This window comes from Medicago sativa, chromosome 6 (genome assembly GCF_051527215.1).
Source record: "Medicago sativa cultivar Bolivia chromosome 6, Bolivia_mono, whole genome shotgun sequence".
Classification (NCBI taxonomy): Eukaryota; Viridiplantae; Streptophyta; class Magnoliopsida; order Fabales; family Fabaceae; genus Medicago; species Medicago sativa.
The window spans coordinates 59,731,976-59,804,064 of NC_140754.1; the positions used below are offsets into that span (position 1 = coordinate 59,731,976).

Below are 72,089 nucleotides of genomic sequence, written 5' to 3' on the forward strand. Positions count from 1 at the left end.
GATGGTATCCGGTAACACATCTGCAGCTGCTACACAATTACCTCTGCCCTATCACTACATGCAGTACTCTCAACATCCTTTCTTCCCGCCATTCTACCAGCAATATCCTCTGCCACCGGGTCAACCACCAGTCCCCGTTAATGCCATTGCTCAACAACAAGTACCACAACAACCTCCTGCTCAACAGCAACAACAGCAACAACAGGGTCCCCGACCCAGACCTTCTTTTCCACCAATACCAATGCGGTATGCTGAACTGCTCCCAACCTACTTGCTAAGGGACACTGTGTCACTAGACCAGGCAAGCCTCCGCCTAATCCTTTGCCTCCCAGGTTTCGACAGGATCTTACATGTGAATTCCATCAGGGTGCTCAAGGCCATGATGTTGAAGGTTGCTTTGCTCTGAAATATATTGTGAAAGACCTGATAGAAAAAGGACGGTTAACTTTTGAGAATAGTGTTCCGCATGTTCTTGACAATCCACTTCCAAACCATGCTGCTGTTAACATGATCGAGGCTTTCGAAAGAGTTCCCGTTCTTCAAGAGGATCCCATGTTGGATGTCCGCAACGTTGTTACTCCCTTGGTACCGCTACATGTCAAACTTTGTCAGGCTGCTTTGTTCAATCACGATCATGCTTCTTGCTCAGAATGTCTTCAGAATCCTATGGGTTGTGGTGTGGTGCAAAATGATATCCAGAGCTTGATGGATGACAAACACTTGATTGCCAGTGATGTATGTGTGATTGTGCCAATGTTTCATGACTCTCCTGTTGAAAGCGTATCTCAAACAAGGAATGTTGAGCCCTTGGTGATCAGGTTACCTGGTCCGGTATCTTACGCCTCTACAAAAGCAATCCCTTACAAGTACAATGCAACCATGATTGAGAATGGAGTGGAGGTGCCTCTGGTATCCCCAGCTACAGTTGATAACGTTGCCAGTGAAATTACAGCTCTAAGAAGCGGGAAAGTTCGTCCACCCTTGTTTCAAAAGAAGGTGGTTACACCTATTGCCACAATAACTCCACCAGTTGCTCTTCCTGTTGACAAGAGCCCCGGCCCAGCAGGCCAATCTATTGAAGAGTCTAATCTGGACGAAATTCTGAGGCTTATCAAAAAGAGTGACTATAAGATTGTTGACCAGCTGCTGCAAACTCCGTCAAAGATATCCATCTTGTCTCTGCTCATGAGCTCAGAGGCTCACAGGAAAGTGTTAATGAAGGTATTGGAACAGGCCTATGTTGATCATGAAGTCTCTGTGGATCGGTTTGATGGAATAGTGGGTAACATTACCGCCTGCAACAACTTGGGGTTTGGTGACGATGAACTCCCCGAAGCAGGGAAACACCACAACTTGGCTCTGCATATCTCAGTACACTGCAAGTCCGATATGATATCCAATGTGTTGGTGGACACTGGATCATCTTTGAATGTAATGCCTGAATCTACACTAAGGCAGTTGAGTCATCATGGAATTTCTCTGAGGGGAAGTAGCTATCTGGTTAAGGCTTTCGACGGATCTCGCAAAGATGTTCTTGGGGAAGTGGACTTGCCTATTACCATTGGTCCTGAGACATTTCAGATTACTTTCCAGGTCATGGACATCCACGCTTCTTACAGTTGTCTCCTCGGAAGACCGTGGATTCACGACGCTGGAGCAGTCACTTCTACTTTGCATCAAAAGCTCAAGTTCCTGAAGAACGGTAAGATTGTCACTGTGCATGGTGAAGAAGCATATCTGGTTAGCCAAGTGTCATCTTTCTCTTGTGTTGAAGCAGGGTCCGCTGAAGGGACGTCATTTCAAGGCTTGACTGTTGAAGGTGCAGAACCCCGGAGGGCTGGTGCTAGCATGGCTTCATTGAAGGATGCCCAGAAGGCTATTCAAGAAGGGCAAGCTGCCGGCTGGGGCAAAGTGATTCAGGTTCTGGAAAACAAGCGTAAAGAGGGCCTTGGATTCTCCCCAACATCTGGTGTCTCAACAGGAACTTTCTACAGTGCTGGGTTCATTAATGCTATTACTGAAGATGCTGCTGGAAGTAGTTATTTGCCTACATTTGTTGTACCAGGAGGCACTGTGAGAAATTGGGAGGCCATTGATGTTCCTTTAGTCATGCACGCTTCCATGTAATGTGTCTTGTTGCTCATGTTTTCTTTGTTTTCAAAATAACAATCCTTTCGCTCTGCCCAAGGTGAAAGTGATATCATTGTAAGGGCATGTTTGTTTCGGCATTGCCGTTATCAATAAAAGTTGTCGTCTTTTTCCGCGACTCTTTGTTTTTTACTTTTTAGTGCCTTATTCTTGGAAATAATGGTAATGCCAGAAAAAACCAAAACATCTGTATTTTCTTGTTAATTTCAAAAATCTGCATGAAAAACTTTTTCTGAAATCATCCCAATCATATTATGCAGATTGAACCATAATAAACCCGTTGAACACAGTGACCCTATGGTTCCTCCAAATTTTGAATTCCCTGTATATGAAGCTGAAGATGAGGAAGATGATGAAGAGATACCATATGAGATCACTCGACTACTTGAGCAAGAAGGAAGAGCCATTCAGCCTCACCAGGAAGAGATTGAACTCATCAACCTGGGTACTGAAGAAGACAAGCGAGAGATCAAGATTGGTGCTGCACTTGAGCCAGAAGTGAAAAAGAAGATCACTCAGCTTCTCCATGATTATCCAGATGTCTTTGCATGGTCCTCTGAAGATATGCCGGGTCTAGATCCCAAAATTGTGGAACATCGAATACCGACAAGACCTGAATGTCCTCCCGTCAAACAGAAATTGAGAAGGTCTCGTCCAGACATGGCTCTTAAGATCAAGGCTGAAGTACAGAAGCAAATTGATGCGGGTTTCCTCATGACAGCTGAATACCCTGAGTGGATTGCCAACATTGTACCAGTACCAAAGAAAGATGGGAAAGTTCGAATGTGTGTTGATTACAGAGATCTGAACAAAGCCAGTCCGAAAGATAACTTCCCATTGCCTCATATTGATGTGCTTGTTGACAGTACTGCTCAATCTAAAGTGTTCTCCTTTATGGATGGTTTCTCTGGTTATAACCAGATACGAATGTCACCTGAAGATAGAGAAAAGACGTCATTCATTACTCCATGGGGAACGTTCTGTTATAAAGTGATGCCGTTTGGCTTGATAAATGTTGGTGCTACCTATCAAAGAGGTATGACAACTCTATTTCATGATATGATTCACAAAGAGATTGAAGTATATGTTGATGATATGATTGTGAAGTGAAGTGATGAAGAGCAGCATGTTGTGTATTTGAAAAAGATGTTTGAAAGATTGAGAAAGTACAAGCTGCGGTTGAATCCTAACAAGTGCACATTCGGTGTACGATCTGGAAAGTTGCTAGGCTTCATTGTCAGTCAAAGAGGCATTGAAGTTGATTCTGACAAAGTCCGAGCCATCAGAGAAATGCCGGCCCCTCAAACTGAGAAGCAAGTCAGAGGTTTCCTCGGACGTCTGAATTACATTTCAAGATTTATATCTCACATGACCACTACTTGTGGACCAATCTTCAAATTGCTCAGAAAGAATCAGCCTGTTGTATGGAATGATGAATGTCAAGAAGCTTTTGATAGCATTAAAGAGTACCTGTTAGAACCACCTATCCTTGTCCCACCAGTGGAAGGAAGGCCTTTGATTATGTATATGTCAGTGTTAGATGATTCAGTGGGTTGTGTTCTCGGTCAACAAGACGAGACTGGTAAGAAAGAGCATGCTATCTACTATCTGAGCAAGAAGTTCACCGATTGTGAGACTCGGTATACAATGTTTGAAAAGACTTGTTGTGCTTTAGCTTGGGCTGCCAAACGCCTGCGTCATTATATGGTGAATCATACAACTTGGTTGATATCCCGAATGGATCCAATCAAGTACATCTTTGAAAAGCCTGCTGTTACTGGAAAGATTGCACGTTGGCAAATGGTGTTGTCTGAATATGATATTGTGTACAAAGCTCAGAAAGAAATCAAAGGAAGTGTCCTTGCTGAGCATCTTGCTTGTCAACCCCTTGATGATTACCAGCCAATTAAGTTTGATTTCCCTGATGAAGAGATTATGTATTTGAAAGCGAAAGACTGTGAAGAACCACTGATCAATGAAGGGCCGGACCCCAATAGCAAATGGGGATTGGTGTTTGATGGTGCTGTTAATGCTTACGGTAAAGGAATTGGAGCCATCATTGTAACTCCACAGGGGCACCACATTCCTTTCACCGCTCGAATAACTTTTGAATGCACAAACAACATAGCCGAATATGAAGCATGCATCTTGGGCATTGAAGAAGCCCTTGACCTGAGAATCAAACACCTTGACATCTATGGAGATTCTGCACTTGTTATTAATCAGATAAAGGGTGAGTGGGAGACTCATCATGAGAAGTTGATCCCATACCGTGACTATGCAAGACGTCTATTGACATATTTTACCAAGGTTGAGCTGCACCATATCCCTCGGGATGAAAACCAGATGGCCGATGCTCTTGCTACTTTGTCCTCCATGTTTCGTGTGAACCATTGGAATGACGTGCCTGTGATCAAAGTACAACGTCTTGATAGACCCGCTCATGTGTTTACTATTGAAAATATGCCAGATCAAGCTGATAAAGACGTGAATAATGGAAAACCTTGGTATCACAACATCAAACAATTCTTGCAGAATCATGAATATCCACCTGATGCTTCCAACAGGGATAAAAAGACTTTGAGACGATGGGCTAGTAAATTCCTTCTGGACGGAGAAATCCTATACAAGAGGAACTATGACATGGTCTTGTTGAGATGTGTTGACAAACAAGAAGCTGAGAAATTGATGCATGATGTACATGATGGTACCTTTGGGACCCATGCTTCGGGTCACACCATGTCAAGAAAACTGTTAAGAGCCGGCTATTACTGGATAACTATGGAGCGTGACTGCCACAAACATGCTAAAAGATGCCACAAGTGTCAAATTTATGCTGACAAGATTCATGTGCCTCCACATGCCCTCAATGTTATATCTTCCCCATGGCCTTTCTCTATGTGGGGCATTGACATGATCGGAAGAATTGAACCGAAGGCTTCCAATGGACATCGTTTCATTCTAGTGGCAATTGATTATTTCACCAAGTGGGTTGAAGCTGCCTCCTATGCCAATGTGACCAAGCAAGTGGTTGTCAAGTTTATCAAGAATAACATCATCTGTCGATATGGTGTTCCCAACAAGATCATCACTGACAATGGTTCCAATCTGAACAATAGCATGATGCAAGCTTTATGTGAAGAATTCAAAATTGAACATCACAACTCTTCTCCTTATAGACCTCAGATGAATGGTGCAGTTAAGGCCGCTAACAAGAACATCAAGAAGATTGTTCAGAAGATGGTCACTACTTACAAAGACTGGCATGAAATGCTACCTTTTGCCTTGCATGGTTACCGTACTACGGTGCGCAGTTCAACCGGGGCAACTCCTTTCTCTCTTGTGTATGGCATGGAAGTAGTTCTCCTCTGGAAGTGGAGGTTCCATCTCTTCGAGTAATCATGGAAGCAAAATTAACTGAGGCTGAATGGTGTCAAAGTCGGTATGATCAATTGAATCTGATTGAAGAGAAACGTATGGATGCTATGACTCATGGACAGTTGTATCAAGTGCGAATGAAGAATGCTTTTGACAAGAAAGTCCGACCTCGTGAATTCAAGGAAGGCGAACTTGTGTTGAAAAGAAGAATAAGTCAGCAACCCGACCCAAGGGGCAAGTGGACACCTAACTATGAAGGTCCTTATGTTGTCAAGAAGGCTTTCTCTGGTGGTGCTTTGATTCTTACACACATGGATGGTGTTGAGCTTCCAAATCCTGTTAATGCCGATATAGTCAAGAAATACTTTGTCTAGAAAGAAAAGAACAACGTGGTAGGTCGAAAACCCGAAAGGGCGGCCTAGGCAAAAATGCGCTTCCCGGTGGATCGAAAACCCGAAAGGGCGATCCAGGCAAAAGTTAGGGACAAAAAAAAATGAATATGAAAAAGCTCGCTGAGATTGTACGCAACTCAGGCAAGAATGAGCGCCTCGATGAGCCGAAAACCCGAAAGGGCAGTTCATGCAAAAATGAGGTTGATAAAAGACAAGTAACTATATCTGGCAAATCACCATCACCCCTTGGGGCATCTGCAACTGTCAATGATCGTCTTCATCAGAGGCTTCTGTACTTGTGAATTCAAAATTTCTATGAAATGTAGCGGTCATCGTGTTCAATGTATCACCAACCAATAAAATTACCATTTTCCAAGCTTTGTAAATCCGTGGAGTTATGCCTTTGGGCTAATTTTCACTCTTCTACATCAATTTGAGCCCTTCTATTGTTTGAAATTCTATTTACTTTCAATGCTTTATACAAAACATCTTCTTTCTAGTTGATAATGTCAATGTCTGAAACAAACATTTTTGAAAACTGAAAAATCTTTTCTGTCTATTTTGAAAGCAAACCTGAGCAATAGGGTACATTTCAATGAAACATGCATGAATAAATGAGTGTCAATGTCTATTTCAATACATGTTACAAGCAGGTTACTCCCCAGGATGATCTGTGGTCAATGGAAAGAAAGAAAAAACAGAATGAAAATGAAAAAAGAAAAATGAAAATAAAAAGCTCGCTAAGTTGAAAACCCGCAAGGGCGGCTTAGGCAAAAATGAGCACCCCGCTGATTGACAACCTGTGAAGGCAATTCAGGCAAAAATGGGGCAATGAAAAGAATACTATTCCCCGGTGAATCAAAAACCCGAAAGGGCGGTTCAGGCAAAAAAAGGGGTTTGAAAATAAAAATGAAAAAAATATAAAAGCATTGACCACAGATGCGAACATCCAATGTTTACCCAGCACTGACACGCCTAGCAACGGCGACCTGTATCCAAGAACTTTCCAAGGCTATTTCCTCTACAAGTTTTACTGCCCTCAGCCATGGTTTCGATACGTTTCTCAACGACGGTCTCTCCAAAGAGGTTTTCCCCTGTGAATATGTTGCAGCACGAGCCACTACGTGCCCAATCTTCCAAATGTTCTGTCTATCTCTGCGAAACTTTCTTGTCAAATTACAAACCCCAGTCATGCATTTCAAGCATTCATACATGCATAATCATGCATTTTATGTGCTCATAACATTCATTAACCTTGTTATACCATCCATACATGCTGCATTTCCGATTCCAACTTTCAACTCAATTTCAAAATCCAACTTCCAATCCAACTTCAATTCCAACTCAATCCAAATTGCAACTGTCAAACTCAATTTCAATTTCAATTTCAATTCCAACTGTCAAATTCGATGCAATCTCAACTCTCAATTTCAAATCACGTCAACTGTCAAATTCTATGCAATCTCAACTCTCAAATCTCAATTTCAATTCAATGTCAATTCGAAGCAATTTCCAATGTCAATTCAATGTCAATTCGAAGCAATTTCCAATTCAGTTCAAATTCGAGGCAATCTCAATTTCAATTTCAAATCAATCTCTAATTTTCAATCCAATCTCAATGTCAATGTCAATGTCAATTTCAATTTTCAATTCAATCCAATCTCAATGTCAATGTCAATTTCAATTTTCAATTCAATTCCAATCCAATCTCAATGTCAAATGCAACTCTCCAATCCAATGTCTATGTCTATGTCTCTGCTCAATCTCAATTCTCAATCTCTCTTTCAATGTCAACTTTCAATTCAATTCAAATCAATGTCAATTCACTCTCAATTTACTCTTGGGCCAACAAAAATGGTCATGTCTATTTTCAAATCAAGTCAATGAAATTTACCCTCAATTGGTATCTTGTTAAACCAGACTTCCAACATATCTTGTTATCGGTCAAGTGACTAGTTCGATCCAAAAAGAACCACTTGTACCTGCTTATATACCTATACTTCCGGACAAACGACAAGTTCAATCCACAGAACAGTTTGTACCCAGCTTATGCTTTGTCATCGGTCAAACGGCAAGTTCGATCTAAAAGAACAGTTTGCACCTACCCACACGATGTGGTGATAATCCAACGGCAAGTTCGATCCAAAGAACAGTTTGTATCTACCCTTTTGTCTATATCTCCGGCCAAACAGCCAGTTTGATCCAAAGAACAGTTTGTGTCTGCCTATCTGTTTGTGTTTTCAATCAAGTGTCAAGTTCGATCCAAAGAACAGCTTGTATCTGCCTATATGTCTATGTTTCCGGTCAAGTGCCAAGTTCGATCCCAAGAACAGCTTGCACCTATCTCTTGTCTTGTATTCCTTGGTCAAGTGGCTAGTTCGATCCAAAGAACAACTTGTACCTTATTTTCTATCCCCTGGTTTGTCTACCCTGTCAATGTCCACCTGAATCCCCAGTGACATGACATGTTCCATAGACTCCAGTCGTTTGTCTTGCATTCATAATCAAAGTATTGGATGACATTCATATTTTTTGAAAATAAATCTGAAAGCGTATTTTTATGTCCAAAAGCAGTGCAAATGTTAATATTTAAAGTATCTTCGTCCCGTCAACTCTAAGACTTCGTCTCTTGACTCTCCGGACAAAGAAACTTAAATAGGGGCAGCTGTTATACCCTAATTTTGGACCTAAAAATACTTATTCAATTCTTCTTTTCTTGCATTACAAGCCATTTGATATGTCTCCGATCAAGTTGCATCTTTCTCTGCATTTTATTTCAATGTTATTTGCAAAATTCCTAGAAAAGGGCATTTTAGTCATTTCCCATGTCAAAATTTCTTTCAGTCTTTTAAAATTTTGTTTGAGTCTTTTCAAGTAGTTTGAATAAGTCCTTATTTCCATTCTATGTCAAAATCCATTTCAAAAATTGCATTTGAAGTCATTTTGAGTCAGTTTTGCCCCTAGGGGCATTTTGGTCTTTTCATGTGTCAAAACTCTGTTCAAATCTTAAAAATTGTCCCTGAGTCTTTCAAGTTGGTTTAAATAAACTTTTGTTTCAATTCTCTGTTAAAAATCCATTTTAAAATTCACATCTGAGTCATTTTTAGTCGTTTTAGCCCCAGGGGCATTTTGGTCATTTCACACGAAATTTCGGCAGAGATAGGTTACTCTAAAGTACCTCATTTAGGCCATTGGTTCATTTTAGTCCGTTTTGTCAATTTTAATCGTTTCGCTTTACGTTTATTTCCAAATTACGTTTTTTACCAATTTTATTATTAATTACTTTTAAAAGTCCTTTTTTGTCATTTTTTGCATTTCAGTCCTTTATTTTTTTAGTCATTTGCAGTTTAGTCCAAAAAGTCAGTTACAAGTCCAGGTCCATGTGTCATTATCCTATTGGTCCAGATGTTACAGTCACCACCTATAAATATCTGCCACATCACAATCATGAACAGCACCAATCATTTTTTACACGTTTCCAAAAAAAGTCAAGAATCAGAGAACTTTCTCTCTCACTCTCCTCTGCCTCACGCGCCTCCACCTTCTTCTTCACCCAACCCTAACAAACTATTTCTCCACCTCCTTCCACCACCATCAACCTCCCAAATTCAATCAATAATTCCAGCAATCCTTAACCAAATCACAACCTGTTTTCGGTTTCATTCTCCATACAATAACAACAAAACTGAATTGGCCTTGGCTCTTGATCTGCAACAACAATTTGGTCCTTCATTTTCTTCGGTTCAATAACAACCGAATCATTCTCTGAGGCACCTCCGATAGCACATCAACAGAATTACGGCGGAGAGTTCAACCGTGAGTTTGTATAACAATTCGAACTGTCTTCAATTTTCTATTTTCGGGTCAAGAAGAAAGGAAACCGCAACAACAACAACAAGCCGAATCCAGAATTGAAGTTGAAACGAGAAAGAAGAAATCGGAACCGCACAAAGGAGCAGAATTCGAAGCTCTCTTTCTCCAATTTAAACTCAAGGTATTGTGTTTCTTCTCCGTAGTCTTGTGTGATTTTTGGCATTCGCGTGGATTGAAAAACTGGTATAAAGAGCTTGCTGAATCTTGTAGATCTAGGAGTATAAACTTGTTTTATGGAATTTTTGAGTACATAGATGAAAAGCAGAGAAGAAGAGCGTTTTAAAGGTGTGAAAATTGTCGAATTCGGTGGAGTTTTAGAACTCCGGCACGGTGGTGCACCACCGGCCACCGTGCCGGAAAATAGCTTCTGGACGGAGAAGAAGTGTTGGGTGGCGCTGCATAATAGAGAGAATGAGGGTCATTCATGTTTTTTCAATTTGCAGCAATGGCTTTCTTTAGTGACTCATGCCTTTTATACATAGCCCATAGTCCATGACCCATGACCCATGGGTTTGATCCTAACCCGCTCCATTACCCAATATCCCTCAGGCCTGGTTGCTTTTTTTGGGCCCATGGCTGTATTTCCTTGTTACTGCGTGTTGTTACTACGCGCACCCCCCTCCCCTGTGTGTTCTTGGTAATTTCTCGCTGTTTACACCCCCCGCATGTTTCAAAATCTTTGATAAAATTCCTAAAAAAATTTCATGTATTCTTGATCATTTTTTGACATTTTTTGGTGTTTTTATGTGTTAAATCTTGATTAAAAAATATGTAGTATTTTCTTGTTAAAAGTTTACCATTTTTTGTTGAAAATTGTGAAATTTTACATGTGTTTGTGTCTAAAAATTCTCTAAAAAACTCCAAAAATTTTCATACACATTCCTTGATAGTTTTGTGGTATTTTTGTGATAATTGTTGCATGTTAAAATTGATAAAAATATATGTGGAGTTTTCTTGTGATTTTATGTTACTTTTTGTTAATTTCTTGTGAAATTCTTGCATGTTCTTGATCCCAAAATCTTGATATGGTATATTGACCCTTGATATGAGAATTTACAATGTGTATGCCTCTGATTTGGTGCTATTCTTTACTGTTTTGGAGTTTGATTTGTTAATTTCTTGTTTTACAAGTCATGTAAATAATTGTTTGTGGGAATAAAGTGTGAAACATGCTTAAAAGATGTCATAATTCTTGGTTTAATATTGTCTTATAAATTTTCATGTCATAGCTGAAATAAAATTCTTTGAAGATTGTCATGGCATGAAAATTATAGGCCTTATGTTTGTGGGAATTTTATGACAAAGTTTAGGCATATTTTACCACTTTTGTGTGCTAAGATTTTGTTACTTTTTTGTCAAGTTTCATTACTTTCCTATGCTATTTTACTTGCATCTATTTCAATCCTTATTATTCCTTATGCCACTAACCATTTTGTTTCATGTTTCATGCATCACCACAAGCATACTTCATTCTTCCATTATAGTTTCATTTCTTGCACTTTAATCCCCATATTAATGCTTAGAATGTAATAACCTAGGGATTCTTGTAATTACTTTTATGCCATTTTTAATTCTTGCAAGACCATAGAATGTATCTAGGGTATGATGTAATAAGGACAATGGACTCTAATAATGTACACCGACACAAGCACCGACACATGCACACACCTCACTTTAGATATATAGCTAGGATATGCATGTTTAGATGTATGTTTAGGATTGCATGTTTAGATGAATGTTTAGGTTTTATACCTAGAAAAATCATTTCCCAAAAAAAACTTGAACAAACTTCACTCAAATCATTTTCAAAATATACCTTGGGGTCAAAATCCCATTGAATTTTCCTTTTTCATTTTCTTAATCAAATTTCAATGAAAAATAATCATACTTAGACCCTTTTTGCAAATAACTAATTCCACCTCACCTTTTCTAAATCTCATGCCCTTGAGGCCTCTTTCTATTCTTCAAATTCCAATTTTCAAACTTAAAATCAACCAACAAAAACAAAAACATTTTTGGAAGAGAACTACGGTGGATTTGATCCCTTAAACGGGTACGTAGGCAAGGAACAAAATTCCTTCAATTCAACTAAAATAAAAATCCAAAAACATTCTTCTCCCTCCAATTCTTCACTTAGAATACCTTTAGGTTTAAATAAATACTTTCAAAATAGCATTTAAAAATAAAGCGCGCGCGTAGAAATTAAAGACGGTTCCTATAGGATACTATAGTCGTTATGGGTGCCTAACACCTTCCCCTAGCGAAAACAACTCCCGGACCTCGATTCTCAAGGGTTTTGCTTACTTTTTCCCTTCCCAAGAAAAAATAAGATATCACCGGTTTAAAGGGTTCAAACGTAATCAATGTTTGACACCCGAAAACCAAGATAAAACAATATATATATATATATATATATATATATATATATATATATATATATATCCAACTTCTTCACTTACGGGTACATGGAGTATCACTATCATCTTACCCGACATTGTCGGAACGTTCCTTCTTAACATACCTTACATTCCCAGAGGATTCACACTTCTACTTGATTAGTTCACCGGCCACCTTTTGGCATGATCTAACATCTTCATTACATACTTCGTTCCTCCTGGGTCCTATTCAGCTCTCAGGCATCCATTCTAATCGTTGAATGCTAAATTGAGTTGATCAGGCTCAACTAACAACAACAAATAGAACATTTACCCGGAACCCAATGGTCCCACTACCTTAGTTGTAACTTAATGACCCAAGGCACGGTCTGAATCGACCTGCTCTGATACCAAATGTAACACCCATACCAGACGTATCTAGAAAGTCTAGCACGTGCGTTAAGTTTAGTACTGGATACATTAAAATATACAACAATAAAAATTTTGAATGAATATTAGTTACAACAACATGCGTTCGTACAATATCAATACATCATAACTTGTTAACTTAAGATACATACATCCTTGAAATCCATATTCTCCATGCTGCGGGTACGAACGATCACATGTTGAAACATCCATTCGGCTACTAGCTTGCCATCCATCCTGTTTATCTGAAACAAATAAGGATTGGGATGAGACGTAATGTCTCAGTGAGTTCCCCTAAACCCTAGGCTATAGGTAACCTCAGGGGAAACCTACGGTGATCAAGTGTCTACAATACAACCTGACGGTTGATTATATGTGTGTGGTCATGTTTCCTAGACTGTAGTGCATGCTAAACCCGTCATAGGTTCATCTTACTTGTTAAAGGCTTCTCTTCCTATACGTGTCATGGCGGTCGATAGGGAAACTAGGACCGCATTGCCAAGTATACGATCTACGTATCAAGGCCTAAGCATATCATGATCATGGCATGATTCTAACCCGAACGATTAGGCGAAACCTAAGATCATCATCGGTATCATGTTCTTTACTTGTTCTATACATGACTTGTATTTCTTATAGCATCTCATGCTCTTGTTCTTAACTTAGACATGCTTGAAATCATTCTTGCAATAACATAAACATAAGCTACATGATCGTACGTAAGTTCATTCATTATTATGTTAGCGTTGAACAAACAATCATTATCTTGGTTCATTTTAAGGGGAGCCCCGGGTGGAGTAACCCCGAGAACAATCCCATCATGACCGATGTACATACATCGGACTCCCTAGGTGTCGTGTGGGTCCCTTACGGCTTGAACTGTTCCCCTTGAGTCGAGAACCTCCCGTATCCCCCTGACGTGGATAACAAGAGACACAAACACCGACATGCGGTTATAATCTTAGTCTTGCGGTTTCGGTGACATGCGGGTCCCTTACGGCTTGAATTGTTCTCATAATGAGAACCCCTTGTATCCCCCTGATGTGGATAGCCAGAGACATGCCACCTACTTATACATGTCATGGTCTTATCATTACTTTAGGTTAAACCTAATCATACTTACATGTTTACCTCGGAACCTTGATCGATCCGATTAATGGTAAAGTCTTACTTGTTCATGCTTGTACATTCTTAACCATGGTGGAGTGATTAACTAATCAAACCACAACTTAACATGCTTGCTATCAATCTTGATCATGTGCGAAGAGTTTATACTTCGCGTCCTATCATTCTAGGAATTCATGCTAACCTGCTAGTTCTCGACGACTATCTCGAGGCTCTAGTTTTCCCCTGCTTAAAGAATAACTTGATACCCCATTCATGACATGATTCTCTCGTAAGCCATGCTTTACTAATATGCTTAATACTTGCTTCTTTATCATAGAAATCTTGCTTACAATGATCATCATTTAGAACCTTGGTTTGAGGGGTTTACTTTTATAAAAGACTGCACAAAAAGATCCGTAACGAAAAACACCGAATCTGCCAGAACGAGCAAGCAGTACCAGAAGGCACCACTTGCTCGCCTTGGCGAGCAACATTACTGGGGAGGCGAGTACCTACTCTCCATGGCGAGTAGGAGGCGAGCAGACCATGTGTTCTGCTACTTCTACTTGCTATGGGGAGCAATAGCTCGCCGTGGCGAGTTGTGATAGTCCTGAACCCCTAAAAATCGTATTTTTGACCCAAAAACCTCAAAGCAAGTGTCTCTAAGCATATTGGTACATATTTGATCATAGGATACTTGTAAAACATTCATTTGACAAGTATAAACACATTTAGTAAGCATGGCAAGAAAAGGGCAACTAAGCTAATACATAAACCCAGAATTTCATGTTATTCATATTAATCATACATGGCATAAACATAGTCCCAAGGGTGGGAAAACTATCTATGGAACTCACCTAAAACAAGTTCTTGAAACATCACTAAGTGCCAAGCTCAATCATGCCAAAACCCTAGCTTTGCTCCACTTGATTCCTTTGTCCAAAACTTTTCTATCTTGATGCTTTTCTTGAAATCTAAGACATCATGATCCTTGATTGATCATGAAGAAACCATTCTTGAACTTACTAACCAACAAACCCTAATTTTTGCTTCTTAGCTCATAGTTGTTTCTTGCTTGTTTCACCAACCCCATGACGCATAATCAACATAAGTTCCCAAACCAACAATCTAAAGCCTCAACTTCTTGATCAAGATCAAACCCTAGATTTTAGATCTCTTCTTGAAAGGAGAAAAGGAAGAATCAATGAAGGAACAAGAAAATATGCTTGGTATAGAAGGAGAATTAGAGAAGGATTGGAGAAAGAAAGAGAGGAAGGGCGTGAGAGAAGAGAGAAGGAGGAGAGAAATTGTTTCCCAACATTAAAGAGAGAGAAAGAGAATAGGAAAATGAGATGTTTTTGGGATAAATCCAAATAAATATCCTTTCCACTTGAAATTACAATTTTTCCCTTGTCTTGAACGTTTTAAAAACGACTCTGATTCTTTTTCCGTAAAAAGCTGACATCTCATAAGATATTTCCATTGACTTACTTTTCCATTAATTTAATTTCTCTGGCACGATCACGGGTAATATACCGATGCTGACAGGCGGGATATTACATCATTCATGAATAAAGTGATTTACTTTAATCCTCGTAAAAATTGAGCATCATATGTCTGAAAAAGTGTCTCTTCTTTAGTTAAATCGATTCACAGGTTCTTGAAACACAGCATATGGTGTCTCTAACTTCATGTGAATCGACTCACAGAATATTGAATCGATTCAGTTATGAATCGTACCATATATGTCTGAATCGTTTCATAAAAATCTCTGACTTAGTCTGAATTGATTCATGTTTGAAATGAATCGTATAAATCTTCATTATGGGTATCTTGAGTCAATTCAAATCATGTTTGACACATATCATTCTTCGTTACATTCTCCACATTTCCAGTTTTGTCTTATATGGTATGAATCGATTTACTCATTAAATTAATCGATTCACTCAGTTGGTTTTACTCGAAAATTTACACTTCACCTCCTTTTCTATATAAACTCTCCTCCTCCTAACTCCAAAATCATTGAATCATATATTCTTCCACTAAATATGTTTCTCCACTAAATAATAAAATAGGGGCTACTAATAAATGTCAACACATAATAATAAAAATATCACTTATCAAACATATTAATTAAATTATAACGTAAAAGACTCTAAACTCAAATAAATAAATAAGTAATAAAAATAGGGCGTTACAGCAGGCGAGTTGGCGTGTTCCTTTGAGTGCGAGGCCTTAAGACGGTGCAATGTTGCACAAGTGTAGCAATGTGAGTGGTCCATAACACAAGGTATTAACATTTCAATTGGATATGCTAATATTTGTTCAAGTGTGCAAGACCATAGACTAAAATTTATGTCTTAAAACAAAGTATTGGTTCTAGAAGAACAAATTAGAGCAAAAGAATTTTTAAAGAGAAACCAAGTTACAAGTCAGAGTCTGAAGACCATCCAAAAGCTGATTCATCAGAGTTTAAAGATCATCAAAAGCTGAAGTGACGACTCTGAAGTCAGTTATTATGGTTAATTAAAGACACAAAGATGCAGAAAGGATTAGAAGTATGGATCAATGTTGATTCTGAATAAATGAAAGGCTTTGGATGTGTTTGTTTCAAAGAAAGAACAGTAAAGGACAATAGTACAAATGTACAACCACTAGCTCCACTACTCCAACATTTCATGTGCATAGTACAAGCTACAAATGTGTCTCTACTGGATTGAAATGGTTAATTCCCTATCAAGGAATGATTTTCAAATTAATCCCTCCTAGTACATTAACTAAATCAAGCAACAAATCAATTATGTTTGATCAAGCTTCTCTAACGACTCTTTGATGTGTTGGCATCTCTACAACGTCTCTTTTCTAAGTCTATATAAACGAATAAATAATTGAAAATATGTAGAGACTCTGCAATATTTTTACGTGTGCCAAAACTTTTTCAAAATCATTGTGCATCAAACAGTTAGAATTTCTTATTAACTTTCATATCTTAAAAATTCTTGAGTAATAGAGTTTGAACTGCTTTGTATTGAGAACACCACTGTTTGTATATCAATTGTTCAACCAAACAATTATTTCTTTGTAATTCTTGTTTGTTAGAAGTCTCTTGCTTTTGTGCTTTAGTATAGGAAGTATTTTGCTTGTGTGCTTGAACATTTGAAGTCTTTTGTATTGTGAACACCACTGTTTGTATATCAAGTGTTCAACCAAACAATTATTTCTTTGTAATTCTTGTTTGTTAGAAGTCTCTTGCTTTTGTGCTTTAGTATAGGAAGTATTTTGCTTGTGTACTTGAGCATTTGAAGTCTCTTGGTTATGTCCTTGAGCATTTGTAAAATGCTAAATATCATTTGTATCATTATCTACTGTGAGAAAGAATATTAGAAACAAATAAGTTGAAGTTGAGTAATTGATATGAGAGTATTTATGAAGTAAATTTAAATTTATTGAAAGATTGAATATATAAAATCAACCATATCCAATATGAAAACCCTATACGTTAAGGAAGAGTCGTAGAAATTACCGGCACCTTTTTGCTTATTATTCAGAATTCTTCCTTTTGGGGTTTCATAATTAGCTTGTAGAGGCATTTTTAGGAATCATGAGGCAAACATGCTACATTGTTTTGCTGAACTTCTTGGATTTTCAAATTCTTACCAAACAAAATAATGTGGTGTAATGACTGCTATTGAGATTGCTCATCACAATCATTGGAACCAGGTTGGTTTGACACATACTCCTCTTTGCTGGTTCTTGCTATGAATTATCTCAACCCCAAGAACTTTACCATCACTCACATATATAGGGAAGGAAACCAAGTGGCTGACATTGTTGCCAATTTTGATTTGAATTTTGTTTCTGCTATGTTTTGGCAAGAGGTTCCTTTGTTTAGTAGAGAATCTGTTGTTAAGAACAAATTAGGTTGGCCTAATTTTAGGTTCTGTAAATAATCTTTTAGGAGTTTTGGCCCAATTCCCTCCTTTGTATGTATTCTCTATAATATATTTTGGGCTTAAATATGTGTCCAGTCCCTGCAAATAGGCGTCAGTTGAATTTTAGTCCCTGTACTGACTAATCCTCCCAAACCTTCCCTGCAAATATTAATCACTTAAAATTTGGTCCAAATTAAGTTAATCCGCCTGCGTGGCAGGTCATTAGCGACGTGGCGCTGATGTGGTGTGTAGTGACTGGGTTTGTGTCAGGCTGACTCAGATTTTGGGACGCGAAGTTCCTATTTTGCCCTTAATGAATCCTAAGATAGGAAAATGACGGTTTTGCCCCTGAGTTTCCACTTCCCTCTCATTTGTTTCTGAAACACGATTTTGGGGGGAAAATTAACAAAACTAGGGTTATCGCAGAAACCCAGCAAAACTAAAGAAGCAGAAACGATTGAAGAAACCCAGAGTAACTTGAAGCTGTTGTGGTGAAAACGATTTGGCGACGAGGGTGGTGAAAACGATTTCGCTGGTGTTGGAGGTGGTTTATTGCAGGTATGTTTGTGTTTGATTTCTGTATTTTCTAAACCCTAAAGGTTGAACCTGTGTTCGATTTGTGTTAAAAACTAAATCATGTTTGATTTGTTAAAAACCCTGTTCGGTTTATGCATTTTCAAAACCCTAAATGTTGAACCCGAATATTTATGTTAAAAACCCTGTTCGGTTTATGCATTTACAAAACCCTAAAAGTTGTTTCTGCAATTTTTTGTACAGGTATGGGTACTATTACTGTTGATTGTCATTATGGAGGTTGTTTTAGTAGGGACTGGTTGATAAGTTATACTGGAGGGGAGGTAAAAAGGTTTGAAGGTTTAGACCCTGATAAGTTTAGTTTTTTTGAATTATGTGGGTATGTAGAAGAAGATTTGAATATTAAAAAGGGTACATATAGGTTATGGTGGATGCCTCATTACGAAGTAAACTTTCGGGTTGTTAAGGTAGATGCTGATGTTAGTGAGATGAAGGAATATGCTTTGAAAGTAAACAAGCCAGTTAACTTTTTTGTAGAACATGATGTTGATGAAGTTAGTAGGTTGGTGGATGTTCCAAACTGTGTTACTGTTACTAATAGGGAAGTTGGACAAAATTCTCAGGTTGATGTAAATGGAGAAGGACTAGAGAAGGAATTGCTAGATAAGAAAGGAAAAGGTGTGTTGGTGTGTTCTGATGATGAGAAGTTAGGGAGCAGTGAAGATGAGTCAGATGATGAATATTTTGATGATAGTGAGCATGAAAGAGCATTGGGGGTTGATGATGGGTTTGGACCATATGATATAACTCCATTGGATATGAATGAAGTTGTGGGACTGGTTGGGGCTAATGGTAAAGAAGGGGGTAAAGGAGGGGCATGTAAGAAAGGTGCAGGAACCAAGGAAAAATCAAAGACTGATAAAGAAGATGATTATGATTCTGAGTGGGAGAGAGAGTATGAAAGTGATGAGCTTTATTCAGATGACTCTGATGAGTCAGACTCTGAAAGGGGACCAAGAGCAGATGTGTTTAAGATGAGCCAACTAACAAAAGACTTTAAATTCAAAGTTGGTATGGACTTTAAGTCAATTTTAGAGTTCAGAATGGCCATCAGGGAGTGGAATGTATTAAATGGATATCAAATTAAGTTTGCGAAAAATGACAACGAAAGGTGTAGGGTAGAGTGTAAGGATAAGCACAAGGGGTGCAAGTATGTGGCCCACTGCAGCAAAGTGGGTTACAACCTTACATATAAAATAAAGACATTGGGTGTGGACCACACATGTGGTAGGTCATTAGATAACTCTAGTGCCAATGCCAGCTGGTTAACCAATATTGTTGTGGAAAAAATGAGGGGTAGTGGTGAACAGAAGGTCAAAGATATCATGAAAGATCTGAGGAGGCAATATTATGTTGGGGTATCCTTTCATACAGCTTGGAGTGCAAAGAAGAGGGCTACTGAAATATTAGATGGTGATGCAAAGAAACAATACACTCTACTGTGGAGGTATGCAGCTGAGTTAAAGAGGGTGTGTACTGGGAATAATCTCAAGCTTAATGTTGATAGAACCTTGTTAACAAATCAACTAAGATTCAGCAAGTTTTACTTTTGTTTTGATGGTTGCAAGCAAGGTTTTTTGGCTGGTTGTAGGCCATTTATTGGAGTGGATGGGTGTCGCTTGAAAACAAAGTTTGGAGGTATATTATTGGTTGCTGTTGGAAGAGATGCAAATGACCAATATTTCCCATTAGCATTTGGAGTTGTTGAGAATGAAACCAAAGAATCATGGAGGTGGTTTTTGACTTTGCTGCTTGAAGATATTGGAAACAAAAGATGGGTGTTTATTTCAGATCAACAAAATTTATTTTGCTTATCTTACTTATCTTAATTTCTGTTTTTTTATCTCTTTATGATTAACTTATCTTAATTTGTTTGTATGATTCAGGGATTGATGAGTGTGTTTGATGAATGGTCTGATAGAATTGAACATAGGTATTGTCTTAGGCATCTATATGCCAATTTCAAGAAAAAATTTGGAGGAGGAACTTTGATAAGGGATTTGATGATGGGTGCAGCAAAGGCTACATATAGACAAGGTAAAAGCATAACTGATAATTTTGTGTTTTACTGCATAATTTGGGTTTTACTAATAAGGGGTTTGACTGACTGTGTATATGTTTGTGTTTTACTGCATAGCTTGGGTTGTTAAGATGGAAGAGCTGAAAAAGGTGGATGTGAAAGCATGGGAACGGCTAATGGGACATGATCCTAAATTATGGTGTAAGCATACATTTTCATATTATCCTAAGCGTGATGTATTAATGAATAACATTTCAGAGGCTTTTAATGCTACTATATTATTAGCTAGAGATAAGCCAGTGCTCACAATGGCAGAGTGGATTAGAACATACCTTATGAATCGGATGTCAAAACTTAGGAATAAGTTAAGTAACTGGCAAGGTGATATCATGCCTATGCCAAGGAAAAGATTGAACACTGAGATTCAGAAATCTGGAAACTGGATAGCAACATGGGGAATAGGTGATGAGTTTGAGGTGGAAATGGTAGGTGGTGGACATAGGTTTACTGTAAACACTGCAAATAGGACATGTAGTTGCAGTTTTTGGGAGTTGGTAGGTATACATTGTAGGCATGCAGTTGCAACCATAGGTAAGAGAGATGGAAACCCAAAAGACTTTGTCCATGAGTGTTATTCTAGAAAGACATATGAAGCATGTTACAGCCATAATGTGAGTGCCATTAAAGGGCAAGATATGTGGCCTGAGGTGGAATGTGAGGAGATGCTTCCACCAATTTATAAAAAAGGGCCTGGGAGACCAAAGAAGCTGAGGAGGAGGGAGCCTGGTGAGGCTAGTCAAACACAAGGCAAGTATAGCAGAGCAAATACAAGCTACATATGCACAACTTGTAACAAGTTTGGCCACAATGCCAGGGGATGCAAGAGTCAGACTATTGACCCTGAAGCACAAAAGAGGAAGGTACCATATTACTTTGTTCATTAGATTCAACTTGAAATAATAATTAGATTCATTAACTGCTTACTATTTTCTAATGCGTACTATGTTTAATGTTTAAATGACAGAGGAAAGCACCTAAAATAACAACAAGGCAAGATCAGAATGAAGGGCAATCAGAAAAAAGTGAAGTTGTAACTCAAGGTCAAACTCTAGTTGAAGTTGGTCAAGCAGAAGTTTCTCAAGGTCAAGCACAACATTGTCAGTCAACTCAAGTTCAAAGTAGTCAGGGATCTGTAAGTACTATGATGGGTGAACAAGTTGAGCCAGTCAAGAAGAAGAGAAAACTTGTTAAGGGTCTTCCTAAATTCAACCAACCAAAACAGGTAAACCCTCCAAAACAACCACCTGTTGCATTTATGAGAACAAACCAACTTGCACCAACACAAACACAAACTGTCATTGAACCATCTGCATCAATACACACCACAGTTCACACTGGTAGGAGCTCACTAACAAATGTAGCACCATATGCAAAAGTCAAGACATTTGTACAAGCTCACCCAAACACAAATAACATTGTTAAGCCTAGTGCAAAGGTCTTGACCAATGTTAAGACTACCAACACATCTCAAACAACTGTTAAACCATCTGCTGATGTGAGTACAACAGTAAACACATCAACACACTCAAAAACATATGTTAAACCATATACCATTGTGAAAACTATTTGTGAACCTGTCCTTAAATCTGTTCCACCCAAACCATCTGTTGCACCAACACAAGCACCAAGACAAGCAAAGTCAGAAGGCAAGAAGCTTGACTTAGGTAAAGTGAGGAGAAGTGGTAGGAATGTTTGGAGAACTAATGCTGACAAGAAGGGACCAGGAAAGAAGATGGATGACCTAATTGAGATAGATGACGATTGTAATGCTGATGCTCAGAAAGGGGACTGATCCCCCTGTCAATGTTGTCCCAGAGGCAAAGCTTGGTTCATGTCTAGGTCTCCTGAGAAAAGTTGACACCATAAAATATGTTTAATGTGTTTTAATTAGTTGGTTTTAACTATGTATGCAACTTGGTTAAGTATTCTATGGTTAAGTATTTTGGTTAAGTATTTTGTGGTTAAGTATTTTGGTAATGTTGACAGATTATGGGTTACACCCTTTAAGTATTCTAGCTAAGTATTTTGGTTGTAATTCTTGTCTATGCACAAGTTATGAACAAGTTCTATGTTGACAGCATCTATTATTAATGTAAAATATTTATGCTTTCCTAATTCCATATAGTGTTTGTATGTTAACAGGTTCAATCACAAACAAATTTAATTCATAAGATCACATTTCATTCAACCAAACCAACACATTACACATTGTCACATTATAAGTTCAAATAAACACATACACATTACATAAACATCACAAACACAAACACATTGTTTTCTAAATCCCAAACACATCACATTACCACAAACACATTACTAATCCTATTCCAACTTCTCCACTTAACTCACTACTTCTTTGCATAGCATACCACAAAGAACACCCAGCTAACTATAACAAACAACTTCAACCAGTCAAATTTCTTCTTTTCTTGCACCAATTTCATCTTCATTTTTTCTTTCTTCTCGTCCCACATTCTCTGCAAAGTTTCTGCACAGTTACACTTCTCAGATCTAGGCTCCACATTTGACATTCCAACTTCTTGGACCACTGCTTTCGACGACTCTATCCTTGGCTGCTCAATTGATGCATTTGATGGAGTAGATGGCACTGTAACAAAAGGTCTCGTAGATGGACCAAGTTCATCATCCTAGATTAACAAGTTACATTTCCTTGATTTCTGTGCATCATGAACAACATTCCAACAACCCATAAATTTTCATTCTATAAAAACTACATAATAAGCATTATGAAAACACTAACCTGCCAATTGCGACACTTCCAGAACCTACGCCCCTGATTCTGTAAAGTGGTTGAAATGTAGATCACCATAGGTTGATGACAGTAGCACACTGGAAGCATTCCACGCGAGGTCTCGATCTCTTCAGGTGGGTCTTTACGATAACATGTTACCCAGCCCATTGAGTAAGAGTCTTGGGTGGAAGTTGCAGTTGACGACATTTTTTGGAGCTAAAAACGAAGCAAAGCGGATTTAGAGGTGACGAATTGATTATTGCGAAAGGATTTGGTGAGAAATTCCAACAATAGTATGTTGCTGAAATTAGGGTTCTTGTGAAAATGGAGGAAGAAAAATAGAGGAAGAAGGAAGAAAAAGAAGTCGTGAACGAAGAAGAGAGGGAAGAAGAATAAGTTGGAAACTCAGGGGCAAAACCGTCATTTTCCTGTCTCAGGATTCATTAAGGGAAAAATGGGAACTTCGCGTCCCAAAATCTGAGTCAGCCTGACACAAACCCAGTCACTACACGCCACATCAGCGCCACATCGCTAATCACCTGCCACGTAGGCGGATTAACTTAATTTGGACCAAATTTTAAGTGATTAATATTTGCAGGGAAGGTTTGGGAGGATTAGTAAGTACATGGACTAAAATTCAACTAACGCCTATTTGCAGGGACTGGACACATATTTAAGCCTATATTTTGCGTAGGTTAGCAATTTGCTACCACCTTTTTGTTTTAAAAAACATATAGTGTTTTAAACTAAATAGAGTTTCAAACCATATACAGGGCCGGCCCATAGCCTGTCGAGGCTGGGCAATGACACCGGGCCCTGATTATTTTGGGGCCCAAAATATTTTTTTTTAAATACAAGTCCAGAAAAAATAAGTTATATACGTTGAATGTTGGGTAAATGACAAAAAAAGTGCCATGGTCTAGTGGTTTCTCCGTGTTTTGTAGCTTCCCTTGACTTGGGTTCAAGCCCCAGCAGGCTCCTTTTTATTATAATTTAGTCTTTTTTTTTTCTTGTTTTATATATATTTTTTCTTATCTGGCCGAATCCAAACCCTTTGTTTATTGTACCCAATTTTTTTTTTAAACCATCAATCTTTTACGTGCTTCCTTTTGGGGCCAATATTTTAAATTATAACGGGGTCTCTAAATTGTTTAAGACGGCCCTGACCATATAGAAGGCAACGTATACGCAGGGCCGTCCCTAAGAATTCGGAGGCTCGGCTCTGGGAATGAAAAGAGGTCAGTGATAAAATCAAAACGTATTTTTTTTTTAAAATAGCAATGTTCTATTTATATTTTTTAAAAGATAAATATAAGGTGCCGTATATATGTGATACACCCGAAGGTGAAAATGACTACCGTATACATGAGGAACCCCCACCTAACACCAAAAGCAAGAGAACCTAATTCTAATAGGCATAAAAGGCTAAAACAAGGGAACAGAAAATGGTTGGGGGTATTAAAAAAAATTGGAAGGCAGTAGTACTAGTGGGTATTATTTTTTTTTTGAGGCCCATGGCTGAGGGAGGCCCAGCTCTGTTCAGCTGTTTGCACCCCCTCAGGGCCAGGCCTGCGTATACGTAGCACCGATATAAACCGGTCTTATATTTTGTACGAGGAGAACATGTGTATTTTGCTTCATGGATCTTTATATTATTATGAGTTTTTGTTTTGTTTTGCTAGTATATGTTCTTCCTATGACAGGACAGTGTCTTCAGTTTAAAGCCATCTCGAACAGGAGATCTCTCCATTTAAGATTATTTTGAGTACTTAATTGGACAAAGGTCACAATGAAGTATTCTAATCTTAAGTTGGATTCATAATTTTTTAATATTTGAATATTGAAATTGTAGTGAATTTGAACTCTAATCTTAGATAATGTTAATAGAACTATATAAATGAATGATTTGTACACATGAAACCTCCCTCTTTAAACATAAAAAATGTATGTATCGATTGTGGATACTCTTGGATGATGGTTGAGACACGGTTAGCTGAGCAGAGTGGTACCAGCAGATGTTGATGCAATCTTGTAAAACAAATATCATTTGGTATACTAATACTATTTGCTTTGTGGCCTTGCCATTTCTCATTGAATTCTTTAAACCGTTGAACAAAAAAACATCATATTTGTATTATTTAATATTCTATAATATACGATGGGTATTTATAACCTTTTTATAATCAATACATATTAATATTCTATAAATTATTTCCTTTATTCTAATTGAGTGAAGTATTTATCGAGTTTGTCAAATGACTAATCTTGTTTTAACTCACATATTTTTAGTGGGATATTTTCTCTCAATCACGTTTCTTTAATCCACAAGATTGGAATTTAGACTTTACATAAGAGCTTAAAATCCAATTTTCCTCGGGCTACTTAATTTTTTTTATTGAGACACAAGTTAATAAATAATTATTAAGTATGTGTTGAAATGAAATGGGTTTTGTGTAATGTCTCTGAAGTTTTGTTGATAACAAAGTATAAAAGAATAATTGGATATGCTAATATATGTTCAAGTGTGTTGGACTATACACTAAAATTCGTTTATTAAATCAAGAACATATACAAGAGTATTTGGAACTTGAGAAAAGATGAAGTTTTAAACTAGATTCCGAAGCATTCAAGCATCTAAAGAAGTCATACTCTGAAGGTCAGGAGCATCCGAAGACTGAAGACTCTAAAAGCCATCAAGCTCTAAAGGACACATCAGATTTGCCGTCTTCTAAAGAAAACACCACCAGACTCAGAAAGTATAGTTTGTCCTTTTCTGACCATGTGCAAAAACAAACAAAGAACTTTATGGACAATTGGAATGAAACAAACAACTCCTTTAGAAGAAAAGGAAGTTTGAATGATCTTTTAACGACATTAACCAAATCAAGAAACATTCCCACGTTTATGATCAAGTTTCCTAAGGATTCAAATGTTGCGATGACACCTCTTCAACGTCTCTCAGATTCTTCACTATATAAGGTGTTGAAGACTTGAAGAATTTAAGAACTCTATGAACATTTTGAAAGTACCCTTATATGTCAAAGTCAGACTGCATAAAACACTTAGAATTTCTTAAAAACTTTACACCTTAGAAATTCTAAATTCTTAAGAGTTCAACTCTGTTTTGTATTGATTACTCCTCTGATTGTATATCAATTGTAAAACCAAACAATCTTTTATTTGATTAAATTAGATTGTAGAAGTCTTCTTCTTTTGTGCTGAGCATTGGAGGTCTCTTTTTTGTGTGATTCAGCGTTTGAAGTCTCATGCTTGTCTATTTGAGCATTTGTAATCTTTAATGATTATAGTGAAAATCCCTTAAAAGTGAAAGGGGACTAGACTACACTCAGTTTATGAGAGGAACTAGTATAAATTGCTCTGTGCATCTCTCTTTCTCTTTGTTTTTTGTGATTTAAATCGCTACATTCATAACTGTGCTCCAGACTTTGATCAGTTATAAACATTTAGAAAAAGTTTGAAAAAGGTAAAACAATTCAACCTACCTCTTGTGTTTTTTTTTTTCTCACTTTCGGTATATATTTAGACGAAATGATCTTATTTTTCAATTGAGAGAATTTTTGGAAGAACGTACTCCCTACCCTCCAATCTTTATGAAGAAAAAAAAAATTTAGTTGTTTGGTTTCTTTGTAAGAAATGTTGACTCATATCCAAATATATAAAATGTGAAATATAATTTGTCACCTTATTAGAAACATAGAGAGAGAGATTATTAGAAACAAAGTAAGCTAGTGAGGTTGAGTTCTAATTTTTTTTTTTTAAAAACTCTGCAAATGGCCTAAGGTAGTTTATTTTTTTTAAGGAAAATGGCCTAAGGTAGTTGACTGCTAATTAAGAAACAATTGACTTTTAAGTTTTATTGAATAATTAATATATCTCGTTATAAATATAGATTAGATTCATCATTTACATAATGAATCTAAAAAACCAATTGTTTCTTATAATAAGGACCGGAGGAAATATAAAAATATTTATGGAATAAATTTAAATTTATTGGAGCATCGAATAAAATCAAACATATCCAATTTGAAAAGCCAGTACGTGTTCAATAGAATTGACTGGTACCTTTGCTTGTTATTCATAATTCTTTTTTTTTTTTTTTTGAGCAAGTTCATAATTCTTCTTACTTCAATTCTTAGATATCTGGCTATATATTGAGGGATACCCGTTGAGTTCTCAATATTTCAGCATATTATAAACTTTTTTTTCCTTAAAAAAAAAAACAAAAGTGTATGGTTTCTTTGCATGCTTTAATTAAATCAAAAATAAAATCAGATGCATGATTATATATGTTACTTTAGTTTTCGGAAAAAAATGTGAAAGAATTCTCCATTTTCCACCCTCCAAAGTCCTTCCTTCCCCTCTCCTCCAAAATCCCAAACAAAGCCCTAAAGAACAGAGAGCAAAACAAACAGGCCCCTAAGGAACCAGAAAAAAATTGAAGGCAGCAGCCAAATACAACAACAAATAGTAGGCATCAGTAATGTTAGTTTTAATTCAAGTTAGTTGAGATAAACTGAAATGAAAATTGGATAAGATGGAAATTTGCTACTTAGTTTGTTACTTCGATTCTCAGATATCTGGCTATATATTGAGGGATACCCGTTGAATTCTCAATATTTCAGCATATCATAATGTTTTTTTTTTTCCTTCAAAAAAACAAAAGAGTTTGGTTTCTTTGCATGCTTCAATTAAATGAAAAATAAAATCAGATGCATGATTATATATGTTACTTTAATTTTCGAAAAAAATGTGAAAGATTTCTCCATTTTCTACCCTCTAATGTCCTTCCTTCCCCTCTCCTCCAAAATCCCAAACAAAGCCCTAAAGAACAGAGAACAAAACAAACAGGCCACTAAGGAACCAGAAAAAAATTGAAGGCAGCAGCCAAACACAACAATAAATAGTAGGCATTAGTAATGTTAGTTTTAATTCAAGTTAGTTGAGATAAACTCAAAATTGGATAAGATCAGGACCGTCTTAACAAATTTGTTGACCCTGTTTTAGTTTTTAAGGATGGAAAAAAATATTAAATTTTAGGCCCCAAAAGACTAAATAGGCACTAAAATTAAAATTATTGATAAAAAATACTAAAAAATACTCTATTGGGAGTTGAACCCACGTCCAAACACCCAATCAAAGGCAGGCGCGCCCTGAAGCACTATGAGCTGTTTGCAATATCTGCGCATTAACTCAATATAAATATTAGTTAAGTGCCTTACATATAAAAAAAAAAATATGTTTTGGGCCCCAAAAAAATCGAGGCCCGGTGTCATAGCCCAGCCTCGACGGGCTACGGGTCGGCCCTGGATAAGATAGAAATTTTCTACTTAGTTTGTTACAACTGTTAGCTTTTTTGCAAAGGTAGTTAGTTTGTTATTTTGATTGCTTACTAGAGAAGTATCATGAAGGTGATGAAAAGGTAGCTATATGTCCTTGAGATCCAATGCAACTTGGTTAGTGTAGGTCAATTTGTTCAAAAAGGTTACTCAATAACAATGAAGGAAAATTCTTTGAAATTGCTTGATAAAAATGAAAGGTTAGTCTTGAAAACTCCTCTTGCAAAGAATAGAACATTTCAAGCAGATATGAAAGTTGATGAATTGAAAATTCCTCTGGCACCATAGGCTTGGCCAATTAAATTTCAAAAATATCATTCACTTTGTTGATAAAGAATTGATTCCGAAAGTACAAAAATTGAATGTACCAGAGAATATTTGTGATGTTTGCTTGATAGGCAAGCAACCTAGAAATGCATTCAGTTGAAACACAACTCATAGATCAATCGAGGTTTTCAACATAATCTACTAAAATGTGTTTGGTCCTTTTGAAGTTCCTTCATTGGGAGGAAACAAGTACTTTATCATATTTGTGGATGAATTTTGTAGGAAGATTTTGCTATTTATGATTAAAGCAAAAAGTGAAGCTTTTGGCATATACCTAACCTTGTTTTTTTCCTTTTCCTCCTCACTACCTCTTGCCCTCAATTTAATCTTCTAACTCATTCTTTCTAGCCAAACTTAACTCTCCATTCCCAACCTCTCTTTATTCTCCCTCAATATAAGAAATGAATCTACAAGAAATGAAGTTTTGATTTTCACGTATGTCAGACACATTTCTATTTTGAACGACTTTTCCTTGTGAGTTATTTGAGTTTCTTGTTGTTAGTTTCGCGTGTGTGACCTCATCGTTTCCACACTCGAACACAGATAACGCCGAGCCCAGCTATCGTCAAACTCATACCTTTTATGAATTCAATTATCATGCTGGCTAGCTCCGTCTCGTCAGGCTCCGATGTTTCAAGACATGAACCTCTAGATGACTGCTCGGGGTCGAGAAAATCTTCTAGAAGGGGAGGACACCTCTCAAGGATTCCAATGTCCCCGACGTCAAATCAATATGTCCCCGACAACGGTGAAGGGGTTAATCTTGTACCTTCTTCCACCACTGTAAACTACGCTCATAGGCGGCTGCGTTACGATCTAATTATAATGAATCCTTTGTCAGTTCTGATGTTGACAAAGAACACGTTGTCATAGCGAAGAAGCTTCTAGAAACAGGAACTTGTTTAGCAATTTGATAATAGAATTCGACTCCGATTTGTTGTACTTCGAATTTACTTGTTCATAGAGTTTTGCTCCTCAATTTCATGATCTACACATCCATATCAGTATCGATGATTGCATGATCTACACAAACTCCTTGATAGAGTCACCGAAAGATTCCTCAAGAATGAAATTTGAATAATAACCGTTTATGGATTTTTCGGAACTATCATCTTCTCTTCATAATTCAGAGAAGATGATTCGGTTGTAAAAATTCGGTAACCATTATTATCATTTTTGTTTTCATCGAACTTAGTTCGATGAAGATTCAGATTTAATCTTTGATAATATTTTATTCTTGAGAATGACTTATGTCTCCTCCATCAAGGAAGCTTCTCTCGATGATGATTTTTTATCCAAATTTCTGATGTGAACGTAACTGATTCGATTTGGATAACAACTGTAACACCATTTTGTGCATTTCAAGAATCTTGATGAAGATTTTGATCTGGACCTTCTAAAAACAGTGAATTGTAACATTCCGATTTTTAATATTAGTTTATTAATATTATTAGTAAGTGATTAGTAATATTAGTATTATTTAGAAATTTATTTGTTTACTTGTTTTATTATAATGGTGGTGAAATTGATGAGTTAGTTGATTTTTATCATAAAGGAGTAAAGGGTATTTTTAACAATTGAAGAGTGAATGATTTTTTTGTGAAGTTATTGGAAATAAGAGATTATGAAGAATTAAAAGGAATAAAGGTGTATGAGTAAATAAGAGGTTCAAGTGAAGTAATTTTAAAGTGTTTTATTTGTGGAGAATGAATAGAAACTAAACCCATTAATTGTTGTGAGAACCATGCCAAAAACAAGGGTATCTGCTCTTTACCCAACACATTGCTCGTGCCCAACTGAAATATCGAAAATACCCCTGCGTGAGTTAACTCACCCAGGTGTTAAAATCTGCGCAGGTTAACATGCGCTGCGCAACTTAACTCACGCTGGAATTAACACTTGTGTGAGTTAACTCACGCTCGAATTAACACTTGCGTGAGATAACTCACGCACGGGTAATTTGAGAAGTTCAGTTGGGAGCGAGAAATAACTTTTAGGTAAAGAGCAGAATTCAAAAACAAGTGGATATAAATACGTTGTAGTCTTTGTGAATCAGGGCTAGAGTTCATTTGTAACATTCAGAGAAAAATGGGTAATGTTTTTGGATGATTTAGGTGTCTTGGGGTTGATTTAGGAGCCTTAAAGAAGCTTAAATGGTGAAAATTGTGTTTTAAAATAAGCTGAAAAACTGCCTTTTTGCTGCTAGTAAGGGGCATACAACCGTGTGTTTGGAGCACACGACCGCATGTTGTTGCTGCCAGATTTTTATGTTTTAGGAAAACCAGCCTTTTTCACCCCTTTATGTTCCGAATTAGGTATAAGTGTCTGCATAAACGTTGTAGATATGGATGTTAGCTTTCATTAGCCTTTGGTTTGACTCCATAAGATTTATAGAATTTGAGTTATGATGAAAATACTACATGTAGGTCATGTTGTTTTTTCATGAAATTTCAGCATAACATTTTTAGTGGCCTATGAGAACTAGTGAAAAGACGGACACGCTTTCCGCTCTTTTTATTGTGCTAACGTTTGAAAATTAAGAACGGTGTTTTTTTTTATGAAATTTTGATTTTGATTAAATCTAAATATAAATGTTTGTTGCTTTCAACTTATATAACAAGCCAAACTAACCATGATTATCTATTTCAATGACATCAACAATATAAAAAAATAAATTTATCTATTTTTTTATAATGACACCAACAACAATCTTTATTATAGGAAAAATATTTAAGGGTATAATCGGATAGTGAAAAATTAAGTATAAATATATTCATATAGTTTGTTACACTTTTTAAATGATAAAATAAAACAGACATATATATAACGTGTTTGTTACATTTGTTTTAATATTTAAATTTATTCTTATCTTTTTGTTACATGTGTTATTTATATCGAAAATTGAGAGTAAGGAAAAAGTCAGTCCAAAAGCGCTGAAAGTGATAGTTTTCTTTATATAAAGTATAGATAAATATATTTTACACTTGAATGTTGTAACAACTATATACTTATCATAATCAATAAAGTCAATAAAGGGCAAACCGTTGCACTAGAGCTCCCGCATATGCAGGGTCCGGGAAGGGGTCCCATCATTTGGTGTATTGTACGCAGCCTTACTCTGTTTTACACAAGGGACTGTTTCCAGGGCTTGAACCCGTGACCTTTCAGTCACATAACAACAACTTTAACAGTTGCGCCAAGATTACTCCTCAATAAAGTCAATCATGTAGCAAATATAATATATATATTCACATTTTTTTTATGGAATATATTCACATCTTTTTGAAAACCACCTTTTTGAAAACCACCAATATCATAACATTCGGATATTTGTTTTAGGCTACCTTTTTCTATAAATACAACGACTTAGACCTATAATATTATATCGTGGTTTTTTTTCGAGGAATATTTTTTGCAGCTTAAAAGCAAAAGAATGACCAATAGAAAAAGAATAAGAGCATTTGAGGAATTGCCGGAAGGATGCATCGCCACAATACTCTCTCGCACGACTCCGGTTGATGTTGGCAGACTCTCTATCGTTTCTAAGACTTTCCGATCCGCTGCTGATTCCGACACAGTCTGGAATTGTTTTCTCACGCCCAATCCTCAATTCATAGATTCTATCATCTCACAATATCCTTCCCTTTCAAACAGTCCTAACAAAAAAGCTCTTTATATGGCTCTATCTGATCGCCCTATCATCATCAACCATGGTAGAAAGGTATTCTTTATAATCAACTACAATTTGTTAAATATTAGGGCTTATTATCAGTAACTGTCCTGCAGGTTTTTCCTGTTCAGGAAGATGTTCTGGTGTATCTCTTTATTTCTTTTTCTTCTGCAATAACAGGTTTTTGACCTGCGGTGTTTGTGTTGCTATTTGTTTCGTTTTTTCTTTCTGCTGTACCAGTTATTCTATAGTTGTTTCTGTTCTTTGTTAGTTTATTTTCGTCGAATATTAGGACTTATTATCAGTTTCTGTTCTTGTTTTTCGATAGTTTGTTTTTGTTTTGTTAACTTTGTAAACCGTCTTAGTAGCTAGAGATGGGTTTTCTTGGGTTTCCCTTATTTTGAGAGATTCATATCGGATATCTCTCTTTATGCTAATAGAAATTGTATATGTTTAAATGCAGAGCTTTCAATTTCATAGAAAGAGTGGACAAAAGTGTTACCTGCTTGCAGCTAGATCTCTCACCATTGATTGTCGTAATGTGAAGGCCAAGAAAGAGTGGATTCATATGCATGATTCTAGGTTAGTTCTTTAGTTTTCTTTTAGTTTTTTTTCTGTGTATTATAATTTTTTTTTGTTTAAGTAGTCTAATGAGTATAAGTTTACCGTTTAATGTGAATAAGCGAGGAATACGGGGTTTGAACCCTAACCTAGACATACTGAAATGTCACTTCCAACTTAAATCATTAAGTATACTAAATATGTGAAACAATAGATCATACTCAACATTTTTTATGGGCTTGAAAGATTTTATTTCCTGCGTCTTTTGATTGGTCTTGTTCCCCTCCTTAAGGAGATTTTCCGGGTTGCTGCTAAATGCGATGTGCTACTTCTACGCGACCCAATATTTAATGTCTCAAAATCCATAGCTTCTCTTAAAATTAGAAAGCCATTTTCACATGTCTCAACTATAAACATTAATTACTCAATGAATCTAAAAAGTGAACTTTTGCTTATAATTGAGACCAAAGGAGTTCATACTGTATGAGTGAGAATATTTTCCATTTTCAGTTTCTCTAAATTTCACATCATTTTTACTTTGAAATGAATACTTGTTGGACTACTGTGTGATGATAATTCTTTTTGTTGACGATAAACAATAAAACATATAAACTGAGAAGTTTATCATATAATCAGTTAAGCTTTAAATAATGTAGTTCAGCTTGGTTCAGAATTTTCAAACTTTACTGGTTGAGCCTAAATTATTAGTGTATCACTTTCAACTTTATTTTTTCTCCAATACTCTTATTTTTGCAACTTTTTGCACAACTTTTACAGGTTCCCTGAAGTTGCTAGGCTTTGTCTTTGGTCCTCGCATGAAGTTCGTGGGATTATTAACACTCTTTCATTGTCCCCAAATACTGAGTATGCAGCATATCTCGTGTTTAAGATAATGTATGCCCATGGATATGAGAACGAACCTGTGAACTTTTCTGTTGGTGTCGATGGTGGCCAAAGAAGCATTAAATCCGTTTGTTTGGATCCAAACTCGAAACATAGTCTGCACAACATAGAAGCAGAATTGCAACGTCCTAGTGTGAGAAGCGATGGATGGTTGGAGATTGAGATGGGAGAATTCTTTAATTCAAGCCTCAAAGATGAAGAAGTCCATATGTGTGTTATCCAAAGGACTAGTCCGTGGCTGAGGGGAAATTTGTTTATTGAAGGAATAGAAGTTAGGAATAAGTAAGAAAATTAAGCAATATTCATTGAATTCTACTGGTCTTGTGTCTTTGGAAAACATATTGAGAACAATCAATATAGTTTGGGTAGTTATGCTAATGTTTAATAATTTTCAAGAGATATGTCATATTTTGCCCAAACAATGTAATGATTATCATATAATATAATATATTTTCACGAATTTTACATATTGTTGTAGATTTTCAAATTTTTTGGAGATGAGTTGATATTAGTTATAAGTAAGGAACTGAGACAAACTTACCAACACTAACAATTCAACACAAAAAAAGAAATATATAGTGTGATTTATCTTTCGAATAAAAATGTTGAATCTTTGTTATTAATGAATTCTCATGGCATTTAGTTGCAACGAAGTATATAAATTTAATTTTAGATAATTGAATGGTGTTTTTACGTAAGACCCTTTGATGGCTATTTCATTGTGAAATTCAGCCTTTCCTTTGTTTTGATGAAAAATGGTACTTATAATTTTTAGTTATGTACGCTTGTGATAATTATATTTTTTTTTTCTTAAATATGTGAATCGTCCATGTAAGTTTGCGTGTTTTTGGTCCCTGTATCTTTTTTTTCTAAAACAATGCATATAAGTTATAAACGTTTTGTTTTTTGTGCCTATCATCATCATCTGTTACAAAAATGTCCATGTGGCAAACGGAGGATGACGTGGCAACATGTCATGTGGCAGTCGATGCTAATGTGTTGTTCTATATGTTGAGTCACAAAGTTAGAGGGACCAAAATAAAATAAAAAAACAAACATCGCAGAGGGACCAAACCCAAAAATTCATAAAAAAAAACTTCGTATTCTTCCTTCATTTCCTCTTCTTCATCATCTTGAATACATATTCATCAAACTTCATAGAAAACCCAAAAAAAAACCCAAAAATTCATCAACAAACATTAACATTATCATCAACATTACTAGTTACTACACAAAAAATTCATCAAATACAGTTAAAGGGAGACCATTTGAGAAAGCACCCCACTCGGTACTAATGATCTGAATCAAGCAATGTTTTTTTCTCACATTAATTAATATGAGTCAATTCATCTATATTATTTGAACAAAGAAATAAAGGAAAGTGTGTCACTAGGGTGGGAACAGGCCAGGCCGTCCGACAGGGGCCTATGGCCTAGCCTATTTAAAGCCTAGCTCGGCCCAGCTCGTTTATTAACAAGGCCAGGCTCAAGGTTTTTATAAAGCCTATTTAATTAAATAGGCCAGGCTAAGGCTTACAAAAAAGCCTATTAAGCCCGTCGGGCCGGCCTATTAAGCTTTTTATGTATAATATATCTTCCATTATTGATATCGTTGAAGTTTTTTTCTCATAAACTCAAGCCTTCATAAGATTAGTTATTTAGTAGCACATATATTGTTGTGATTAGACCTTCATAAGATTTCATTATTTAGTTGCAGATATATTCATGTGCTTTAGGCCTTCGTAAATTTTGGCCTATTTAGTAGTAGGCTTACATGTGTTGCTAGGCTTTGGTGTAAAATAGGCTTTTAAATAGGCTTTCAGGCTTCATCAGGCCTTTAAATAGGCCAGGCCAGGCCTCGAAAATGAGCCTATGACGGGTAATAGGCCAGGCCCAGGCCTATAATTTTTGAAGTAGGCCAGGCTTAGGCCTTACAAAGCTCGGCCCGGCCTAGCCTATTTCCACCCCTATGTGCCACTCTTACTAACCATTACATCGATGATATTTTGAAAATAGTCACGAGTTTTCAAAATTTTATCATATCGATTTTCTCATATATGTATATAAAAATTTATTTATGCATATATAAACACATAAAATCTGCAACGGGAGCGGTGCAAATATTGAACGGTGTTTTGCATATAAAATAAAATTTATTCAATAGAAACACTATATTAATGTTTATATTTTGACAATATTAATGAGTTTCTACGATTTTATCATATCAACCTTTTCATATATTAACATAAAAAATTATTTATGCAGATAAATCACATAAAATCTACAATGGATACGGTGAAAACATTGAACGGTGTTTTGTATATAAAATAAAAAGTTATTTAATAGAAACACTACATTGATGTTGATATTTTGAAAATAATCATGAGTTTTAAAAAATTTATTCTATTGACTTTCTTATATGTGTATATAGAAATTTGTTTTCGTGTACATAAGAAAATAAAATCCACAACATACGCGATTCAAATATTTAACATTTTTTTATATATAATATATGAAAAAAAAATTGATAGTACTAACAAAGTAGTTATTTTTTATATGATTACCACAATGTTGCGTGACCCGTGCGTAACCGCACGGGTCTATTACTAGGTAAAAATAAAATAAAGAATGGCAGTTTTTTTTTCAAAGGAGAAAACGTGACAGTTGTTTTATTAAAAAATAAGCTATGAACTTGGCCGTTATTTTTTAAGCCATGAACATGTTGTTTTATTAAAAAATAATTTAATTAAATTAATAGGGTTAAAATTGGAAGAAAATATAAAAAACTACCGGCTATAAGCTCAAAAGCTACTTGAAATAGCTTCTCAAAAAACGCTATAAACTAGTGGAAAAAGCTTTTTACCCAACACATCTTATTATATCAAAACAAACTTATAATCTAGTCCAACAAGCTATAAACTAGCTTATTCGTGTTACGAAACACAACCATGATTGGTTGAATTTGATGTGAAATTTTAATTGTTACAAGCTCTGTAGTGTAAATTAATTAAGATTGTATACCTAAATATAATTAAATAAAAATTAAAAGTTACCTTATTAAAATTCATTTTTTTAATGGAAAAAATTGACTCATTTATTTGACATTTAATGTTACATTTGTATATTACATTTGATTGGTTGATATTTTGAAGGGGTAAATACCCCCTAAACAAGAGAGGGTAATGTAGAAAAAACCAACACAAATCATTTTCTTTTAGGTTGTCTTTCTTTCATTTTTCAAGTCGATTCTGTCGAATTAGACAATTATCTTCATCTTTTTAAATTCAAACTCATGAACACTATGAACATTCAAGTATTTTCTGAAAACCTCCTCCGATCTCAAATGTATGAAAATTTTCACTTTTTAGGTTCATTCAATAAATGATGTATGTGGTCTATAATAAAGACCATATACATCATTTATTGAATGAATCTAAAAAGTGAAAAGTTTCTTACATTTGAGACCGGAGGGAGTATATTCTAAGATTTCTAGATTGATCCTGCAAAAATAAATAAATTTAAAACTAGTGTTTTGCTTACCATAAATACCAATAAACTAGCGTTCCTTCTTCTCTCATGTAAAAATAAAAAATAAATAAAATCAAGAGCCACAAATTATAAATAGCCACGTCAGTTGTGATGCACTTGTGTATATATAAAGGGAAATGTGATTCACAGCAGTCAAAATAATAATACAGTCATGCAGTCAAATTAATTACAGCCATTCGATCAAAGCAATGCTTCAGATTCACTCACACTTAAAATCCACAACACAGCAAATCCAAATGTGTGAATCTTCTCCCTTTCTCCTCCAAGTCTCCAACCCAGCAAGCAGCTATGTTGGGTTGATATCCCTTTCACCACAAACGAATCTGCTTCGGTTAGGTTGATATCCGTACCCTCTGTTGTCTTCTGGAATCGTGGCTGCCGGCGACACTCTCGCAATCCGAAATCGTTGATTTGTCTTCGCCAGTGGAATCATGTTTCGGTAGATTGTTGATTGGTTGCTCCATGATTAAAATTGAACAATAGGATTCTATAATAGAAGAGTTAAACAATTTGGAAATATGAAGAAAGAAAAAAAAAAAACTAATTAAGAGGAAAACTGTATGAGTTCACGGAAGGCGGTGGGAGTAATAGATGGTGTGACAGAATTTGAATAACAGGACCACGTCTTTGTTTAATTACAAAATTGTTCCTTTTCTCCTCCACCTCCCGTTGTGGAAGGCTCCATTCCAATTTATCAATTTCACGTGAGGCATTTTAATTTTTACCATAGCTGCTTGCTGGGTTGGAGACTTGGAGGAGAAAGGGAGAAGATTCACACATTTGGATTTGTTGTGTTGTGGATTTTAAGTGTGAGTGAATCTGAAGCATTGCTTTGATCGAATGGCTGTAATTAATTTGACTGCATGACTGTATTATTATTTTGACTGCTGTGAATCACATCCCAAAACGTGAGTCGCCTCCATCCTTCATCGTTGATTTTGTTTTCTAATCAAAACGCTAATCTGTCAAGTTCTACTTACGTCGTCAATGGCTTTTCATCTTCTTCGCCGCTCAATGCGTCACTACTCTACATTCTCCCCAGTACTGGATGCCCCTCACCGTCTCGTCTACCGCGACAATCCTATAAGGAGTCAGAAGAACTCCTCGGCACTGAAATCCCCTCTCCCTCTCCCCCAAATCAAAGCTGAAACAAACAAAAAAGCTGAACGTTTCATCTCTCGCGCTATCACTGTCTATGGTGAAGCCGGCATGTTCGACCAAGCTCTCAATACTTTCAACTTCATCAGTGAAAATCTTAAGATCACTCCCTCAGTTAAATCCCTCAACGCGTTGCTCTCAACTGCAATCATTATAGATAATCCTGTGGAGGTAACACGAATTTACAAAGATTTCCCGAAAATTTATTCTATTAAACCTAATATTGATACATATAACTTGGTTATGGAATATTTTGTTGATTCTGGCTCTACTACTTCTATTTTCGATATCTTTGAGGATATGCGTGTCAATCGTGTCAAACCTAATGCCACGACTTTTGATAAGGCGTACCTTGGTTTTCTTAGTGAGAATAAATTTGGGGAGATTGAAAAGTTGGTTGATTTGATGGAAAATAGGTATGGGCAAGGTTATCAAAATCGGGACTTTACTTCAAGTCGAAAGGGAGTAGCAAAATCGAGACTCGTAAAATCGCAATCAAAATCGAATGATTTTACTCAAGGACTTTTGTAGAATCGATGTAGGATAGCAAAGTCGGGACTCGTAAAATCGCAATCAAAATCGAGGATTGTACCAAAACAAAAATAATGTTAAATATATGTTATAAATTGCATATAGTCATAAATGACTAAAGTTCAAAGTCCATAAAATACATATACATAAATGTGGGGGAAGTGAAAGAATGGAAATTTTTAGCCTTTTGGGTATTTATAGAACGGGTCATGGATTCAAATCGGGTCAATTTACGAACTGGGTCAAAAATTAACCCTTATCAAAAAATGATCAAAATCCTTCAAAATCCATCAAAATCCTGCGATTTTGAATGAATTTCACGATTTTGTGCGATTTTGTGCGATTTTGATAGGATTTTGTCTGTTTTTGGGACTTTGCTATGGACTTGAGTCGTTGAAGCTACACAAAGTCGCAAAAACCAGGATTTTGGGACTTAAGTCGGGTTTTTGATAACAATGGGTATGGGTTAACTCCATGTCCTATCACTTATAGTGTTAGGATAAAGGGTTTATGTGAGTTGAAGATGTTTGCTGAGGCTAGGAAGGTAATTGGGCTGAAGGCAGAGCAAGGGTTAAATCCGTCTTCCAAAGATTATTATCATTTTATTTCTGGGGTCAATGAGGAAGGGGGCATTGGGCTTGCTAGATTATATTTTCATCACATGAAAAGAGATGTGGGGATTCGCAGTGATTGTTTTTATTTTCTAGTTGATTCTCTGTGCCAGATTGGGGAGTTTGAACATGCTTTGGATACTGCTATGGACATGATTGGTGAAGGTTGGGTCCCTACTCTTACAACAATGAAAAATCTTGTGAATGGGCTTGTTCGTGTTTCGAAGGTTGATGATGCTAAAGAGCTTGTTGAGAAAATCAAGGACAAGTTTTCTGAAAACGGGGTCAAGTGGGTTGAACTTGAAGAGAGGCTGCCTCATGAATCTTGAAGATTGTTGTCTACTCTCGATTTTTTTTTTTGTTATTTTGTACATTTGTAACATTGTGATTGACCAATGTCACCAACCACGATGTCACCCAAGTGCTATGATTTGCGTTTCTAATTGTTGTTAATGTGTGCCATGATGTCATTGTTGCTCTTTTCCTATTTCCACTTTTCAATAGTTCTTTCAATTCTTAATTATAAATTCATTCTAGCAATTGACTCATTTGAATGTTCCACTCTACTCAAATTATGCATATGATTCTTTTAATAACTTCTTAGACAATATCTTAATTGTATGTGTTATAAGCTCATGATCAATCATTACTCTCCACTGAAGTAGTTCTTCCGAACAGAATACTTTGGATATTGCCTGGTCTTGGCAAAGAGCCACAAATTTGCACCTTCAAATAACTAAATTAGTGTCGGTTCATGTTTTGAATTGCCCTTAAAAAACATTCTAAGTTTGACAGTACGAACATGTTCAAGGAAAGTTTGAACCGGTTCATCAATGACTCAGGTCGGTGAGACATTATTTCATGACAAAATGTTTTCAGTCTTGACAGCATGAACCTGTTCATGGAAAGTTCGATGCTTCATGAATGACAGGTAGGTGAGATGAGACTTTTTTCGGACAAAATTTTCGAAAGTCTTGACAGAATCAAGGAAAGATTGATCTGAGCGAGGGACAGCTTAAACCAGATCAAAAACTCCAATTTAGTCTTTAAACTCAAAAAAATCTAGCTTTATTTTGAAATGTCGTTCAATTTTAGTTGCAGTTTAATTATTTCTAAGGGTGTTAACTTGATAGAAATCTACTTATCCTAGGTTTGACATCATTCAAAACCCTGAAAAAGAAGAATGAGGAATGCACTCACATACGGTTTCCCAGAAAGTGGATGAATCCGAGATTCTTTGATTCTGATTTGGAGTCTTGCGAACAACACCTCACTCCCCTGGTCTATTATAGGTGACTTTAAAGACATATTGTATGCGAACGAAAAGAGAGGTAGCGCTGAACAAACGAACTGGTTATATCAAGAGTTAGATATGCTACTGATACAGGGTTGACTGATGTACATATAGATGCTATCCATTTACTTGGTCCAGGTGTTTGAGCACACCACATGAGGTAGAAGATAGACTTGATAGAGTGCTAAGCAATGACTCTTTGGTTTCATTTGCTCTAAAATGCTAAACTAGAAAATTTGGTTGCTCCGACGTCAGACCATGATGATAACATCCTTGTATCTACTTTTTGTTTCTTTGATCAACTAATATATAGATGTAAAACATGTTGAATTAACCATAAGTGATAATTTAGAAGAATTTTATCTTGAGAACATAATTAAAATCTACATTGCCTCGAAGAACTGCTTTGAATTTTGTGATGTGAATTTATTATCATATTCATATGGTCATAACGGCTTTAACTTTAGTAACTGTCTTATTCTCTCCGTTTCAAAATAAATGTCGTCTAAGACTTTTATAAACATATATTAAGAAATACAATGAGTAAAAGGAAGAGAAAAGACATTTAACCATGACCAAATCATCCCCATCAACTATTGGTATTTTTTTAAGAAACTAAATTAGCCACCGAAATTGGCACGACAGATAATTAAACTTGAGACCTTGAGAGGAGCACAAGCACATTCAAAGGTCTCAGGCTAATACAATCAGACAAACCCAAGTGGCTATTGAAGTCTTTTTACTATCATAAATTTTTATTGGGTTTGTCGCTTTGGGGAAATAAGGTTTTCTTCCCCTGGGGTTTTAAGGGTGTTATTTGGGTTGAAAGTTTAGGGTAATTTTGGAAAAAGAAAAAGTCATCCAAAAGAGACAAAATATGCTATTTTCTTTATATATTAGTTGAGGGTAATTTTGAAAAGAAAAAAAATCAGTCCAAAAGAGACAAAACATGTTATTTTCTTTATATATAGTATAGATAAACAACCTTGCAATAGATTATGATTTTTTTTTAAAATCTCCGAAAAGTAATCTTTGAATTATTGTATGTCAAAATCACTTTTATTTTAATTTATAACAAACAGGTACCAAATATATTTTCATTTTAAGATTTTTTTTTTGTAGATCCTTGTTTTTAAGAAAATACTGTAACAGTCAAATGCAATGATTTAAATATTATTTTTGACATTAAAAATGATTTTGACGGTCAATAATTTTTTAGAGATTTTTTTAAAAATAAGAATATAATTTGTGTTTTTTTATCATAATAAAATTACTTTTTTAAAATAACTTAGTTTGTTTAGATGCAACTATGTAAAAGGAATCTCTTGTTACATTATCACTTCAATCTTCTAAAAAGGTAAAAATATGTTGATGCGTCAATTGATTAACATGGGACAAAATTGTACTTTTGGTGGTTATTAATTTTCTTAATTAGGGAAAATAAGATTATTATTTAGAGATTTTCTGAAAAACCACAATCAATTTTGTCGTTGTTAATCATTTGTTTTTTAAGAGGCTAAGAAAATTATTATAAACGCAAAATAAGTCCTTATAGGACAACGTGCACTAAAGGAGACTTAAAAGTCGATGAATTACATCAGACAATCCATACTACTACATGTAGCTAAAACAGACTTAAGAAACCGCCTTTAAACAAACCAAAGGTGTCGACCTCCAAGTAGGATAATCAAAATAAAACAAAATGAAGTTTGATTTTAACAACCATAAAGTTTGGATTTTCACCTTTTCTAATAAAGCTAAAAGAAAAGATGTCATGTTGTTAAAAATCCTCTCATTGCGATCCTTCCAGATATTGACGAGTAGCGAAATCCAAACAATATGAAAAGATGTACGGGAACTTTTAAAGAATCCCCCTTGGCCACTAAACTAAGTAGAATGAGCCTGTAATTCACCCTGCAACACAAAAATGATACCTAGTCATCCAGAAGTTAAATACCAAAGTTGACCACATATATTACATTGAAAAATTAAGTGATCCAGATCTTCCACATTATCACTCCTGACCGAACATAAAACACTCGTATTTGCCAAGCTGTAACATCTATGCAGGTTATCTTTAGATGCATGTCAATTGAGAAACAACCTCCCACAAAAATATTGACTTTAAGCGGGATCACTTTAAGCCACAAAACATAATTATAATCTCCATTATCGAAAACTTCAGCCATTGTCAAATAATTGTAAGCACTTTTGACCGTGTACCGTTAGGATGAATAAAGCTTACAAACCCACCAATCCACCATCTCATCCTCCAAAATAACGTTAAATAAATAATCCACAAACTCCTTCACCAACCCCTCCTCCCACGCAAACAACCTCCTTCTCCAATCCCACACATTACCATCTACCATCAACCTAAACCACACATCTTTGCCACATTGGCTATTGTATTTTGAGCCAAATCAAAAAGTCTGCTAAATCGAACATCAAGAGAGTTTCCATCAAACCACGGATCCCTCTGGAACAACGTAGTCCTCCCGTCTCCCATCACTCATAGGATATTATCTAACAGCCATGCTCCTCAACCATACTTTTCCCTATTCTAATATGATTCAAGTTCTGCCACCAAGTTGATCCCCCGCTTCCTCCAAAACATAACCTCCCATCTTCGTCTCCATACTTCACACTCAACACATTATACCACAAACTCTCCCTCTCGTCCAACACTCTCCAAACCCATTTACCTAATAAAGATAAATTAAACACCTTCAATTTTTTAACCCCAAAACCTCCATTCTCCCTTTGTAAGGATAAAGTATCCCATTTTATCCAAGACATTTTCCTAGAATAAAAACGATAGAGAAAAAGAAAGGAAATAAACTGGTATAGAGAAAATGATAGACTTAAGGAGATTCAACCCACCCCCTAAAGAAATATTCTTGCTCTTCCAACCAGACAATCTACTACGGATACGATCCCCCAAGGGATGGCAAAAATTAAGTTTTCTAGGATCTCTACCAATAGGCAGTCCCAGATACACAAAAGGAAGATGACCATGTCTATAATTCATCGCCACAATAACCTCATGTAACCATGATTCGGCTACATTAACACCAAACAACATGCTTCTGCGAAGATCAATTTTTAAACCAGATATTTCCTCAAACAAAATTTATACCGCCTTTAAAGCTCCAACATTCGCCTAACTTTTAACCCCAACCAAAAGATATCATCCGCAAACTGAAGATAAGATACTAACACAGTAGATTGCGCCCCCACCCTATAAATAGTAAATAATCCATTCTCAACCAATGTGTTCATCATGACATTTAGGCCTTCAGCCGCTGATAGAAACAAAAAGGCAGAAAGAGGGTCACCTTGTCGAAGGCCTCTTTCAAATTGAAATTTATCGACTGGACTCCCATTCATAAGAACAGACGTTGATGCTGTTGTAACACATTCTAAAATCCCCTTTCGCCAAATCGGAGTAAATTCATTTTAACCATAACCTCTCCCAAGTACCTCCAATCCATTGAATCATACACTTTTTCAAAATCCACCGTTAAAGGAATTAATTTTTTTTTTGATCTGCGCGCCTCGTGTAACAGCCCGTTTTAGCTACGATTATTTTATTTATTATTTATACGTGTTTATATGTGCTTATTTGCTTATGTGTGTATTTGTCTTGGGATTAGTGAATTTTTTATCCTAGAATGGTATTTTGGTCATTTTTATGTCTGAGGGCATTTTAGTAATTTTAGAATAAGGATTATTTTCGTATTTTGAGCTGAATAGTTATTTTACTAAATTAGAGGTAACTAGTAGTAATTATTTTTGAAATGGTAATAATTAGACGTTTTACTAAGTTAAGTGAGTAGAAACATTTCTAAGTAGATGGTAAGAGTGATAGGCCCAATATGAAGGAATTTAACCAAGCCCAGTTAAGTGGTGACTATATAAGCTTAACATGAATAGAAACTAGGTTAGAATTTCATTTTATCATAAACAAAGAGAGGCTAGAGAAATAGAGAGAGGGTTAGAGAGAAGAACAAAGAGAAGGTGACCCGAAGGGAGATTCAAAGAGGGTTCAAGCTAGGAACAAGCAGGAGTGAAAATTAGCTTAATTTTGTGAAGACAAGACGTAAAGGGGATAGTCTATACCATAAATAAGCTATAATTTCACATTTTCAATTATGGGTCATAAGTGCTTATTTGTGAATTATGATTTTGATGAATTTAAATGTTATTTTTCGTGCTCATTAGTGAATGATGATTTTGGGTATGTTAATTTGTGATAAACTTGTTGTTGCTTATTCTTCCTTGCTAAAACATGCTGAAATGAATACTTTGTGATTTTAGCTTAAATTGATGAGAATTGATGTTGTTGTTGTGAATTGTTGGTGAAATCATGATTATATGATTTGAATGTTGTTGAGTTATGTTATTGATAATTCATGCCTTGGGTGTTGCTAAATGTGTAATAGTGATTTAAGTTGTGATGTTTGATGATTTTTGTGAACTGAGTAAAAATGGAGAAGTTTGAAATTGGTGAATTCATGTGAGTTAGTGATGTTGTTGTGTTGAAGTAACATTTTTATAATTTTTGTTTTGAACTATACGTTTTGGGTGTGAGATTGTTTGGGAGAAAATGAGATTTTTGAGTAAAAGTCGTTTTAAGTGTTTTTGTGAAATAAGTGTTTTCGGAGAAATTGGATTAAGTTGATTTGGGATGGGAAAACATGTTTTTTCTGTAGAATGTGATAGGTTTAAGTGATTGGAATGCGTATGAGAAAATATAATCGAAAACGGACCAACAATCAAAATTTTATGCGTGAAACGGCGAAAATGGAAAATTGGAAAATCATGTACTGTCAAGGACACACGACCGTGCGCCCTACAGGCACGGACTGTGCGTGTTGCTGGATATTGAGCTTCTCGACCATGCGCCCTATAGGCACGACCGTGCTCCCTCTGCAGGTGTCCGAAAACCCGATTTTTCGCATTTTCGCGGACTTTTAAGTATCCATATGACTTCCAAACACCTAACCCTGCCGGATTGAAGTGTAATTAGACTTTCAAAATTGTTTAAACATGGTCTTGCTTGAAATTGTTTTGGGTTTGAATCATGAGTTAAAAATAGACGAACTTTGAGTTTTTGAGAAAATAAAGGAACTTTGTGAAACCAAAATACTTTGATTGATTACCATATGTAACAGCCCAATTTTCTAAACAAGAGTGCATTTTTTTTTTTTTTTGCTTTTTAAAACAACTCAAAGCCTTGCACTAAAGGATTTACAATCGTCTTTAATTTAAAATCAGAGTAAGTAAAACAGTTCGAAAGCATTTCCCATATTACGATCTAAATCAAATGTCGTAATTTATAAACCAATGCTAGGCAATGAGTTTTCAACTTCAAATCATACACCTCAAAAACATAAAATAGTGTATGAGTATTCATTTCTCACGGAAGTATCATTTACAACGATGTTAAAACAAAAGTGGATAAAAATACACATAAGATACTACAAGAAAACATCTAAGCTGGTCCTTAAATCTGAACTAGAATGACAGGGTACAAGATCCCCCAATGGCATCAAACCTGACTGCTACACCTCCAAAGTCTTCGCTATTTCCGCAAAGCACACTCCCTATTTGGATGTGGGGCAAAGCCTGATCCACGAATTAATGTAAAGGGTCACAATCTAAAAACAACATAATTACAGAAAATACAATATTCACATCATACAAGCATGGTAAATGGCATCAAGATAAACATTCTGCATACAAAGTACAATGATACATGGTATGCCTAACAAATGCAGACTCAATATGAGTGTGACACCTATCACGGGCCGTCACTTGCAACTGATTCCGGAATTAAATGTCGCCACACAGGCCAACACAGAGGTGATACATTCAAATAACTCCGAAATTGAATATCACCACAAAGGTATTTCATTCTAATGACTCTGAAATAGAATATCACCACAAAGCCATCACAAAGGTGTTTCATTCAAGTGACTCTAGAATTGAATATCACCACCACAGAGGTGTTTCAATCAAGTGACTCCATAATAGATCTAGCCACACGGACTGAATAATGCCACACATGCTACGAAAATGTCTTGATAATGAAACAAACCATATAGGTTGAAATAATGCCACACAGGCTAAAATAACTTTTCACATCTCAGAATGCACTTCATATATGTATTCACAAATCATATGAAAGCTAAACACATCAACAGATCATAATCATATTGATAGCATATTGTCATACCCCAATTTTTGACCTAACATCCTACATTCATACAGTCTCTGATCCGGAATATTCTTTGACTTTTCAGAAACAAAATTCAGCATAGAGGTACTTTAAAACACCTCATTTTTGGTTCGATATATTTCGGGACCTTTTAATTTATTTTTAGTCTTTTTTATTTTTGATCTTTAGTTTTTTATTTTAATCAATTTCCATCTTTTATTTTTATTTTTATTTTTATCCTTTTGTTTTATTTTAGGTTATTTTGTTTTACCTTTTTTTATTATTTTATTTTCTTAGAATAGGTCCAAAAATAAAATGTCCAAGGTCCAAAATTTTTCAATTCATGTGTCAACTTTAATATTCCTCTTTTAAAATTCACCATTCAAATCACCATCAAAATTCATTATACCATTTTTCCATTTTCATCAACCTCCTCACCTATAAATATAGCTCTCATTCCTCACAATTTCATACACCAAAAGTTCTCGAGTTCTCAAAGAACTTTTCTCTCTTCTCCCTCCTTTAGCTTGTGTTGACGAGCTATTCTTTTCCTCTAATTATTTCTGTCCCTTCGGAATTTTGTCCCTTCGGTAATTTTGTCCCTTCGGTTGTCCGTTCCTTTTATTTTCTTTTATTTTCTTGCATTTTATTTCTTTTTAGCATTTTTTTAATTTCTATTTAGCATTTTAATTATTGTCATTTATTTTCCAGCAATTAGAATGTATTTTGGTCCAATGTAAATATAAATGAGAAAAAGCGCGTGTGTGTGTGTCTTTTATTTCTTTACCGCTTTATATATATAAAAAAATAAAATTAAAATAGATTGGGGATTTTGTGGTGATCCAACGTCACTACAAAAATCCACGCACTTTTAATTTTATTGCTTCGTTAGTTTAATTTTCATTTAGTATTCAAAAACAACAAAAACATTCAAATAACAAAAATCACAAAAATATTTTCGCAATAAACCTTGATCCAAAATCAAATGATCGTTTTTTTATTTTCTTTCTTAATCAAATTTCAAATCAATTTTAATTCTACCTTGAGTCTATTTTCTTTCAATATAAAAATTACAAACCAATTCTCATTTGCCACTCAGCTTTTTACTTTAAAACCTTTTCAACACTAATAAAAAACACAAAACAAATCAAACGTCAATTTAAACCCCGAACTACGAGGTTTTGATCCCTCACGAGTACGTAGGCAAAGGACACTCGTCCTTCCAAATCAATAAAAAATGTAAATAAAAATGTTCATTTTCTTTTTGTCACTTTAATTCCTTCTTTTAAAAAGCAAGCAAGTTTAAGCACAAAAAAAGTTAAATAAAATCAAGAGGTTCTCGTAGAGTACTACGAATATTTAGGGTGCTAACACCTTCCCTAAGTATAACCAACCCCCCGAACCCTTAATCTTTAAAAATGTGGTATTTGAACCTTTTTCCACTTTCTTTCGGAAAAAATAAAATGTTCAGTCGTGAAATAAAAGTGAGTCAAACGCTAATCAAATAGCCTTGACCTCCAAAAAATGACGCGACACACATAAATCCCCATTAAGCAAACACATTCACAAATACACATAATCCATCCAGGCATTTAAGTAACTATGGTGTTTCGAGAGAGTGTCCTTACCTGAGCAATGCATTCCTTATAATGTATAGCTCTACAACTCATAAGAATCTACAACAGGAACTTCACTAAACCCTTGAGTTAAGTATCCTCGTCTATTGACCGTGAATCAAGCATAGGAAGATAGGAATCATTAAGGGCTTCGTTTTGATATCTCGTTTGCACGATTCAGACAAGAAACGAAGAAGTTACGGCCCCAGAACGGTGGAGGAATGTGGGGCTGCGGGATTGAGAGAGAAGTGAGGAGAGAGAAGTGTTTTGTGATTATGAAGAAAAAGGTGGTAAGTGTAACAGCCCGTTTTTCGCTAGATTTATTTTATTATTTATTTATGTGTGTTCTATGCGCTCTTATGTGATTAATTGTCTCTGTGTGTATTTTTGGTTGGGATTCGTAGAGTTCGGTGTTAGAAGGGTATTTTAGTCATTTTGGGCTTAGGGGCATTTTGGTCATTTTGAGGGCAGTGGCAATTTTGTAATTTTTCAGAAAGTTATTTTTAGTGCTTAGTGAGGATTTTATTTTACTAATTGCTAAAGGGTGTAGTAATTATTTTATTTACCGTTAAGTGACCGTTAGTGTTATATTTTACCGGTAAGTGAGTAGTGACATTTTGAGTGTTAGAATAGAAATGGGTTAGGCCCATTAAGGTTTAAGAAATAAGCCCAATTGAGTAGAGCTAGTATATAAACTCTAGTTGTTGGTAAAACTAGGTTTTACAAACATTTTCATTTCATTTGAGAAGAGAAGAGAAAGAGGCTAGAGGGAAGAGCAAGGGTTAGAGCTTGAAGAGGGGATTCATCATCTAGGAGCTCAATTGAAGCTTGGGTTAGAGATTCTTGGTGCTAGAGGTAAGGGGGTTAGGTTTCAACCATAATTCATTTTTTTTTTCTCTTTACCCATTTTTTTTGAATTGATTAATTGAACCTAATTGTTGTCAAATTCGTGCATAATTGTTGTTGTTATGTTTGAGAACATGATTTATGTGATAATTGCATGTTAGTATGTGAATTAACATGTTCAAATGCATAGTTGTTGGTGTTTTGTGTTCTTGAGCAAGTTTGATGAGAATTGATGATGTGATGTTGAATTACGCAAGAATTTGTGTTCATTAGTTGTTGTTATTGATTTGGAACATGTTGTTGTTGAATTGGTACTTTGGGTATCAAGATTGGTGAATTAATGATGAGATTTGATATTGTTGTTGAAAGTTGAGAATGAATTGAGAAATTGGTGAATTTGGTTATGTTGATGATTTAATTCCAAAACTTGTATGTGTTTAAGTGTATTGAACCTATTTTGACCTATAAACACTTTCTGGAACTTGTTTTGGTGATTTGGGGGATTGAAAATGGGATTTTGGGATGAATTTGGGTTAGAACCCGTAACTGAGTTCTGGGAATCTGATGTAGGACGCTTTCGCGTGCTTAGGACGCTTAAGCATCCCATCAGCGTCCCAGAAGCGTCCCAAAAGCGTGCTGTTCCAGAAGTTCTGGAACTAGGACGCTTAAGCGTGCAGAGGACGCTTTCGCGTCCTAGCCTCAGTTCAGCAAATTTTGATTTTTTGTTTTCGAGCACTTGGGGACCAATCCGATACTTCTAAAATGTTTCTTTGGACTTAATTAACCTCTGTTTATGCCTTTAATCCTACTGGAATAGGATTTGATTTGGTTTGGACTTGAATTTGTGAAAATCGTCTAACTTTTATAAAAACGGTTCAAACGTTGATTTTTCCGAAAACTCGTTTTTCTCCAGAATTTGAGGTGGGATTAAAGTTGTATATTGTTTATATGATTTCTAAAAATGGTTGTGATTGGTTCCATCAAGTTTGAATTTGTTTTGCTTTGAAAATGGAAAATTTTGTGAAAAGTGATAAAATGAGACGAACCTTGGGTTTTTCGTGAATTCGTCGCATTTGGCCGATGAAATGCTTATGTACCCTCTACTGCACACATATGTGAATTGTGAGAATACAAGGCATAGGCAATTGAGCTTGTTTACTTGGTTTTGACTCAAATGTTCAATTAATTTAATGTTGTGATTTTGAGAGACGAACTTGACTAAAGATGACTTTTGAGAATCAATTGACTGTGAATCCTTTATGGAAAGTTATTATATGTTATAGGGAGATGATTGGTGTTGTAATTATGTGACAACTATATGTTGTGTGATTTTTGGATGTGGTTGGTGATTGTATATATGATATGTAATGGTGAATTGTTAATGATTGCATATATACAAGTATTGGTGATGGTGAGGTGATTATTGTTTGTGTGAACATATGCATTTGTAGTTGAGTCATATGTTCATGCATACATGACTGATGGTGGTGGATTATATATCCAATGGAGGTGATTACGATGTTTTTGTTGCATCAAAGGTGACGACCTTGAGGTGTTTTGGTACCACATGTATCTAGATGAGTCTAGAGACATTGCATAAACTGTTGGTGGATTGAATTGCATTAAGATGTGTTTGATGGTTGATTATTGCTAATTGTACTTGCGGATTGAATTGTTAATTGTTGATTGACAAGGTGAGGTTGTAATATGTGTAAGATACACTTGTGGATATGAACTTGATATGATAATATTGAATGATCTTGGATTATTACATGTTGTGAATATTGTGGAACTATGTATGAATTGTCATTCTTTATCCTTGATTATATCTTTCATTTTCAAAGTTCTTATTAATCTTATATGGATTATGATGATGTAATGCTAACCCTCAGTGGTTTACCACCTACCTTTCTGTATGGACGGGTAGATGGAGTGCAGGATGCTTAGTGTTGCTTGTTGATGCCGAGGGGTGGAGTCCTCTTTTTCATGCAAGTGTCTAGATTAGGGCTCTGATCTAGGATAGTCTTTGCATGTTGTTATTTGACTTTATGTTTTGAGATTGTTGAGCTATTTTGTTATTTGGAGTTTGGAGAATACATATGTATTTTATTGGAGATCCAGATATGTCTATGAATTATATGTATATGTTCCGCTGCTATGTGATGTGACATGATCGTTATGCATGTATCAATTGTGGTTTATTTGGAGACGTAGAATCTATTTCTAGAATATGGTTGTATATTCGCGCGTTTTACCGCTTATTAGAAATAGGGTGTTACAAGTTGGTATCAGAGCCGTGGTCAGTCTTGTCTGGACTAGTAGACTAGTGTATGTTGATTTACCCTGTTAGTATGCGAATGGTAATGAGTTACCTTCGGTACTTGTTCTTGTGTTGTTGTGCTGTTGTTCTTATCTGTTGGTTGTTTTTCCCGTTGTATGCGACATGTACGGAAGTACTGTCGATACTTGTTCCGGTGTTCCGTTCTTTTAGGAGGGTCTGAGTTGAGTGGGGAGAAGCCGCATACTCCAGGTATCTTTTGGATAGAGAAGCTCAGTTGTTTGTGGTTGTGGTTTCGGCGAAGTTTGAGGAGCTTTCGAGGTTTTGTCCGTACATCAATGCGGAGGATGCTATGGTTTCCAAGTGTGTGAAGTTCGAGAGCGGTTTGAGGCCCGACATCTATCAGTATATGTGTATTCAGGAGATCCGTGATTTCGATACTTTGGTGCATAAGTGTCGTATGTTTGATGAGGCTGGAAGGGCTAAGGTTAATCACTACAAGGCTCAGAATGAGAAGAAAGGAAAGGGGCATGGATTTGGGAAGCCGTACAACAAAGACAAAGGCAAGAAGAGAGAATCTGGTGGAGGCTCTAAGGTGAATGTTGCTGAGGTGAGGTGCTACAAGTGTGGCACATTGGGTCATTTTGCTAATGATTGCAAGAGTGGTGAGAAGTGCTACAAGTGTGGAGAAGCAGGTCACAAGGCTGCAGAGTGCAAGAATGAGATCACTTGCTACAATTGTGGTGAGAAAGGGCATATCAGTACTAAGTGTACCCAGCCGAAGAAGGCGGCGGGGAAGGTGTTTGCATTGAATGCGGAAGAGGTGGAGAATCCTGATAATCTCATCTGAGGTATGTGTTTTATCAATAATACTCCTTTGATTGCAATTATTGATACTGGTGCTACTCATTCTTTTATCGCGGCGAGTTGTGTTGAGCGCTTGGGTTTGGTTGTGACTCCGTTGTCTCGAGGGATGGTTATCGATACCCCAGCTAGTGGTTCAGTGACTACTTCTTTAGTGTGTGCTAAGTGTCCTGTTAGTTTTGGTAATGTTGACTTTGAGTTGGATCTTGTGTGTCTTCCGTTGAAGCATATGGACGTAATTTTTGGTATGGATTGGATGTTGACTTTTGGTGTTAACATTAATTGTTTGACCAAGAGTGTAACATTTTCTAAACCGGTAGCTGAAGAAGGCGGAAGGTTCTTAACCGCGGAGCAAGTGAAGAAGTCTTTGGATGGCGAAGCTTATGTGTTCATGATGTTTGCTTCCTTGAAGGAGAGTAGCGAGAAAGGAGTTGGTGATTTGCCGGTAGTGCAAGAATTTCCAGAAGTTTTTCCGGACGACATTACCGAGTTACCACCAGAGAGAGGTTGAGTTTGCAATTGATTTGGTGCCTGGAACGAGTCATATTTCAATTGCGCCGTATCGGATGTCTGCATCAGAGTTGGGCGAGTTGAAGAAGCAGTTGGAAGAGTTGTTAGAGAAACAGTTTATCAGGCCGAGTGTTTCTCCGTGGGGAGCTCCTGTGTTGTTGGTTAAGAAGAAAGATGGAAGCATGAGGTTGTGTGTGGATTATCGGCAGTTGAACAAGGTGACAATCAAGAATCGGTATCCGCTTCCGAGGATTGATGATTTGATGGATCAGTTGGTTGGTGCAGAAGTGTTTAGCAAGATTGATTTGAGATCAGGATATCATCAGATTAGAGTGAAGGCGGAAGATATATCCAAAACTGCATTCAGAACGAGGTATGGACACTATGAGTATTCTGTGATGCCATTTGGAGTGTCTAATGCGCCAGGTGTCTTCATGGAATACATGAATAGGATATTTCATCCTTTTCTGGACCGTTTTGTGGTGGTGTTTATAGATGATATTTTGGTATATTCGAAGTCTGAAGAAGAACATGCCGAGCATTTGAGGATTGTGTTGGGAGTCTTGAAGGAGAATAAGTTGTTTGCTAAGTTGTCGAAGTGTGAGTTTTGGTTGCGGGAAGTGAGTTTCCTTGGTCATGTGATTTCTAAAGGTGGTATTGCCGTGGATCCGTCGAAGGTTGAGGCAGTGTTGCGGTGGGAATCACCTAAGTCTGTTTTTGAGGTTAGAAGCTTCCTTGGATTGGCAGGTTATTATCGGAGGTTCATTGAGGGATTCTCTAAGTTGGCGTTGCCATTGACGCAGTTGACTCGGAAAGGACAAGCTTATGTTTGGGATGCTAAGTGTGAGAAGAGTTTCCAAGAGTTGAAGAAGAGGTTGACGTCAGCTCCAGTGTTGATTTTGCCGAATCCGAAGGAATCGTTTGTTGTGTATTGTGATGCTTATAAGATGGGTCTTGGTGGTGTGCTTATGCAGAATCGTCAGGTTGTGGCTTATGCTTTGAGGCAGTTGAAAGTGCATGAGAAGAATTATCCGACTCATGACTTGGAATTAGCGGCCGTGGTGTATGTATTGAAGATTTGGAGGCATTATCTGTATGGTTCTAAGTTTGAAGTGTTCAGTGATCATAAGAGTTTGAAGTACTTGTTTGACCAGAAGGAGTTGAATATGAGGCAGAGGAGATGGTTAGAGTATCTTAAGGATTTTGACTTCCAATTGAGCTATCATCCTGGAAAGGCCAATGTTGTTGCTGATGCTTTGAGTAGAAAGTCGTTGCATATGTCTGCTTTGATGGTAAAGGAGTTGGAGTTGATTGAGCAATTTCGAGACTTGAGTTTGGTTAGTGAGTTAACACCGGATGGTGTGAGGTAGGGAATGTTGAAGCTGACAAGTAATATTCTGGAGGAGATCAAGAATGGTCAGAAGGAAGATTTGGAACTTGTAGATCGAGTGGTGTTGGTTAATCAAGGCAAAGGTGGAGACTTTAGATTGGATGAGAACGGTGTTTTGATGTTTCGTGATCGTGTTTGTGTGCCAAGTGTACTTGAGCTTAAGAAGCAGATTTTGGAAGAAGGTCACAGAAGTAGTTTGAGTATTCATCCAGGAGCGACTAAGATGTATCAAGATTTGAAGAAGTTGTTTTGGTGGCCTGGGATGAAGAAGGATATTGCAGAGTTTGTGTATGCTTGTTTGGTGTGTCAGAAGTCTAAGATTGAACATCAGAAACCGTCGGGTTTGATGCAACCGTTGTTTGTGCCAGAGTGGAAGTGGGATAGTATCTCTATGGACTTTGTTGGAGCTTTGCCGAAGACTGTTAAGGGTTTTGACTCTATTTGGGTGATTGTTGATCGGTTGACGAAGTCGGCACATTTTGTTCCTATTAAGACTGGTATGTCTGTGGCGAAGTTGGCTGAGATCTACATTGAGCAGATTGTTAGATTGCATGGTGTTCCTTCTAGTATTGTGTCAGATCGGGATCCGAGGTTTACTTCTAAGTTTTGGGAGAGTTTGCAAGATGCTTTGGGAACTAAGTTGAGATTGAGTTCTGCTTATCATCCTCAGACTGATGGTCAGACGAAGAGGACTATTCAGAGTTTGGAAGATTTGTTGAGAGCTTGTGTGTTGGAGCAAGGTGTCAGTTGGATTGAATGTTTACCGTTGATTGAGTTCACTTACAACAACAGTTTTCATTCTAGTATCGGGATGGCACCGTTTGAGGCTTTGTATGGTCGGAGGTGTAGAACTCCTTTGTGTTGGTATGAGTCAGGAGAAAGTGCTTTGTTAGGACCGGAAGTTGTGCAAGAGACGACCAAGAAGGTTAAGATGATTCAAGAGAAGATGAGAGCGTCTCAGAGTAGGCAGAAGAGTTATCATGATAAGAGGAGGAAGGACATCGAATTTCAGGTTGGTGATCATGTGTTTTTGAGAGTGAATCCTGTAACTGGTGTTGGACGTGCTTTGAAGTGTCGGAAGTTGACTCCTCGTTTTGTTGGACCTTTTGAGATTGTTGAAAAGGTTGGGGTTGTAGCGTATCGGATTGCGTTACCGCCATCTTTGTCGAATCTTCATGATGTGTTTCATGTATCTCAGTTGAGGAAATATGTGTATGATGCGTCCCATGTGATTCAAGTGGATGATTTGGAAGTAAGGGATAATTTAACCGTTGAGACTTGGCCGGTTAGGATTGAGGATCGTGAAGTGAAACGTTTGCGTGGCAAGGAAGTCGTTTTGGTTAAAGTGATGTGGATTGGACCAACCGGTGAGAGTGCCACTTGGGAATCGGAGAGTAGGATGAGGGTTGCGTATCCAGAGTTGTTTCCTTCAGGTAATTTTCGAGGGCGAAAATTCTTTTTAGTGGGGAAGAGTTGTAACAGCCCGTTTTTCGCTAGATTTATTTTATTATTTATTTATGTGTGTTCTATGCGCTCTTATGTGATTAATTGTCTCTGTGTGTATTTTTGGTTGGGATTCGTAGAGTTCGGTGTTAGAAGGGTATTTTAGTCATTTTGGGCTTAGGGGCATTTTGGTCATTTTGAGGGCAGTGGCAATTTTGTAATTTTTCAGAAAGTTGTTTTTAGTGCTTAGTGAGGATTTTATTTTACTAATTGCTAAAGGGTGTAGTAATTATTTTATTTACCGTTAAGTGACCGTTAGTGTTATATTTTACCGGTAAGTGAGTAGTGACATTTTGAGTGTTAGAATAGAAATGGGTTAGGCCCATTAAGGTTTAAGAAATAAGCCCAATTGAGTAGAGCTAGTATATAAACTCTAGTTGTTGGTAAAACTAGGTTTTACAAACATTTTCATTTCATTTGAGAAGAGAAGAGAAAGAGGCTAGAGGGAAGAGCAAGGGTTAGAGCTTGAAGAGGGGATTCATCATCTAGGAGCTCAATTGAAGCTTGGGTTAGAGATTCTTGGTGCTAGAGGTAAGGGGGTTAGGTTTCAACCATAATTCATTTTTTTTTTCTCTTTACCCATTTTTGTTGAATTGATTAATTGAACCTAATTGTTGTCAAATTCGTGCATAATTGTTGTTGTTATGTTTGAGAACATGATTTATGTGATAATTGCATGTTAGTATGTGAATTAACATGTTCAAATGCATAGTTGTTGGTGTTTTGTGTTCTTGAGCAAGTTTGATGAGAATTGATGATGTGATGTTGAATTACGCAAGAATTTGTGTTCATTAGTTGTTGTTATTGATTTGGAACATGTTGTTGTTGAATTGGTACTTTGGGTATCAAGATTGGTGAATTAATGATGAGATTTGATATTGTTGTTGAAAGTTGAGAATGAATTGAGAAATTGGTGAATTTGGTTATGTTGATGATTTAATTCCAAAACTTGTATGTGTTTAAGTGTATTGAACCTATTTTGACCTATAAACACTTTCTGGAACTTGTTTTGGTGATTTGGGGGATTGAAAATGGGATTTTGGGATGAATTTGGGTTAGAACCCGTAACTGAGTTCTGGGAATCTGATGTAGGACGCTTTCGCGTGCTTAGGACGCTTAAGCATCCCATCAGCGTCCCAGAAGCGTCCCAAAAGCGTGCTGTTCCAGAAGTTCTGGAACTAGGACGCTTAAGCGTGCAGAGGACGCTTTCGCGTCCTAGCCTCAGTTCAGCAAATTTTGATTTTTTGTTTTCGAGCACTTGGGGACCAATCCGATACTTCTAAAATGTTTCTTTGGACTTAATTAACCTCTGTTTATGCCTTTAATCCTACTGGAATAGGATTTGATTTGGTTTGGACTTGAATTTGTGAAAATCGTCTAACTTTTATAAAAACGGTTCAAACGTTGATTTTTCCGAAAACTCGTTTTTCTCCAGAATTTGAGGTGGGATTAAAGTTGTATATTGTTTATATGATTTCTAAAAATGGTTGTGATTGGTTCCATCAAGTTTGAATTTGTTTTGCTTTGAAAATGGAAAATTTTGTGAAAAGTGATAAAATGAGACGAACCTTGGGTTTTTCGTGAATTCGTCGCATTTGGCCGATGAAATGCTTATGTACCCTCTACTGCACACATATGTGAATTGTGAGAATACAAGGCATAGGCAATTGAGCTTGTTTACTTGGTTTTGACTCAAATGTTCAATTAATTTAATGTTGTGATTTTGAGAGACGAACTTGACTAAAGATGACTTTTGAGAATCAATTGACTGTGAATCCTTTATGGAAAGTTATTATATGTTATAGGGAGATGATTGGTGTTGTAATTATGTGACAACTATATGTTGTGTGATTTTTGGATGTGGTTGGTGATTGTATATATGATATGTAATGGTGAATTGTTAATGATTGCATATATACAAGTATTGGTGATGGTGAGGTGATTATTGTTTGTGTGAACATATGCATTTGTAGTTGAGTCATATGTTCATGCATACATGACTGATGGTGGTGGATTATATATCCAATGGAGGTGATTACGATGTTTTTGTTGCATCAAAGGTGACGACCTTGAGGTGTTTTGGTACCACATGTATCTAGATGAGTCTAGAGACATTGCATAAACTGTTGGTGGATTGAATTGCATTAAGATGTGTTTGATGGTTGATTATTGCTAATTGTACTTGCGGATTGAATTGTTAATTGTTGATTGACAAGGTGAGGTTGTAATATGTGTAAGATACACTTGTGGATATGAACTTGATATGATGATATTGAATGATCTTGGATTATTACATGTTGTGAATATTCTGGAACTATGTATGAATTGTCATTCTTTATCCTTGATTATATCTTTCATTTTCAAAGTTCTTATTAATCTTATATGGATTATGATGATGTAATGCTAACCCTCAGTGGTTTACCACCTACCTTTCTGTATGGACGGGTAGATGGAGTGCAGGATGCTTAGTGTTGCTTGTTGATGCCGAGGGGTGGAGTCCTCTTTTTCATGCAAGTGTCTAGATTAGGGCTCTGATCTAGGATAGTCTTTGCATGTTGTTATTTGACTTTATGTTTTGAGATTGTTGAGCTATTTTGTTATTTGGAGTTTGGAGAATACATATGTATTTTATTGGAGATCCAGATATGTCTATGAATTATATGTATATGTTCCGCTGCTATGTGATGTGACATGATCGTTATGCATGTATCAATTGTGGTTTATTTGGAGACGTAGCATCTATTTCTAGAATATGGTTGTATATTCGCGCGTTTTACCGCTTATTAGAAATAGGGTGTTACAGTAAGACCTCCTATATATAGTGTTTTGGTTTTGGAAATAAACCAACCCCGGTTCTCGTGGTTTAAGGCACACGTAACTGATAAATTTCTATATAACTCTGATGAACTTCTAACTGGTTCCAAACATCTTAGAATTTCTTCTTCACTCAAAAACCACTATTCATTCTCTAATATTTTCTTTTCTGAAATTTACTCAACTCACCGGTCTAAGTCGCTAAATTCCCAAAAATATCTCAACGACAAATAAATAGTCTGAATGAATATTAATAACTCCCAAGATCCAATAATATTTCATTTGCAGGCGAATTCATGATTGAATCTACCCCGAATCTCTAAACTCACAAAAATGCTCAACAAGATTTAGAAAACACATACTCATGCATTCCACTTAACTCAAGTCACAAAAACATAATCATTCTTAACAAACATCATGAAAATCATACTCAATCACCCATAATAGAAAAATAATATATGTGAGTCAATCCTAGACCTTACATAACTAACTTTATCAACAAGTTTCCATTCAAAATAATATTTTGAAATCAAAATAACTTTTCAACAAAAATGTCATTACCAAAATTTGAAGAAATATAATGGGATCATCTTCCCATATTAACAATGTATAAAACTCTTGTTTAAATTATCATGGCGCTCTTGATCCATAGAAAATTTAAACAAGTACATCCAACACGTGTTCACATAATCGATAGAAAACATAAATTTTGAAATTCCGACACCATCAAGACATTTCATAAAGTCATTTATTAACAAAGAAAAACAACAAAACAAACATAAAGCCCTAAATTTAGTCGCAACTAAAGTAAGGGTCTTACACCCTAGATGTTAGATGATATGTAGGGATGCTTGATGATGTGTAAGAACATTGAAACCTTATTTTGTTGATAAAATTGAAAATAGACGATTTTTGTGAAAATAGCCAAACTTTGTCAAAACGTTGGGAAATGGATTGATGAGTTGCAAATGTACTTTTATAGATGATAACATGATGAAATAAGATTGAATCAGTGCTTGATGGATGTGTATTGTGTGAGTTATCATGATGCAAACAATTGTCTGTTTGTTATGAGAATTTTGATTAATGAAGCGAAGGTATTTCTTTTTGGGGATGATTATTTGATGAATGTTTAGTGATTAATATAATGATGTTTTGATGATGATTTAAATGATAATGATTTATTAATGATGATGAGTGCTTACATGCAAAGTGACGATGTTATCGATGATGAGCGCATGTATGGTGTGAACGTATGTATTATGGAGTCACATGTTAATGCATTCATAAGTTGTTGAGTTAGGATAGTTATATCCAGTGGCGAGATTGGAATACTTTGGTATTCAGTGACGAGATTAGAATAATTTTGTATTAAGTGACGAGATTTATGACACGGTTGTATCAAGTGACGAGATTGGTACCACATGCATGTAGCGGAGTCTAAGAACATTGCATGCACTTGAACATTGGTGAATGAGTCATACTTGCTTATTTGAATTTTTGAATACGTGCATTGATGTCATTGGGTGAATGTTGTGTTTATGTGAAATATGGACTTGTATATGTTGATTGATATGCTATGATGGTGGTGTGATAATATTCATGTAGATATATTCTCGTAGAAATGTTGAATTTGTACTTGTTTACTTATTTGAATTCCTTGAATGATTTAATTGATTATGTTTATTTGTTGAATATTAGCTAACCCCTAGTGGTCGTTCGGATAACCGCGGCGTCATTTCTTTGAATGACGTAGGTGATTTGCAGGATTGAGGTGATTGTTTATCTATGATGCTTGAGGACTAGCATGGATGCTTCCTCGTTTATTTTTCGTAGAGCCTAGATAGGCTCTGATGTTTGAGTGTCGATCTCATGACCTTGTCGTTTGATACCTTTTGATGTTTTGAATTATTTATATGTTGAGGATATAGTATCATGGTGATGTATCTATGTGAGGTGACACATGACATTTTGAGATTTATTGTTCTAGATCTTGAGGATTATTACTTGATGATGAGGTTTTATGTATGTTGATTATCTTCCGTTGCGAATCTTTTTAAAAACCAAGTTATGCATATTTTGATAAAAATGTAGATGTGGCATATAAGATCTCGAATTAATTGATTTTTGAATTATTGCATGATTATTGCTTTTCGGGGTTTAGAGTGTTACACCTCGTCCACTAATTCATTGGCAACCAGAATACCATCAAGGATTTGACACCTCTTGATAAAAGCTGAGTAAGATTCTGACACAACCTTACTAACCACCTGTAATATCCCGAATTTTAAATAAATTGTCGTATCAGCTCAACATGTCAGAACATAAATAATTTCTAAAGAGTTGATTACTTATTAAGAAACGCAAAGATATTCGGTAAACATCTCGCATATCATCCCTACGGACTTGAGAAATTAAATTCTTAAGAATTAACGGAGGGTAATTGTGACTTTTCACTTGAAGGGCATTTTGGTAATATTTTCATTTGAGATTTTTATGTAGAAAATCCACCATTTCTTCTTGGTTCTTCTACATCGTTCCATTTACAAAAAAAAAAAAAAAAAACATAAACCTCTTCTCCTCCCTCTCTCAAATTCGGTTCACCCACCACCACCATAATCTCTCAATTCTTTACCAAAATCATCATGGAATATGAGATCATAGAAGTGAGCTAAGCAAGAATCATGGTTCAAAAATTCATTCTCCCTCCATTTTCCTTATAACCGCCCCTCTCCCTCTTCTTCTCAAATTCTCCAATTTTCCTCCCAATCTCATTGAAATCATTAAGTAAGTTGTTTTTGGAGCACCCATGATGGTTTAATCACTAAGTAAGTATCAAAACTCTTCCTCTTCTTCCTTTCCCATGGAATTCAATCCACCCACCTTTACCTCTATTGTCTTTTGTTGAATTGTTCATTTAAATGTTTTAGGAATGCAATTATGTTGTGGGTGATTATGGTAGTGACTTATTTGATGTATAAGGAGCGTTGGAATCACATTCAAGGTGAGTTACTACTAAGTTGAATTTTTGGAGAAAGGGTTGAAAACTAGAAACTTTGGATTTAAGGAATTATTATAGAAAGAGGGGTATAACAACTTTGATGAATTGTTGTTGATGAATTTTGAGTGGAAGTTGATTTTGTTATAAGAGGTAATACTTGAAATTCATGATTTTGAGACGAAATTCGTATGATCTTCACTGGCTTGTACATACTGCTGTGTAACCCATAATCGAGTAATTGTTGGATTTTTGGATTCTACATTTCATTCCCTTCAGTTTGAATATAAATTTCACGTGTTTTGGATTAGTGATGAACTCGGAAAGTGCGTTTGAAGTTGAGTAAATTCTGCTGGATTTTTTATTACGGGTTTTGGGACAGAGCTCCACTAAAACGGTAAGAACTTTCTCTCTGTAACTTGGAAGCAAGTGATTTTTAATGCTATGGTTAGCTAACGAAATTACGGACGTTTTGGTACCAGTTACACTGATTTTGGTCCAGTATTGAAGTCTGGAGATGATTTTGAAGTTGGGGGCAGAAGTAGGATTTGTGCTGAACCATGAATATGAGGTGAAGATGCTCAATTGATGCTTATAATTGTTCAAGAGTTCGGAATAAGATGAGGTGAGTTCCTTAGTTAGTTAACCCTCCCTTTGGGTAGCTTGAATTATGCCATATGAAATGCTAACATGTAAATTAAAGTATTTGTGATGTAATTAGTATGATTATGTCATAAGTTAGGTACCCTTACTAGTTTGTTCTAAATGACTCTTTTATGTTAAGGAATATGTTTATGTTAACACAATGTTGGAGGAAAAATGCTAGGCAAAATAATTAATGTTTTTGTTGTATGGGTAACTTTAGAAGACTTGAAGTTTAAAACTTATCCTGGTTACCAAAACTATTATCAAAACTTAAATTTGTTGAGAGTGAATATTTATTATGTAAGAAATGGCCTAAGTTCGGCTAGAAACTTGAAATGCTTATTTTCCGTGAACGTAACCAAAAATGTCATGACATCCTCCAACTCAAGTGTTAACCTAAGCATAGTATTTAGAGATATAAAAGATGTATTTAGAACGGATTAGCCATGAAAATAGTCCATATGTAGACTTCCAATCATTGGAAACAAGAAACTTTAATTATGGGATTTCGGCTTAATTAGTCGAAGCTATTTTTATCAAGATATGAGAATATTTCATAGACTTTTAGGAATGACATATGACAACGATATGCCTAGAACCCGAATGGGTTAGCATTAGAGTTAATTTCAGGATAAAGACAATATTTACTACGTCTTTATTATTAGACTCAGAATGTTGTGATTATAAGAAAATCAGTTAAGATAAGTTATTCCTCTTTAGCTCCCCGTCAGTAGTGGAGTTGAGGATTAACTCAGTTATCAGAAATCAGTTCAAGTTATAATATTAAAACATGTTTAAGTTGTGGCTTTCGCTATCCCGCCAGTTGGATACGAAAGGTTCCCGTCAGTTGGAACGGGCACTATCCGTGAGGATGACCCCACAATAATCAGAGGAGTCTGGTATCCCCGTCAGTTGGGTTCCCGCCAGTTGGAATTATTACCGGTTAGCAGTGAAATAAATTTCGGGGTTACTCCACCTGGGTTTATTCCGTAAAATCAACTCAGATAATATTGTTTGTTCAACGCTAACATTTCTAACATAATATGACATACATTATGATTATAATTATGAATATGATTTGAGCATTAGTATCAGGACTATATCAGTATTTCAGACAGCGATCCTAGTCATCCCCCGATCGCTCAGTTAGGCTTCATGATATTGTATAAACCTGAAATGGGATGTGTTTAGAAACAGATGGCGATCCTTGGTTTCCCGAGATCGCCTACAGCCTAGGATAGGTGGAACTCACTCAGACATTCTGTCTCACCCCAATCCCTTTTATTTTATTTCAGATCTGCAGGTTGTACGTGGCAAGAAGACAATTCAGATGCTCGTGTCATATCAGTTCAGATTATTTATTATGCTTCCAGATATGTATTCAGATAGCAAATGTATGATCATGCAGTGATGTATATATTTATTCAGTCGAAAATTTTATTATTGTAATTTTAATGTATCCAGTGCCAAATAACGCACATGCTAGATATCCTAGGTAATTTCTAGTATGGGTGTTACAATTTGGTATCAGAGCAGGTCGATTCAGATCGTGCCTTGGATCATTAGAATTCAATAAAATGCAGTGGGACCATTGGGTTTTCCGATGTTTATTCTAAATGTCATATCTACCTGAGCCTGATCAACTCAGACTAGTATATGACAGTTAGAACAAATGTCTGAGAGTTGAATAGGTCCTCGGAGGAATGAAGCGTACGAAGGAGGAGGGTCCGGGTGTCAGGTTTTATAGCGGATTTTGATAAGGAAGTATTCGATGCCAGATGGTGGCTGATAAATTGTGAAACTGAAGATTTTTCGAGGACATAAGAGAAATGTTAAGATTAAGACGAATCACTATGATATTGTTGAACGACACTTTTAGGTGGATACCGAAGAAGTAAGATTCATGATTATTAAGGGATGATTGTAACCTTAACATGAGCCGCAGTATAAGAAGCATAAGTAAGGCATAGGATAAAGAAATATTGATGAGGGTGTAACGAAGACCGCGGGATTAAAAGAAGAACTTGATTTGAGGAAATTATCAGACGAACAATGGAATTCATAAGCTCTCAGTGCATGTAGAGCGTGCAAGAAGCAAATGACTCGAACGCCCGAGACGAGCCGAATTTTGAGGCTTGAATTGTTAAGTGAACTAATTAAGGAATAAGTAAATTATTTTGGAGAAGATAAGGATAATACCTCAACGCAAGCATTGTACGGACAACGCAAGTTAGATAAACTATGTCAAATTAGTCGCACCTCCTGAATTTTAAGTGCCAGATTTATGAATAAGGAAGTGACGATGATATGTAGCATAAGAGTCAAGAAGGATGAATAAATAGTATTAGAATGTTCTTTTATGGATCAAGTACGATTCAAGTGTATTCTTATTGACAAGAATTACAGAGAAGTTAAGCTAACGAGAATTGTACACAAAGGAAATTTAATCAGACCCCCTGCATCTATCTCGAATTATTAAGTTGTTTTCGGACTAAGAAACACAAGCTTAGTAGTAATTGGAAAAAGGATCCCATAAATGGTCATAGTGTAACCTTTCGAACGAAACGGAAGATAAAGATTGAATAATAGGTTACAAAAGTTTGGGTAAATAATGGGCGAATGATGTCAAGTTCTTCCAACAGAATGTGTTAATGCATAAATATAGTAGGTAGACGTATAAGGATTAACTAGGATTTTGGATTGAGAATTATTTTGAGGTTATGTTGTATGGAAGATTGCTGCTAGTGCAAAAGAATTAAGAATGAAGTATGTATTTTGTAAAGAATACCTTGCGAGAATAAGTATGTAGTATATGTTTAAGGGAAAATACAGTACCTGGAAATGATTCGTCAATGATATAAATTGGTGCTCGAAGTAGGAAGAAGTGTAAAGTTAGTCTCTCTGTTTTCAACTTGTAAACTTTGAAGGGTGATTTGGTTAAACATGAAGTATAAAGATTGTGAAATTCACAGTATGGTGGGATTAGTATGCCTAACTGAAGTAAGTTGATAAATCAGAGTAGCGCAGCGAGAAATTAATTAGCAAAGAAGTAGCGGAATGCACAAAAGACTAAGATTTTGGAATAAAGATATTCATAGAATGTAGTAAGTGGTGACAAACCAATGCATGCAACAATTCTTAATGGAAATCTTAAGAGACCACTACAAGAAATTTGCCATATAGCAACGGCCACTTTTAGTAACTGCAGAAATAAGGGTTGCTATAGATAAAAAAATCCGAGGAAACATATACATCGCTCCATCTTTTCTCTTTTTCGCGTGTTGCTCTTCTATCCTCTCAAAAACACAAATCGCTCCACCTTCTCTCTTCTCACAAACAAATTGCCACTATGAATCCTCTCGCAACAACAAACAAACCCAGTCCGCAACCATGACTCTCTCTTCTCCACTCTCAGCAGCAGTAGCTTCTCTCTTCTTCAAACCCAGTATCTCTCTCATAGTTTTCACTCACTCTAAGTCAAGGTAAGTCAATTGATTCTCTAATTGAAACATTCCTTCTTCAAATTGTCTGTTTTAGGGTTTTAGAATTGGGAAATTTTGTAGGGTTTTAGAATTTGGGGGATGGGGATTGAGAATTGTTAATGGCTTTTTTTAATGCATTGAAACATCAAACATGCCATGGCTTTTTTTTTTGCTTCATGCTTCAATTGAACTGAAATATGACATAATTCATGGCTTAATGATGCACCAAACTATGGGATGGCTTTCTTGCTACTGCCATTGCCATATGTATACACAACTTAATTAAGTGCTTATATTGTTAAAAAATTAACCCAATTAACCACTTTTCAGTTAAGTTCTTATGTATAAGCTATTTCTATAACAAATCATAGAATCAAATCAATCTGTTTTCATATAATCTAAATCTATAAGCTATTTTTGTAAGCTATACTATAGAGCATATGGATATAGGCCCTGTTTGGATAAACAAGTTAATTTGCAGCTTATAGCACTATCATGATAGGCTTTTTAGTGTTTATCATGATATGCACTTATGTATAAGCTATTTCTATAACAATAGGTAAAATAAAGTTAAATTATTTTGATATAAACTAGTATAATTATTTTCACAAGCTATGTTCAAGAGCTTATGAAAATAAGCTGAAAACAACTTATGAAAATGTCATATGTATCATTTACTTTCCTTATGACTTGACTAAGAAATAAACACCATTTACCTAATTTACTTTCCTTATATATAACTATTTCCTTTTAATGTAAGCTGAATTAAACAAATACTCATATGTATCATTTTATACAACATCATCCAAAACTGGACGGTGGTATTGGTACTCAGTACTCTTCACGGGAATTCCAATTCAACATGCATTGACGATGCAGATTCAAATATCGGAATTACTATTTCTCTTTGTGTTATCGATGTAAGTTACTTTATAAGTTGTTGAAATGTTAATTTTTTATAGTAGTTGTATCTTTCCAATATTGAGAGGTTATAATTAACAACATCTTTATTATGAATGTGACAGATATAGAGCACCGATGTATGCATACGTCTTAAACATATGTTATTTTGAAGAATAGTTTCCTATGTAAGTTAAGAGGGTCCTATTAAAGTCACTATGCATTTCCTTAATTTCAAGAACATTGGATCTTTTCATGGTGTTGTTGAACAAACTGATCTTATGTGCAAGAACAAAAGGTGGTGCATCGATTAGTGCCTTTAATTTTCTTGTTTATTATTATAATTTATTATTATAAAAGGGTAGTTTTGATTATCTGAGAAATGCCTTACAAATTGTCCTAGCTTCTAAAAAATTAAGATAGAAACCAATGCCTTGGTTGCTAGCACAATTTATGAGCACATTTCTTGCTGGAAGCTTGTTCTATAATTGTTTATCTTATTCTTATGAAGGTATAATACTTTGTTCTCACTTGTGAAAGTACTAATATATTCATTTAACTTTTTTAGTAGTTCACTTTATTTCTATCTCATTTTGTAAGAGTCATCCCTGCGTAGGGTCATCTATTATATTGTTAAAAAATCAACTCAATTAACCACTTTTCAGTTAAGTGCTTATATATATGCTATTTCAATTAACATTTTTATGATAATCTCTTTCACTCACAATCAATACTTGACATGTTATTACAGGATGAACCCTACTTCCGTTGAATTTCAACAACCTTCGTTGAGCTTTCTTTATTCTCTACTCTGTTCAGCGACAACTGCACTTGAAAGGGCAGCTTAAAGGAAATACCTATTACTGAACAAGGTAAAAATTGAAAACTAATTTGTCTGTCTTTGTAGTGCTTTAGTTTACAATATCATATACTCCCTCTGATCCAATCAGAGTTTTCCGCGATGCACCATTGACATAATGAATGAGTCAATCAGAGTTAAACCAAAATATTAAGACTTTTTATTGTAGCCCTCTGTGCTTTTTTTGGCTTGTTGATATCATGTTTCGACCTACTGTTACTTGGTTGTATTAGTTTTTTAGTGTGAACTGCCAGAATGAATGTTGAAGATTAAACATGTGTGTTTTGTATGTGTGTTTAATAGTGAGAGTTTGTATGAAGACGAGGAGTTTGATCCGCACCAAAGGTCGTTGCACTGCTTGTATCGAAGGTATTGTTATTCCGCTCATTATGTTGTATCAATTGTAGAAAGAAAGTAAAAAGAATAGTCAGAATCGTAAAAGATATGAAGATATTCATTGCATGGGTACAAAAAGTCTCCCAAAATTGATCAATTGGAAGGTTAGTTAATATTTGAACTTGTAATTGAATAAATTGTATTTATAAAACAAATTACTTATAATTTCATTTGTTTGGTATTAGAAAGAAAAAGCCAAAGGAGTGTCGCCCACACGCAAAGAGATTTACATTGATACACGTACTCGCAAAGATGGTTCAATTGTTAATGAACATGCTGCAAGATTTATAGTAAGACTTTCTTTCGTTCATACCTTTTTTGATTCTATAACTTATACTGAAACGATATGTTAAATCAATGAAATTGGATCCCCGGCTATTGTATAAAATTGAATGTTTTATAAAATTGAATTATGACCGTAAGAATTGAAACTGGTTCAATTGTTCTGTTTTAATTGTTCCGAATTATGTTCTGATTATGACATAAAATTGGACTTGCTTATTCAATTTTAATTATTCTGTAACAATTGTTCTGGTTCAATTCCTCTGATTGAATTTTGTTCTGAAGTTTGTTTTGCAAGTATAGTTCAGTTAGTTCCCTTTGAATGATTTTTAAGATGCCATTCAGGTGGGGAATTTTGTTATTTATATTGGTCTCATTTCGGATTGTCTTGTCATGATGCTGTGTGTTTTTATTGTTGGTAAAATTGAACTAGTAGTTACAAATAACTGATATATTCGAATGAGCGGTCCCCTATTCGAATTACCATCCACAACCATTACTTTGATCCTGCTTATTCTGTTTTAATTGTTCTGGTTCAGTTGTTCTAATTTAATTATGTTCTGAATTTTGTTTTAAATTAGTGAACTCTGTTTTGAATTCTGTTCTGAATTACGTTCAATTGTTCTATTTTAATGAACATTTCTGTTATGATTATGACATAAAAGTGACCCTTTTCAATTGTTTTGATTGTCGTATTAATGAATTCTATTTTAAAATGTATTCTTATAATCTTATATATCTTAAAATTTTACACGAAGAACTAAACAAATATAATAATGAGGCAGAAACTTCTCAATCGGTTGGGACACAAAGTCATATGCCTTGGAAGAATGACATTTATTCCCGAGTAAAAGGAGCTGAAAAGAGGGGACATGTGCGTTGTATAGGCAATATTCCCAAACCTAAGAAATCAAAAGCTTCTTTGTCTGAAAATCAAGAATTGAGGGATGAACTTAAGAAAATGCGAGAAAGTCAAGAGAGGACAAATGTGTTTATGGCAAATATGATGTCAGTGATATTTTACAAGCTGCAAAACAGGTATATTATATAATTGATATTTTACTTTTTGAGTTCAGATTTCGAATATTATGGTAACATGAATTAAGTAGAGTTTGTAACATATTTTATTTTTATTTTTAATAGGCCACAGATGGTGCTAGTATTCCAAACCAGATAAATTCTTCAAGTCGATGCAGTGATGAAGACGGAAGAGAGGAAGATTAGAAATTGTTTTTATCTTGGATATGTTTAGGCTCATCTAGTGTTTTTTTGATATAGTATCTATTTTTGTGTTGGTTATTATATAAAATTGACATTATTTTGTTATTTTGATATGTTTGTAAGACTTACTACTTTGATCATATAATTAATTTTTTTTTATGTTACCTTAAATTTTGTGTAGTGCAATAAAAAAGTATTGCCGAATATATTATTTTTTTGGTCAGGAATTATTGTGAAAATTTTATTATTATTAAAAAATATTTATATTAGGGTGAATTTTATTAAAAAAAAAGAGAGAGAGAACCTATAGCAACGGACAATTTGGTCCTATACCAACGGATATGGAGGTTGACTAAAGCTATTTAATAGGTGTAAAATGCCGTCGCTATAGCTCCGAAATCTATAGCATCAAGCTAATTTTCCGTTGGTATAAGCTATTGGGACGGCATTCTTGCCGTTGGTATAAGCATAGTATCCTAGACGGTAGCAGTTGGGCGTTGGTATAGGTTTTATGACCTATAGCAACGGCTTTTGAGACCTTTACCAACGGTTTCTACCGTTGCTAAATGACAAGTTTCTTGTAGTGGACGGACTAAGAAATTTTCCGAACCACGAAGTTCAAAGATATTAATAATTCAAGTAGTTGAAGAGGGCATGGTAAGAGTTGGCAGACGTGTTCCTACCACGTTAATGTTTAAAGGAATTGGGAATCGCCTCTAGTGGAATATCTTCGTTAAGTAGTTCGGTGACTTCAAAGTATGGACTGGAACTACCAGTTTAGTTCAATGTAAGAAATGCTTGAGACGATAGATATGAATGTAGACGCTCGAACACAACTTTAGTTATGAAGTTCGGGAAACTAAACTCCATATTCTTGAAGGTAAAGAAAAGAATGATGTCACACAAGTTATAAAATCATCCGTGATATATGGTATGAAATTACAAGATAGATAGGGATAGTATGTTCCCTATGGTAACGGTTAGAACAAAATTGTTCAAGAATGGAATGTATATTTTGAAAAGGGAAGTACACGAGAAAATTAATGATTTCAGGTTCTATTTACTTTGACATTATCGAAGTGTAATTTGATTAGTTAAGAATGTTAAAAGCTTAGTACAGATGACGCAAAGTCAGATGACTACATATATATATATATATATATATATATATATATATATATATATATATATATATATGTGTGTGTGTGTGTGTGTGTGTCATGTATCAAGATATCAGTTGTACTACCTCATGTATTGTGTACTCGTCAGTCAGTGCAATATTACTCAGACAAGAATTGTATTTAGCGTACTCGATAGTCAGTACATTTTGTATATAGATATGAACTATGGATTGTACTCATGAGTTAGTACCTTCATCAGATGTCGAGGTAGTACCATGTTTGGATTCATATCATAGAGAATATAACGGATATCAAAAGTAACACCTCTTATTTGCATGTTGAATAATGGGAAAAATTGAATCAGTTCTTACTTTCATTGGAATAAACATAACGTCAGAAAATGTTCCGAGTAGGAACGACCTTGTTCGAAATATGATATGATCATTATTATAAGACCTCGTTATGTGGACATAGTTCATAAATAAAATTTTATTGGAATCAGTCGTAGTATGAAGGACCACACAAAGGTCGGATTCGTTCAAGAAAAGATAAAAGTTCGACGAAGCCAATAAAAGTGTTGCTCTAATAAACGTATGAGATTTTTCCAGAACTCAGTGAAGGTAAACAAGTATTAGTAACCTAAATCAGATTTATGAGGAGTCTGTGGAACCAAGATTTACTCGAAGGATATCAAATGTATCGGTTAGCTTTACTTTCCACTATGTTCGGAATGCATTAAGTATTCCACAACTAACAGTTAAGAAGGTTATTATCAAATCTTTTCGACATATAAGATTGGAAAACTTGTCCTAAAATTCAATTTTAACCTATTAATTCAAGTCTGTTGTATCTATGGCTAAGTAGTCGGAAGACTTTATGTATCAAGGGAAACCAATATTTGAGTCGGATAGAAAGAATCAGTTAGTAACAGATGTATGTTAGAGTCTAAATCCGAAAGTATAGAGGAATTATTTATGCTTATTAGCAGGTAAACTCTAAATTTCGAGGATGAAATTTTCTTAAGAGGGGAAGAGTGTAATATCCCGAATTTTAAATAAATTGTCGTATCAGCTCAACATGTCAGAACATAAATAATTTCTAAAGAGTTGATTATTTATTAA

The 72,089-nt window shown here is 35.7% G+C and overlaps 3 protein-coding genes and 3 long non-coding RNA genes across 7 annotated transcripts in view; all 6 read left to right on the forward strand.

Moving 5' to 3' along the window:
- The first annotated feature begins 18,413 nt into the window (after positions 1–18,413).
- LOC146915995 (uncharacterized) lies at positions 18,414–22,100 on the forward strand. Its single transcript, XM_085721509.1, has 4 exons — positions 18,414–20,027; positions 20,112–20,265; positions 20,366–21,168; positions 21,273–22,100. Exons 1-4 carry the CDS (start codon positions 18,414–18,416, stop codon positions 22,098–22,100), a joined length of 3,399 nt encoding a protein of 1,132 aa, XP_085577635.1.
- Positions 22,101–32,158: 10,058 nt separating this feature from the next.
- Positions 32,159–34,338, forward strand: LOC146915996 (putative F-box protein PP2-B12). Its single transcript, XM_085716762.1, has 3 exons — positions 32,159–32,465; positions 32,878–32,996; positions 33,753–34,338. Exons 1-3 carry the CDS (start codon positions 32,178–32,180, stop codon positions 34,162–34,164), a joined length of 819 nt encoding a protein of 272 aa, XP_085572888.1. The 5' UTR covers positions 32,159–32,177; the 3' UTR covers positions 34,165–34,338.
- A 4,075-nt stretch (positions 34,339–38,413) lies between these two features.
- LOC146915997 (pentatricopeptide repeat-containing protein At1g11630, mitochondrial-like) lies at positions 38,414–40,055 on the forward strand. Its single transcript, XM_085721510.1, has 3 exons — positions 38,414–39,000; positions 39,608–39,659; positions 39,840–40,055. The coding sequence occupies exons 1-3, from the start codon at positions 38,414–38,416 to the stop codon at positions 40,053–40,055; spliced, it is 855 nt and encodes a 284-aa protein (XP_085577636.1).
- A 22,417-nt stretch (positions 40,056–62,472) lies between these two features.
- LOC146915998 (uncharacterized) overlaps positions 62,473–72,089 on the forward strand; it is a 10,877-nt gene continuing 1,260 nt past the window's right edge. The window contains exon 1 of the long non-coding RNA XR_015014834.1: positions 62,473–62,687. This is a non-coding gene — a long non-coding RNA (uncharacterized LOC146915998). The remainder of the gene's footprint in view (positions 62,688–72,089) is intronic.
- LOC146915999 (uncharacterized) lies at positions 65,395–68,317 on the forward strand. Of its 2 annotated transcripts, XR_015014833.1 has the most exons (4): positions 65,395–66,189; positions 67,025–67,109; positions 67,215–67,961; positions 68,252–68,317. It is a non-coding gene; the product is annotated as an uncharacterized LOC146915999 (long non-coding RNA). The 2 variants fall into 2 exon arrangements; XR_015014832.1 differs by lacking the exon at positions 65,395–66,189 and having other exon boundaries at positions 66,334–67,109.
- Positions 68,599–70,011, forward strand: LOC146916000 (uncharacterized). The gene is made up of 2 exons (XR_015014831.1): positions 68,599–69,664; positions 69,770–70,011. It is a non-coding gene; the product is annotated as an uncharacterized LOC146916000 (long non-coding RNA).

Excerpts from the sequence above, each read along its gene's own strand:
- LOC146915997 (XM_085721510.1), top strand. The coding sequence starts at position 38,414 with ATGGCTTTTCATCTTCTTCGCCGCTCAATGCGTCACTACTCTACATTC. Across the intron at positions 39,001-39,607 it reads GTTGATTTGATGGAAAATAG|TGTTAGGATAAAGGGTTTAT; the intron begins GTATGGGCAAGG and ends TATCACTTATAG. Across the intron at positions 39,660-39,839 it reads TGTTTGCTGAGGCTAGGAAG|ATTGGGGAGTTTGAACATGC; the intron begins GTAATTGGGCTG and ends TCTCTGTGCCAG.
- LOC146915996 (XM_085716762.1), top strand. The coding sequence starts at position 32,178 with ATGACCAATAGAAAAAGAATAAGAGCATTTGAGGAATTGCCGGAAGGA. Across the intron at positions 32,466-32,877 it reads TCATCAACCATGGTAGAAAG|AGCTTTCAATTTCATAGAAA; the intron begins GTATTCTTTATA and ends GTTTAAATGCAG. Across the intron at positions 32,997-33,752 it reads ATTCATATGCATGATTCTAG|GTTCCCTGAAGTTGCTAGGC; the intron begins GTTAGTTCTTTA and ends CAACTTTTACAG.
- LOC146915995 (XM_085721509.1), top strand. The coding sequence starts at position 18,414 with ATGGGTACTATTACTGTTGATTGTCATTATGGAGGTTGTTTTAGTAGG. Across the intron at positions 20,266-20,365 it reads AAAGGCTACATATAGACAAG|CTTGGGTTGTTAAGATGGAA; the intron begins GTAAAAGCATAA and ends TTTACTGCATAG. Across the intron at positions 21,169-21,272 it reads CTGAAGCACAAAAGAGGAAG|AGGAAAGCACCTAAAATAAC; the intron begins GTACCATATTAC and ends TTTAAATGACAG.